This window comes from Strongylocentrotus purpuratus, unplaced genomic scaffold, assembly GCF_000002235.5.
Source record: "Strongylocentrotus purpuratus isolate Spur 01 unplaced genomic scaffold, Spur_5.0 spur5_scaffold_20, whole genome shotgun sequence".
Taxonomy (NCBI): Eukaryota; Metazoa; Echinodermata; class Echinoidea; order Camarodonta; family Strongylocentrotidae; genus Strongylocentrotus; species Strongylocentrotus purpuratus.
In genome coordinates this window covers 27,174,171-27,238,629 of record NW_022145606.1, presented here as the reverse complement: position 1 = coordinate 27,238,629, position 64,459 = coordinate 27,174,171, and the positions used below count along the sequence as shown (strand labels likewise).

Genomic DNA, 64,459 nt, shown 5'->3' with positions numbered 1-64,459 from the left:
GGTGATTTTGACAAGTTTTGAGACAGAAATTTGCATATCAAAATATATGCAAATTTATGACGTCATTAATAACTGAAGACAATAAAATAAAATAAAATAATTTTGTCTACCTATTGTTGTATAGTTTACGAAGATCGTTTATAAATTTGGTGGAGATTAGAGTTATATCTGCTGAGAAACAGGGTAAAATGTAAGCACATAATTCACAAACCCTAAGAAAGTGTGCAAAACACGAAAAACTTACATTTTTACATATCTTCAAATAAGGAGCAAAAAAACAGTGTCCAAATGAGTTTTTTCTTGGGAACATCTTTTTTCTGATATTATGGATCCCAATGAACAAAATGACACCCAAAAAGTAGGATCATAGGGGGGGTGCACGGTAGCCCCCTCTGGCCCACGGACTAACTTGTTTGATTCAACTTTTCGCACGAATACAAAAAGTAAGATAGAAGTGAACATTCTAAAGACTAACGACGATGTATAATTGTTCTTATTTGTTCATCGTCTCTTCTATGCTTTTTGAATAAATAACATTTTTAATGTTAAGCTTCGTGGGAAACGATAAAGATGCTGATCAGAAATATTTGGCTTGACTCAGGAGATCCCGATGGTTCAATTTGTTTTCTGACCTTTTTAAATTACAAGTTTAAGCACGCGATCTTAAGATTAATGACAATTAACGACGACGTATTATTCTTGTTATTTGTTCATCGTTTCTACAATGCTATTGGAATATTTTTAATGACAATAAACGGTATTGTGGCACTCTGTTATGCAGCGTCACATGACATTTTAATTATCTGAACAAAACATTTACTGTTTGCACTGTACTCTCAGTAGTCAGTAGTGTTGATAATGTTCTCTCCTTGAGGGCCCAATCCCTTTGATACCCACACCCAGGGTTCAGCGTCGTTGTATTTCACCAATGTCTTGACAATAGATATATTCGCATATTACACATTGTTTTCAAGTATACCCTTATTTGCGCTTTCCCGTGTTTTTTGGAGGTTTTTGGGGGTCTTGTAGGTTCGAGGTTTGACACGGATAAAATAACTTGTTTATATGTCAAAATTTCGAATGTTTTTTAAATGTATTCAAGACAAATTAAGTTTTGTCGACCTTAATTTAATCTCGCTTGATATACAGTGCGTCCCAGAAAAAAACGAACCGGGAATTATCGATGTTTTATCATAACTTAATCACAATTATAATTGAAAAATGACACATATTTGTAAAGCTTAGATCCTCTTCTTTCATGTGATGATACTTTATTGAATGCGTCATTTGGCAGGCAGTAATTGAATTTCAAAGTGAAAATAGGATTTCTAGAAAGTCCATTTTCTGCCCCTCCATATGAAACCTCAATTAGAAAAAACGAACCATGAGTAACAAAGGACTGTTGGTTTAAAATAATGCTTGCATTTCCATAATTTGATTACACGAATTCGTTTTTACTGGCTGCCTGCCATGTCAACAATCAGAGTTGACAAACAGAGTTGACAAAAACTCCGTTTCGTTGACGATCAGCCATTCACCAAGGCTTTTAATGCCCCATTGTCATACTGGTATACTTGCTCCCTCTATATATAAAACAATGCCTAATCGGTGACCATTGGTCCCCCATGATCCTCTTTTACTTATGTTACACGAGCTAAGTTTACGAGATAACCACCTGTCCAGTGACCTTGCAGCGTGGTCTAATCCCTCCTATAAACTAGTACAGATAACCTTTAAGGATACGCAGGGCATACAGTTTCCCATTACAAATATAATAAAACATTGAATAATAACATGAACAAGAAAATTTAAAGCGTCATGGTGTCTTTAGGGGATTATATCATATTTTCTGTTCTGAAACGAAATGCATTCACAATTTATGAATAAAAAATGCTCATTAAAATACACTGCATTGATTTGATTCCATAAAATACATTAAAACAATAACTTATGTATTCCACAATAGATGGTTACAAAAACACGTTAGGATCAATGGTAACGTTTCAGGACACGCAGTTTATACACATTCCAATGACATGTATCTATAATCTCTGTAGTGTTTGTTTACAATCTCTGTAGTGTTTATTTTCCACTTCAGGTCTGATTGTATTATCATTCCTATTAAAGGAATCGTTTAACGATGTTAAATCTGAGATGCACGGCCATACTTGTTATCAGTGTCTGTGATATGGTGTAATATTGAAGCCCTAACACAAATTGCGCTTCAAAATGATCAAGAAGTGCCTTTTTCTCGTTGGGGGGGGGGGGGGAAATCTGGAACCACTTGTATATTTTATGCATTCAGCCTTAAATGATATTCATCCAATTTCAAAAAAGTTCATGATCTTGTGCTGTTTACTCGGGACCACATAAAATTCGTCTATATACCTTTCCTATTTTATTTCCTTTCATAACATCCCTGCATATCTCATTAAACGGCGTGTCTATTAAAACTAAGTAAACTATGAAGAATAACACATATTGATGGGTTGTCAAACGCGATTTATGCAGAAGTTCAACGAAATCGAATTTGGTGGGCATTGCTGGTTTTATTGTTTCTCTGAATTCATTACACTCAGAACTCGAGGTTTAATCAATTAACCTCGTTTTTTAACACAAGTCAGCAAGTTCCTCGTTTTATTCGTTCTAATGAAAACGCCCCTCTTAACCCCCCAATTTTTGATAGAATTTGTTCTGAATAAAGTTTGCCCAATCGTCATCGGTAAGTATGTGTTCATTGCCATTAAGTTATATAGGCCTATCAAAACCTGCTATTAAAACCAGAAAAGGTAGACATCCAGTTAACAATGGCGTACGAAGAGATCTCGAACATTGAGAAAATGCTCTCCTGTTAACAATTTCAATTTTAAAGGCACGGCAAACATAAGCAAGATGTATTATTGGAATCAAGACTAAACGAGAATCTGCAAAATAGGATTTTTTGTATACAGATATTGCCCAACGCCTGATTATTTAAATATTTGGGATGATCATATTAATGATAGTGGAACAGGAATCTTATGCGATTAACAAGTCGTCCTTGTTTTCACGAAGTGACGGTAGTGAGGAAAATCGTAACGCAAAGTGAATGCAATTTTTTTCACTACCGACACTTCGTGAAAATAGCGACGAAATATCGAATGGTGATAACTCGCTAATAAAGCAAATATTAAAGAAATAAAAAAATGTTTCCTTGAGTTGGAAATTTGAGATTAATTGATTCTCTAATCAGTTAACCTCAGAACTCGTGACAGAGAACTCGTTAAATAAATCATGTTATCTGAAACGCCCCTCATAAACTCTACACATTTTATCATCAATTTTTTTATGATGAAAGTTTGTCCTATCGCAGGGCAGTCGGCAATTATTTGCTTAATGACATTATGACCAGGGAAGGCAGATATCAAGTTAACGATGGCGTCAATAAGTACTTGAACATTGAGATAATTCTTTCCTTTTACAAGTTAAATTTCTAGGTATGGCAAATATGAGAATGATGTATTATTTTAATCATGACTGACAAAAAAACTGCAACGTAGGATTTGTACGTATACAAATATTTTCTCGCGCGTGATTATGTTTATTCGAGATTATCATATTAACTGTTTAGTTGGAGAGGAATCTAATGCGATTAACAAATATTGAATGGTGATAACTCGCTAATTAAGCAGTGATTAGAGGAATACTAATTGCTGTCATGTGATGCAATTATGAGATTAATTGATTCTCTACTTTATAAACCTCATAACCCAAGGTTCAATAAATGAATCTCATATTTATAGTTCAAGCCAGCAATTAATATTCATCTAATCACTGTTAATTAGTGAGTTATCAACATTAGACATATCGTGTAATCTGAAACGTCCGTTCAAATTCTCCGCATTGTATTACTATTTTCTTCATGATGAAAGTTTGCCACATTGATAGAGTCGGAGGTAGTTATTTGCTTGCATTCAATATGTTTTAGATTAAGTTTAGATCAGAATAACCTGTCAAGCATTCAACACTGACCTAATATAACTAATTGAACATTGAGAAACTGCTCTTTTCTTTGCAACTTCTAAGTCCTATGCACGGCAAATATGAGCATGACATTTTATCGTCAATAAGATCAAAATAGTAAGTGCAACATATTATAGTTTACAAACAAATATTTCCTAACGGGTGATTATAGATTTGAGAATATCATATTAAATGTTTAGTGTAAAAAGAATCTAATTCGATTTACGAAGATCGAATGGTGATAACTTCCTTAAAAAACGAAAATCAACTGAAGAATAAATGTTGTCTTGTGTTAAAAATGGGATTAATTGATTCTCTGTTCTGGTAACCTCAAAACTCGTGACAGAAAACTCTTGACAAAAATCGTGTTATCGGAAACGCCCCTCTTAAACTCTCCTCATTTTATTATAACTTTATTTATGATGAAAGTTTGCCCCATTGCAGGGTAGTTAGAATTATTTGTTTATTGCCATTAAGTTATAAATATATGATGTTAAGACCAGAAAAGGGAGACATCAAGATAACGATGGCGTACGAGAAGTACGTGGATATTGACATAATGCTCTCTATGTTTACAAGTTCAATTTTCTAGGTACGACAAACTTAATATGAGCGAAATGTATTATCGCAATCATGATCGAAAATGCAAAATAGGATTTTTCATATACAGATATTGCCTCACGCGTGATTATATATATATATTTGAAATTATCATGTTAACATAGGACCCAATAAATGAAATGAAATTAAATGAATGAAAATGTTTAGTTGAAGAGGAGTCCGATGCGATTAACAAGTATTAAATGGTGAGAACTAGCTAATTCAGCAAAGATTAGAAGAACACTAAGTGCTGATATTATGTGTTAAAAATACGAGATTGATTGATTCTCCACTTTTTAACCACACAATCCGAGGTTCAATAAACGAATCTCGTATTTATAACTGAAGTCAGCAAATAATATTTTATTAATCACTTTTAATTAGCAAGTTATCACCATGCAACATATCGTGTAATCTGAAATGCCCATTCAACTCTCCAAGCTTTATAGCTATTTTCTTTATAACGAAAGTTTGCTACATTGTCGGAGTCGTTGGTTTTATTTTGCTTGCAGTCATGATGTTGTATATTATATTTAGTTTGAGAGTTATCTGTCAACCACTTAATGAAACTTCCCTCTCTTTCAATTCAATTCAATTTATTCAACCAATCATTAAAAACAATTTACAATAACATGGTACTGGTAACATAACAATATAACTACAGGTTGTGGATGATATATTATTGTAATTGTGAAAAAAAGAGAAACTGCGACATAGCTTTTATTTCAATCAAATATTGCCCCACGCGTGATCATACAGTTTGAGATTATCATATCAAATTGATGGTGAAAGAGGAATATATTTCAATTAACGAACACCGAACGGTGAAAACTCGCCAATGAAGCAAGGATTAGAGGAACAATACTTGCTGCCTTTGTGATCAATCAATTTCTTGCTCTGTTAACCACAGAATTCGTGACCCAAATCGTGTAATCGGAAACGCACCTCCGAAACCATCGAAATTTTATTATCATTTTCTTTTTGATAAAAGTTTGCCTCATCATCAAAATAGTCGGTTACTATTTGCTTAATATCATTTATGTTTATATTATGTTAAGACCCCAAAAAGGCAGACATCCAGTTAGTGATGGCGTCAAGAAGTACTTGAGCATTGAGATAATTCTCTTGTGTTTACAAGTTCAATTTTCTAGGTATGACAAATATGAGCATGATGTATGATTGTAAAATGATCGAAAGAGAAACTGCGAAATAGGATATTTAATATCAAAATATTGGCCCATGCGTGATTACGTATATCTTAGATTATCATATTAACCGTTTAGTTGGAGAGGAATCTAATGCTATTAACAAATATTGAATTATGATAACTTGCTAATTAAGCAATGATTAGAGGAATACTAATTGCTATCAACTGTTAAAAATACGAGATAAGTTCTACTTTTGTTAACCTCAAAACTCGAGGTTCAATAAATGAGTCTCATATTTATAACCCAAGCCGGCAATTAATATTCATCTAATCACTGTTAATTAGTGTGTTATCGACATTCAACATATCGTGTAATCTGAAACGCCCGTTCAAATTCTCCCGCATTGTATTACTATATTCTTTATGATGAAAGTTTGCCACATTGTCAGAGTCGGAGGTTGTTATTTGCTTGCAGTTATTATGTTTTATATATTATACCGGGTATGGTGGCTCAATGGTTAGAGCGTCCGCCTCATAAACGGTAGGTCGTGGGTTCGATCCCCGGCCGAGTCATACCAAAGACTTATAACAATGGGACCTTCTGCCTTCTAGCTAGGCGCTCAGCATATTAGATTGGAGAAGGGTAATAGTAACATGTTATGTTATGCAGGGCCCGCTAGGAGAGCAGTTTTATAACTGAAGTGGCTACCCTGGGTAAATAAAACGTTATTATTATTATTATTATTATTATCAGAATAATCTGTCAAGCAGTTAACGCTGACGTATTATAACTAATTGAACATTGAGAAACTGCTCTTTTCTTTGCAACTTCTAAGTCCTATATACGGCAAATATGAGCATGATATATTATCGTCAATAAGAGCAAAATAGTAAATGCAACATACCATAGTTTACAAACAAATATTTCATAACGGGTGATTATAGATTTGAGAATTACATATGATTTTTTTATTGTAAAAAGAATCTGATTTGATTAACAAAGATCGAACTGTGATAACTTCCTTAACAAGCGAATATTAAAGGAAGAATAAATGCTGCCTTGTGTTCTGTTAACCTCAGAACTCGTGACAAAATACTCTTGACAAACATCATGTTATCGGAAACGCCCCTCTTAAACTCTCCTCATTTTATTATAATTTTATTAATGATGAAAGTTTGCCCCACTGCAGGGTAGTTAAAATTATTTGTTTATTGCCATTAAGTTATATATATATATATATATATATATATATATATATATATATATTATGTTAAGACCAGGAAAGGCAGAAATCCAGTTAACGATGGCGTACGAGATGTACGTGGATGGTGAAATAATGCTTTCCTGTTTACAAGTTCAATTTTCTAGGTACGACAAAGTTAATATGAGTAAGATGTATTATTGCAATCATGATCCTAAGATAAAAAGCGAAATAGTACTTAAATTTATTTTCTGTTCGGTTAACCTCAGAACTCGTGACAGACAACTCTTAATAAATATCGTGTTACTTGGAAATGCCCTTCATAAACTCTCCTCGTTTATTAAAAGTTTCAGACATCCAGTTAACAATGGCGTAAAGAAGCACTTGAACATCGAGATAAGTATTTCATGTTTACATGTTCGATTTTCTAGGTACAGCAAACTTAATATGAGCAAGATGTATTTTATTGCAATTATGATCGAAAGAGAAAATGCAAAATAGTACTTAAATTTATTTTATGTTCCGTTAACCTCAGAACTCGTGACAGAGAACTCTTGACAAATATCGTGTTACTTGGAAACGCCCCTCATAAACTCTCCTCATTTTATTATGAGTTTCTTTATGATGAAAGTTTGCCCCGTTGCAGGGTAGTCGGTAATTATTTGCTTATTGTCTGTATGAAAAGGAAAGGCAGACATCCAGTTAACGATGGCTTCAAGAATTACTTGAACATTCAGATAATTCTTTCTTGTTTACATGTTCAACTTTCTAGGTACGACAAACGTAATATGAGCAAGATGTATTATTGCAATCATAATCGAAAGAGAAAATGCAAAATAGTAATTAATTCTAATTTTTGTTCTGTTAACCTCAGAACTCGTGACAGAGAACTCTTGACAAATATCGTGTTACTTGGAAATGCTCCTCGTAAACTCTCCTCATTTTATTATGAGTTTCTTTATGATGAAAGTTTTCCCCGTTGCAGGGTAGTCGGTAATTATTTGCTTATTGTCTGTATGAAAAGGAAAGGCAGACATCCAGTTAACGATGGCTTCAAGAATTACTTGAACATTCAGATAATTATTTATTGTTTACATGTTCAACTTTCTAGGTACGACAAACTTAATATGAGCAAGATGTATTATTGCAATCATGATCGAAAGAGAAAATGCAAAATAGTACTTAAATTTATTTTATATTCTGTTAACCTCAGAACTCGTGACAGAGAACTCTTGACAAATATCGTGTTACTTGGAAACGCACCTCATAAACTCTCCTCATTTTATTATCAATTCCTTTATGATGAAAGTTTGCCCCATTGCAGGGTAGTCGGCAATTATTTGCTTATTGCCATTATGACCATAAAAGACTAACGATGGCGTCAAGATGTACTTTAACATTGAGATAATTATTTCCTATTTACAAGTTAAATTTCTAGGTATGGCAAATATGAGCATGATGTATTATTTTAATCATGACCGACAAAGGAACTGCAACGTAGGATTTGTTCATATACAAATATTTTCTCACGCGTGATTATGTTTATTCGAGATTATCATATGAACTGTTTAGTTGGAGAGGAATCTAATGCAATTAACATATATTAAATGGTGATAACTCGCCTATTAAGCAGTAATTAGAGGTATACTAATTGCTGACATGTAATGAAATTACGAGATTTTATTGACTCTCTACTGTATAAACGGCAATTAATATTCATCTAATCACTGTTAATTAGTGTGTTATCGACATTCAACATATCGTGTAATCTGAAACGCCCGTTCTAATTCTCTGCATTGTATTATTATTTTCTTCATGATGAAAGTTTGCCACAATGTCAGAGTCGGAGGTAGTTATTTTCTTGCAGTCATTATGTTTTACATTACGTTTAGATCAGAATAACCTGTCAATCATTCAATACTGACCTATTATAACTAATTGAACATTAAGAAACTGCTCTTTTCTTTGTTACTTATAACTCCTATGTACGGTAATTATGAGCATGATATATTATTGTCAATAAAACCAAGAGAGTAAGTGCTACTAACCATGTTTTACAAAGAAATATTTCCTAACGGGTGATTATAGATTTGGGAATAACATATTATTTTTTTATTGTAAAAAGAATCTGATTTGATTAACAAAGATCGAACTGTGATAACTTCCTTAACAAGTGAAGATTAAAGGAAGAATAAATGCTGCCTTGTGTTTAAAAATGGGATTAATTGATTCTCTGTTCTGGTAACCTCAGAACTCGTGACAGAAAACTCTTGACAAAAATCGTGTTATCGCAAACGCCCCTCTTAAACTCTCCTCACTTTATTATAATTTTCTTTATGACGAAAGTTTGCACCATCGTAAGAGTAGATGGTAATTATTTGTTTATTGTCATTATGTTATATATATATATATATATATATATATATATATATATATATATATATATTATGTTAAGACCAGAAAAGGCAGACATCCAGATAACGATGGCGTACGAGAGGTACGTGGATGTTGAGATAATGCTCTCCTGTTTTCAAGTTCAATTTTCTAGGTACGACAAACTTAATATAAGCGAAATGTATTATCGCAATCATGATCGAAAATGCAAAATAGGATTTTTCATATACAGATATTGCCTCATGCGTGATTATATATATAAATATATATATATATATATATATATATATATTTGAAATTATCATATTAACATAGGACCCAATAAATTAAATTAAATGAAGTAAATGAAACTGTTTATTGGAAGAGGAGTCCGATGCGATTAACAAATATTAAATGGTGATAACTCGCTAATTCAGCAAAGACTACTAATTGCTGATATTATGTGTTAAAATAGGAGATTGATTGATTCTCCACTTTGTTAACCTCACAGCCCGAGGTTCAATAAATGACTCAAGCCAGTAAATTATATTCCTTCAATCACTGTTAATTAGCAAGTTATTACCATGCAACATATCATGTTTATCTGAAACGCCCATTCAAACTCTCCACATTTTATTAATATTTTCATGACGAAAGTTTGCTAAATTTTCGTCGGTTTTTATTTGCTTCCAGTCATTATGTTGTATATTATATTTAGCTCAGATTTATCTGACATCCACTTAACGCTGACGTATTAGAAACACTTAAACATTGCGAAACTTCCCTCTCTTTCAATTCAATTCAATTTATTCAGCCAGTCATTAAAAACAATTTACAATAATAGGTACTGGTAACATAACAACATAATTACAGATTGTGGACCCCTGAGAAACAAAGCTTGGTAATAAGGCCGACTAAAATTATATTTGAATTACTTAAATACATACAATAAAAAACAGATACTTATTTTTTATGCTGTTACAAATCCATTTTAAATATCTTGCAAACACACTCAGCTATGCGCACCCTATCCCACACAATGCAATAGAAAGAGAGAGAGGGAGAGAGAGGGGGGGGGGGAGAGAGAGAGAGAGAGAAGGAGGAAAATATTCAAGAAAAAGGGGGAAAAGAAGATAGAGAGGAAGACCATGAAGAATTCGAAACATGGCATGAACAAATAAAGTTCTACCCAGTTTTAGAAATCAATAAAATGGTTCCCTTTTGCAATTTATTTTCTTACTTCGATACTCTAGGAATGGCAAATACAATTATGTACCTGATAGATTATTGTAATTGTGAATAAAAGAGAAACTGCGACATAGCATATATTTCAATCAAATATTGCCTCACACGTGATTATAATTTTTGAGATTATCTTTTCAAATTTTTGTGAAAGATAAATATATTTCAATCTACAAACGCCGAACAGTGAAAACTTGCTAATGAAGCAAAGATTAGAGAGACAATACTGGCTGCCTTGTGATCAATTAATTTCTTTCTCTGTTAACCACATAATTCCTGACATAAATCGTGTAATCAGAAACGCCCCTCCAAAACCATCGAAATTATTTTCTTTATGATGAAAGTTTGCCCTATCATCAGAATAGTCGGTTACTATTTGCTTATTATCATTTATGTTTATATTATGTTAAGACCAGAAAAGGCAGACATCCAGTTAATGATGGCGTCAAGAAGTACTTGAACATTGCAGTCGGTATGACAAGTATGATTGTAATCGTAACCAAAAGAGAAACTGCGAAATAGGATTGTTGATATAAAGATATTGGCCCATGCGTGATTATGTATATCTTAGATTATCATATCAACTGTTTAGTTGGAGAGGAATCTAATTCGATTAACAAATATTGAATGATGATAACTCGCTAATTAAGCAGTAATTACAGGATTACTCATTGCTGACATGTGATGAAATTACGAGATTAATTGATTCTCTACTTTGTAAACCTTCAAGGTTCAATAAATGAATCTCATATTTCTAGCTCAAGCCAGCAATTAATATTCATTTTGGTCTTGATATATTTTCTGTTTGTTTTATTGTTTTTTATTTGTTATATATTGTATAATGTATTTCTCTTGAAGGGCGGCAATATAGGGGATCAACCTTGACAGGCCAATGGCCTTTGTTGATCCCTCGCATCCACCATCCTTCATCCTTCTTTCACAGTACCATGTCAATAAATGTGTTTTTTTAAATATTTTTATTGTTTAATTTATACTGATTTGTTTGTATATCTTTTGACGTGTTTTTAAAGAGATGTGAAATAAAATTGGATTTGAATTTGAATAATCACTGTTAATGTGTGACTTATCAACTTTGAACATATCGTGTAATCTGAAACGCCCGTTCAAATTCTCCGCATTGTATTACTATTTTCTTTATGATGAAAGTTTGCCATATTGTCAGAGTCGTCGGTTTCTATTTGTTTGCAGTCAACATGTTGTATATTATATTTAGCTCAGATTTATCTATCAACCACTTAACACTGACGTATTAGAAAAACTTAAACATTAATAAACTTCCCTCTCTTTCAATTCAATTCAATTTATTCAACCAATCAGTAAAAACAATTTACAATAACATTGGTACTGGTAACATAATAATATATTTACAGGTTATGGACCTCTGAGAATCAAAGCTTATTAATAAGTCCCTCTAACATATATTTGAATTAAATATATACATACAACAAAAAACAGACACTTATTTGTATGCTGTTTAATACAAATCAGTTTTAAATATCTTGCAAACACACTCAGCCATACGCACCCAATCCCACACAATACAATGGAATGGAATGGAAGACAACAACTTGTTGATGAATGGGCTACCCCGTGAAAAGATTAGAAATATATATATAAAACAATTCACTTAAAAGAATATCATAAAACGAGAGATAGGTAGAGAGGGAGAGAGTGAGAGAGAGTAAGAGAGAATGAGGAGAAGAGAGAACAATATTTCAGAAAAAGGGGGTAAGAAGAAGGAGAGGAAGAACAGTAAGAATTCGAAACATGAAGTGAGTAATTAGTTCCCTTTTGCAATTCATTTTTCAACTTCGATACCCTAGGTATGGTAAATAAAATGTTATGCATGATAGATTATTGTAATTGTGAATAATGAAGAAACTAGGACATAGCATTTATTTCAATCAAATATTGCCTCACACGTGATTATAATTTTTGAGATTATCTTATCAAATGTTTGGTGAAAGAGGAATATATTCCAATTTAAAAACTCGCTAATGAAGCAAAGATTAAAGGAACAATACTTGCTGCCTTTTGATCAATTAATTTTTTTCTCTGTTAACTACATAACTCGTGACATAAATCGTGTAATCGGAAAAGCCCCTCCGAAACCCTCGAAATTGTATTATCATTTTCTTTACGATGAAAGTTTGCCCTATCATCAGAATAGTCGGTTACTATTTGCTTAATATCATTTATGTTTATATTATGTTAAGACCAGAAAAGGCAGACATCCAGATAACGATGGCGTACGAGAGGTACGTGGATGTTGAGATAATGCTCTCCTGTTTTCAAGTTCAATTGTCTAGGTACGACAAACTTAATATGAGCAAGATGTATTATCGCAATCATAATCGAAAATGCAAAATAGGATTTTTCATATACAGATATTGCCTCACGCGTGATTATATATATATATATATATATTTGAAATTATCATAATAACATAGGACCCAATAAATAAAATTAAATGAAGTAAATGAAACTGTTTATTGGAAGAGGATTCCGATGCGATTAACAAATATTAAATGGTGATAACTCGCTAATTCAGCAAAGACTACTAATTGCTGATATTATGTGTTAAAATAGGAGATTGATTGATTCTCCACTTTGTTAACCTCACAGCCCGAGGTTCAATAAATGAATCTCATATTTATAACTCAAGCCAGTAAATTATATTCCTTCAATCACTGTTAATTAGCAAGTTATTACCATGCAACATATCATGTTTATCTGAAACGCCCATTCAAACTCTCCACATTTTATTACTATTTTCATGACGAAAGTTTGCTAAATTTTCGTCGGTTTTTATTTGCTTCCAGTCATTATGTTGTATATTATATTTAGCTCAGATTTATCTGTCAACCACTTAACACTAAGGTATTACAAAAACTTAAACATTGCGAACCTTCCCTCTCTTTCAATTCAATTCAATTTATTCAACCAATCATTGAAGACAATTTACAATAACATGGTACTGGTAACATAACCACATAATTGCAGATTATGGACCCCTGAGAAACAAAGCTTATAAATAAGGTCCACTTACATTCATATGAATAAGATAAATACATAAAACAAAAAACATATATTCATATTTATGCTGTTACAAATCAGTTTTCCATATCTTGCAAACACACTCAGCCTTACGCACCCAATCCCACACAATGCAATTCACTTCAAAGCATATTATAAAGAGAGAGAGAGAGAGAGAGAGCGAGAGAGAGAGAGAGAGAGAGCGAGAGAGAGAGAGAGAGAGAGAGCGAGAGAGAGAGAGAGAGAGAAAGAGTGGGAGAAGGAGAAGAAAAGAGAAGAATACTTAAGAATAGGGGGGAAAAGAAGGAGAGGAAAAACACTAAGAATGCGAAACATGAAATGAACAAATAAAGTTCTACCCAGTTCTACAAACCAATAAAATGGTTTCCTTTTGCAATTCATTTTGTAATTTCGATTCTCTAGGTATGGCAAATGAAATATGTGCATGATGTATTATTTTAATAGTGAATAAAATATTGCACCACGCGTGATTATACATTTTGAGATTATCTTTAAGGAATATATTTAAATTAACAAACACCGAACGGTGAAAACTCGCTAATGAAGCAAAGATTAAAGGAACAATACTTGCTGCCTTTTGATCAATTAATTTTTTTCTCTGTTAACTACATAACTCGTGACATAAATCGTGTAATCGGAAAAGCCCCTCCAAAACCCTCGAAATTGTATTATCATTTTCTTTACGATGAAAGTTTGCCCTATCATCAGAATAGTCGGTTACTATTTGCTTAATATCATTTATGTTTATATTATGTTAAGACCAGAAAAGGCAGACATCCAGATAACGATGGCGTACGAGAGGTACGTGGATGTTGAGATAATGCTCTCCTGTTTTCAAGTTCAATTTTCTAGGTACGACAAACTTAATATGAGCGAAATGTATTATCGCAATCATGATCGAAAATGCAAAATAGGATTTTTTCATATACAGATATTGCCTCATGCGTGATTATATATATATATATATATATTTGAAATTATCATATTAACATAGGACCCAATAAATTAAATGAAATGAAGTAAATGAAACTGTTTAGTGGAAGAGGAGTCCGATGCAATTAACAAATATTAAATGGTGATAACTCGCTAATTCAGCAAAGATTAGAAGAACACTAATTGCTGATATTATGTGTTAAAATAGGAGATTGATTGATTCTCCACTTTGTTAACCTCACAGCCCGAGGTTCAATAAATGAATCTCATATTTATAACTCAAGCCAGTAAATTATATTCCTTCAATCACTGTTAATTAGCAAGTTATTACCTTGCAACATATCATGTTATCTGAAACGCCCATTCAAACTCTCCACATTTTATTACTATTTTCATGACGAAAGTTTGCTAAATTGTCGTCGGTTTTTATTTGCTTCCAGTCATTATGTTGTATATTATATTTAGCTCAGATTTATCTGTCATCCACTTAACGCTGACGTATTAGAAACACTTAAACATTGCGAAACTTCCCTCTCTTTCAATTCAATTCAATTTATTCAGCCAGTCATTAAAAACAATTTACAATAATAGGTACTGGTAACATAACAACATAATTACAGATTGTGGACCCCTGAGAAACAAAGCTTGTTAATAAGGCCGACTAACATTACATTTGAATTACTTAAATACATACAATAAACAACAGATACTTATTTTTATGCTGTTACAAATCCATTTTAAATATCTTGCAAACACACTCAGCCATGCGCACCCAATCTCACACAATGCTATAGAAAGAGAGAGAGAGGGAGAGAGAGAGAGGGGGGAGAGAGAGAGGAGAAGGAGGAAAATATTCAAGAAAAAGGGGGAAAAGAAGAAGGAGAGGAAGACCTTGAAGAATTCGAAACATGGCATGAACAAATACAGTTCTACCCAGTTTTAGAAATCAATAAAATGGTTCCTTTTGCAATTTATTTTCTTACTTCGATACTCTAGGTATGGCAAATACAATTATGTGCCTGATAGATTATTGTAATTATGAATAAAAGAGAAACTGCGACATAGCATATATTTCAATCAAATATTGCCTCACACGTGATTATAATTTTTGAGTTTATCTTTTCAGATTTTTGGTGAAAGATAAATATATTTCAATCTACAAACGCCGAACAGTGAAAACTTGCTAATGAAGCAAAGATTAGAGAGACAATACTTGCTGCCTTGTGATCAATTAATTTCTTTCTCTGTTAACCACAGAATTTGTGACATAAATCGTGAAATGGGAAACGCCCCTCTAAACCCTCGAAATTGTATTATCAGTTTCTTTATGATGAAAGTTTGCCCTGTCATCAGAATAGTCGGTAACTATTTGCTTATTATCATTTATGTTTATATTATGTTAAGACCAGAAAAGGCAGACATCCAGTTAATGATGGCGTCAAGAAGTACTTGAACATTGCAGTCGGTATGACAAGTATGATTGTAATCGTAACCAAAAGAGAAACTGCGAAATAGGATTGTTGATATAAAGATATTGGCCCATGCGTGATTATGTATATCTTAGATTATCATATCAACTGTTTAGTTGGAGAGGAATCTAATTCGATTAACAAATATTGAATGATGATAACTCGCTAATTAAGCAGTAATTACAGGAATACTCATTGCTGACATGTGATGAAATTACGAGATTAATTGATTCTCTACTTTGTAAACCTTCAAGGTTCAATAAATGAATCTCATATTTCTAGCTCAAGCCAGCAATTAATAATCATTTCGGTGTTGATATATTTTCTGTTTGTTTTATTGTTTTTTATTTGTTATATATTGTATAATGTATTTCTCTTGAAGGGCGGCAATATAGGGGATCAACCTTGACAGGCCAATGGCCTTTGTTGATCCCTCGCATCCACCATCCTTCATCCTTCTTTCACAGTACCATGTCAATAAATGTTTTTTTTTTATAAATATTTTTATTGTTTAATTTATACTGATTTGTTTGTATATCTTTTGATGTGTTTTTAAAGAGATGTGAAATAAAATTGGATTTGAATTTGAATAATCACTGTTAATGTGTGACTAATCAACTTTGAACATATCGTGTAATCTGAAACGCCCGTTCAAATTCTCCGCATTGTATTACTATTTTCTTTATGATGAAAGTTTGCCATACTGTCAGAGTCGTCGGTTTCTATTTTTTTGCAGTCAACATGTTGTATATTATATTTAGCTCAGATTTATCTATCAACCACTTAACACTGACGTATTAGAAAAACTTAAACATTAATAAACTTCCCTCTCTTTCAATTCAATTCAATTTATTCAACCACTCAGTAAAAACAATTTACAATAACATTGGTACTGGTAACATAATAATATATTTACAGGTTATGGACCCCTGGGAATCAAAGCTTGTTAATAAGTCCCTCTAACATATATTTGAATTAAATATATACATACAACAAAAAAACAGACACTTATTTGTATGCTGTTTAATACAAATCAGTTTTAAATATCTTGCAAACACACTCAGCCATACGCACCCAATCCCACACAATAAAATGGAATGGAATGGAAGACAACTACTTGTTGGTGAATGGGCTACCCCGTGAAAAGATTAGAAATATATATATATAAAACAATTCACTTAAAAGAATATCATAAAACGAGCGATAGGTAGAGAGGGAGAGGGTGAGAGAGAGAGTAAGAGAGAAGGAGGAGAAGAGAGAACAATATTTCAGAAAAAGGGGGTAAGAAGAAGGAGAGGAAGAACAGTAAGAATGCGAAACATGAAGTGAGTAATTAGTTCCCTTTTGCAATTCATTTTTCAACTTCGATACCCTAGGTATGGTAAATAAAATGTTGTGCATGATAGATTATTGTAATTGTGAATAATGGAGAAACTAGGACATAGCATTTATTTCAATCAAATATTGATTATATTGATTATCTTATCAAATATTTGGTGAAAGAGGAATATATTTCAATTTAAAAACTCGCTAATGAAGCAAAGATTAAAGGAACAATACTTGCTGCCTTTTGATCAATTAATTTTTTTCTTTGTTAACTACATAACTCGTGACATAAATCGTGTAATCGGAAAAGCCCCTCCAAAACCCTCGAAATTGTATTATCATTTTCTTTACGATGAAAGTTTGCCCTATTATCAGAATAGTCGGTTACTATTTGCTTAATATCATTTATGTTTATATTATGTTAAGACCAAAAAAGGCAGACTTCCAGTTAATGATGGCGTCAAGAAGTACTTGAACATTGACATAATTCTCTCCTGTTTACAGGTTCAATTTTCTAGGTACGACAAACTTAAAGAGAAGGTTGAGTTCTGGGAAGAGGTGAAAAATAATTTGTGAGCATTACTCATTCTTATTATGCAAGCGTGGAAGAACATCAGTTAAGACATGTTTCCTGAAAAGCATGGCTCTTCAAATGTCTTCATATCCTAAATATACATGTAACATCGTAAAAATCGGGGGGGGGGGCGGTTTTTTACGCCACGTGTTTGTGTAGTCCCATATACATCTTTCTGTGCAAGTGTTTGTAACTTTACAAAGACTTGGCCAAATTTCTTATCATTTTGATGATTCCAGAACCTTGCAATACACACAAATTCTTATATGCTAGATGATCAACCTTTTCTGGTCGGTTCCACACCGTTTCTTTCTCAATGCAATCGCATGACCATAACTCAACTTTATCTTTAATATGAGCGAAATGTATTATCGCAATCATGATCGAAAATGCAAAATAGGATTTTTTTCATATACAGATATTGCCTCACGCGTGATTATATATATATTTAAGATTATAATATTAACATAGGACTCAATAAATGTAATGAAATGAAATGAATGAAACTGTTTAGTGGAAGAGGAGTCCGATGCGATTAACAAGTATTAAATGGTGATAACTAGCTAATTCAGCAACGATTAGAAGAACACTAATTGCTGATATTATGTGTTAAAATAGGAGATTGATTGATTCTCCAAATTTTTAACCTCACAGCCCGAGGTTCAATAAACGAATCTCATATTTATAACTCAAGCCAGAAATTACATTCCTTCAATCACTGTTAATTAACAAGTTATCACCATGCAACATATCGTGTAATCTGAAATGCCCATTCAAATTCTCCACACTTTATAACTATTTCATTATGACGAAAGTTTGCTACATTGTCGGAGCCGTTCGTTTTTATTTGTTTGCAGTCAACATGTTGTATATTATATTTAGCTCAGATTTATCTGTCAACGTCTTAACACTAACGTATTACAAAAACTTAAACATTGAGAACCTTCCCTCTCTTTCAATTCAATTCAATTTATTCAACCAATCATTGAAGACAATTTACAATAACATGGTACTGGTAACATAACCACATAATTGCAGATTATGGACCCCTGAGAAACAAAGCTTATAAATAAGGTCCACTTACATTCATATGAATAAGATAAATACATAAAACAAAAAACATATATTCATATTTATGCTGTTACAAATCAGTTTTCCATATCTTGCAAACACACTCGGCCTTACGCACCCAATCCCACACAATGCAATTCACTTCAAAGCATATTATAAAGAGAGAGAGAGAGAGAGCGAGAAAGAGAGAGAGAGAGAGAGAGAGAGAGAGAGCGAGAGAGAGAGAGAGAGAGAGAGAGCGAGAGAGAGAGAGAGAGAGAGAGAAAAAAAAAAGAGGGAGAAGGAGAAGAAAAGAGAAGAATATTTAAGAATAGGGGGGAAAAGAAGGAGAGGAAAAACACTAAGAATGCGAAACATGAAATGAACAAATAAAGTTCTACCCAGTTCTACAAACCAATAAAATGGTTTCCTTTTGCAATTCATTTTGTAATTTCGATTCTCTAGGTATGGCAAATGAAATATGTGCATGATGTATTATTTTAATAGTGAATAAAATATTGCACCACGCGTGATTATACATTTTGAGATTATCTTTAAGGAATATATTTCAATTAACAAACACCGAACGGTGAAAACTCGCTAACGAAGAAAAAATTTGAGAAACAATATATTGCTGCCTTGTGATTAATTAATTTCTTTCTCTGTTAACCACAGAATTCTTGACATAAATCGTGTAATGGGAAACGCCCCTCCAAAAACCCTAGAAATTGTATTATCATCTTCTTTATGATGAAAGTTTGCCCTATCATCATAATAGTCGGTTACTATTTGCTTATTATCATTTATGTTTGTATTATGTTAAGACCAGAAAAGGCAGACATCCGGTTAATGATGGCGTCAAGAAGTACTTGAGCATTGAGATAATTCTCTCCTGTTTACAGGTTCAATTTTCTAGATACGACAAGTATGATTGTAATCGTGACCTAAAGAGAAACGGCGAAATAGGATTGTTGATATAAAAATATTGGCCCATGCGTGATTATGTATATCTTAGATTATCATATTAACTGTTTAGTTGGAGAGGAATGTAATGCGATTAACAAATATTGAATGGTGATAACTCGCTAATTAAGCAATGATTAGAGGAATACTAATTGCTCAAATCTGCTAAAATTACGAGATTAATTGATTCTCTACTTTGATAACCTCAGAACTCGAGGTTCAATCCATTAATCTCATATTTCAAACTCAAGTCGCCAATTAATATTCCTCTGATTATTGTTTAAGTAGCGACTTATCATCATTCAATTAATCGCATTAGATTTCTCTCCAACTAAACAGTTAATATGATAATCTAAGATATACATAATCTCGCATGGGCCAATATTTGTATATCAACAATCCTATTTCGCAGTTTCTCTTTTGGTCATGATTACAATCGTACTTGTCATACCTAGAAAATTGAACCTGTAAACAGGAGAGAATTATGTCAATATTCAAGTACTTCTTGACGCCAACATTAACTGGATGTCTGCCTTTTCTGGTCTTAACATAATATAAACATAAATGATAATAAGCAAATAGTAACCGACTATTCTGATGATAGTGCAAACTTTCATCATAAAGAAAATAATTTCGAGGGTTTAGAGGGGCGTTTCCCATTACACGATTTATGTCACAAATTCTGTGGTTAACAGAGAAAGAAATTAATTGATCACAAGGCAGCCAGTATTGTTCCCCTAATCTTTGCTTCATTAGCGAGTTTACACCATTCAAGAAATCGTGTTTAATCGAGGTACAATCAATTAATTTCATTTTTTGAGCACAGGTCAGGAGTTGATTTTCTTAATATTATCATTGCTTAATTTGCAATACGTCACCATTTATCAAAGGACCCTTGTAATCGGAAACGCCCCTCTCAAACCCTAGAATTTCTTTACTTTTATTTTCTTTATAAATGAAAGTTTGCTCCATCGACTGAGTAGTCGGTAATTATTTGCTAACAGTCATTATGTTATATATTATGTTAAGATCAGCATAAACAGACATGCCCTGAACGTTGACGTATAAAAATGGTATTAAACATTCAGTAGCAGCTCTTTCCGTTGTAATTTTTGATGCCATTGGTCCGGCAAATATGTGCGTGATATATTTATTTAATTATGACCGAAAGACTGAGTAGCCAGTAAATAATTGCTTACAGTCATTACTTTTTATATTATATTTTGACTAGGATGAACAGACAAGCACTGAACGTTGGGGTTTGAGAACCAATTCAAATTAAGAAACTGCTCTTTTCTGTGCAGCTTCTATGTCCTCTAGGTACGGCAAACATGTTATTATAATGTTCTTTATGATAAAAGTTTGCCCCATCGTACGAGTATTCGGTAACTATTTGCGTATTATCATTATGCTATATATTACGTTAAAGGGATCTGGTAACTCTGTCTTGGATTCTGAAACAAAATCCTGGGTTTAGCTCATGCTGCAATGATAATTATAAACCTTTAGGTCATTCAGGAACCCCATGACTTTTACAAGCCGATTGCCTGTCTGAGTATCAAGATATTTATGATTGGAATTCGAAACCAAATTTTGCGTTTGCAAAAAGGTTTTCATAATACGACAGTCTATTGGGGAAAACGAGTATGGTAAAACCGGTCACTCAACGATTTTTACTTTTTTTAAGGCACTTCTTGATAATTTTGAAACGCGATTTTTTTTTTGGCTTCAATATTATTCCATATTACAGACACTGATAACACGTAGGGTCGTGCATTTCAGATTTAACATTGTTAAACGATGCCTAAAAGACCAGAAAAGGCAGACCACCAGTCAATGGTGACGTAATAGAACTACTTGAACATTGAGAAAATACTCTTTCATATGCCAATTCCATGTCCCAGGTACGGCACATATGTGCATGACATATTAGTGTACTTGTGACCGAAAGATAAACTCCAACTTAGGATTTTTAATAAGCCAATATTTGTTTATTTATCTTACCAACGGCTTGGTTCTTAATATATCTTTGTCTTTCGCAGTGCCGTATCATATCGGTTAAATAGGCTGGTTTATCCAGGGATTATTAAACCCTTTCATCGAAATCTGTTCAATTTCATTTAAAACAAGCTTGCCCTAATTTCTGATCGATAGTACCTCCCATTTTTCATTTACGAATAAAAGAGGTAAGTTGAACTTTTAGTTTCATTACGGCACATGAAGAGTTTGGGATTCAGTTTAGGTGAGTTTAACAAAAGGCTATATAGATAAATATATATATATAAATGTGTGACTGTATGTATCCATGGAATGTATGAATTTTATTCTACATCTTTTTTGTCTCTATCAGTTAATTTGCTGAAATATGTCATCTTTGTTCAGTGCTCTAATGATTAAATATTGTTTATAAACATTATTATGTATTACTGTATTAATTGACATAAGCATCAAAGATTTACATTACTGTGATTATTTTTTGTTTCTGTATTATCATTCGTAACGATTCACATAATTTAAGTGGAATATAATTATTGTTGATTGGAATCGAACAAAGATCTCGAAAGAATTTTTTTCTGACAATTTCTTGGTTTTTCGTCACTGTAACGGCAACTGCCAAATGATACTTTTTTGTTGTGCGTGTTTGTGTGCGTATCTTCATTCTGTACCCATGTTCTTTTATAGAAGTATGTCGTGGGTTTGCTTTATATCATGTTGGTATCTAGTTGATTTTACGAGTAAATAACTAAAATGTAATAACACTGGTAACCCCCCCCCCCCAACATGAAATGCAAACGTGGTTTAAATCTAATTCGATACTATTGTTTACAAATGTTGCTGAAATGACAATTTAAAACGTAGTTTGTAGGCCAACATCTTGGTCTTTATCGTCGATATTTGCATCCCCTCCCTTAAAAAACCAATTGCCCATTATGCCACCTGGTGGTAAGGCGGATTTTAGTTGTGCCCCCTCCAAAAAAAAAAGATAGTTTTTGCTCATTACGCCACCCAACCGGGGAATGATGAATAAATGAATGAAATCAGTATATAAATATGAGTATTTCAAATCTCAGATTCCTATTATGCATATTATTGGGGATCACTAAGGCCGTATCATAAATTAAAAACTATTATTACATCCCCCAACAAAAAGGCATTTGAATGTTTACTGAATTCAAGTCAATTATATATTGCAATTTTGCATACAACTGTAAAAAAATTACATTAATTCAAATATAATATGGCGTTTTATAGGCCACATTTAGAGGAAAATGTCAAATGTCATTACCGTCATATAAAAATTAAATATTATTATTATTATTATTATTATTAGAAGACGGGTAAGTCTCCTATTATAGATGCAAATAGGTTATAACTTGTAGTTTAAATATGAAACTTTCCCAGACAATATCGAAGTCTGTGATTTTATACATTTATTTATGTATATATTTATCATTGTGTTTATCACTATAATTATTATTGATGGTGTTATTGTTACTTTTATTTTGATTTATACGATTATTATTATTATTATTGTTCGTTTTGTAACTATCATTATCACTACAATTATTATACATTGACTGAAAAAGACCTTCGAGTTATAGTTTTTACTTTAACATTTTAAAGTCAATTCAATTCATTATTAGTTTCATTAATTTCATAAATTATAAAAACATACTTTATAATAAACATTGGCGCTGGAACATTGTATTAAAAAGCAAATGGCTTTGCAAAAACACAGAGATTCCCCTTACAATCACAATATTGAAAACAGAAAATACAGAAAACAAACAAATCAGATAATGAAACGAAAATCATTGGCATATTACAAACACTTAACAAAACTATTTTTGTTTCTTTTCCTAGCATCATGTAACTCACGTAAAGCCATACTGTCCTACTTGTGGTTACTTGCTCCCTCTATATAGAACACAATGCCTAATCGGTGACCATTGGTCCCCCATGATCCGCTTTTTCTTATGTTAATTGAGAGCTAAGCTGATGAGATAACCACCTGTCCAGTGACCTTTCATGGTGGTCTAATCCCTCCTATAGATTAGTACAGATAAGCTTTAATATATCGTAGTGTTCGTTTGTATTCTTTGTATCTTGACTTTGCCTTTGCCGTATAAAATAGTTTGGTAATAATACCAATATTATACTGATATATGATTCTTCCTCTTCCAATAGATACAACGACTGATATTGACAAACTTTGGGACAGCAGATCGAATTCTCTTCAAAGGATGGCCGCCAATAATGGGTAAATGTTTCATGATGGGATCGGAGTGGTGCACAATTTACTTTTTGGGGTATTGAGTCATAGAGTCAAAAAGTTAGTAATAAAAAGACAGAAACATAGCAATTAAATAACAATATATTATAACAAGTCATGGAGATGCAAATACAATAATGTATAATTTGAGTCATAAATTGATCATATAGAAGATTGAATATTGTGTTGAAATGAATTAAATAAGCAGCATAATTCAGATTCATCGCCGGACTGTCGATCACAAGGTCCGCAGTTCGAGTCCCGCCGCGGCACTAATGTCCTTTGGCAAGACGTTGATCTACATTTGCCACACTCAACCCAGGTGTTGTAAATGGGCACCTGGCAGGAATTAATTCCTTGAAATGCTGGAGCGCTGTATAAAAAAACGGCAGCTAGGCTAAAGCCGGGGTAATAATGAGGCACCTCGGAATAAAATTATCTAGATAGACGGCGCTATAGAAATGCCTATTATTATTTTTATTCTTATTATATTGTGTTTAGATCAGAAGAAAAAGAGGCAACCCTGACGTATGAGAACTACTTGAACATTGAGAAACTGCTCTCTTGTTTGCAACTTCGATGTCCGAAATTCGGCAAATATGTGCATGATGAGCATCTGTTCATTACCATGCATCAAGGTATATGCATTTGCTATTACTACTTCTACTCCTGCATGTATTATTATTATTACTACTTTTACAACTACACATATTATTCTTATCATTATCATCATTATTATTTTTATTAGTAGTATTACTGCATTCTTAATCAGGATTTTTATTATTATTATTACTATAACTACTACTTTAGAAAGTCAACTAAAGTTACATATTATATTGATTCAATTACTATAATGTATGTAATAGCTCTATTATTATTCTACTACTGCTACTACTACTATTACTACTACCATTACTACTACTACAACTAGTATTACTAATATTACTACTACTACTAATACTTCTACTGATACTACTTCATTACTACAGACTACTACTACTACTACTACTACTACTACTACTACTACTACTACTTATAATAATAATACTACAACAACTTCTACTACGCTTTTAATGCTACTACTACTTGTGCAACTACATGTACTTATTTTTGTGCTACCACTAATATTAATGTGCTTAAACTACTACTACTACTGGTTATAATTATTCCACTTCTTATTTCTTTTTCTACTACTACTACTACTACTACTACTACTACTACGAAGAAAACAACTTTTATTTTCACTACTACTCTACTATCTAAACAACAACATATTCTCCTACAACTATAATGCCTGCTACTACTACTACTATACTCCTACAATTACTGCCTCGTTCTCTTTCATTTTACCTCTGTCTCTGATTTGTCCTCATTAAAGTGTAAGGGATAAATCGTATTACATGTTTACTCACTTTAAATGCCATTATTTTTGTAGTGTAAGCATAACTTAATTTCGTTTAGTATTTATCTTCAGCAAAAAAAAGTTTTTTAAAAGATGGTGACCACAATTTTACATTATGTGCTCATTACCCCCACCCCGTTGAGCAACCCCCCCCCCCCCGCGTATTCGCCAGCTGATTTACCGATAAATATTTCTAAAAAATTACCCCCCCCCCCGCTTGGGCCCCCGCCCTCGCCCCCGGCTGGATCCGCCCCTTGCACTTTATTTCTTATTGTTATCAATATCAACCAATTTCGTTTTTGCTACCAGCCTACGAATTGTGGTTCAAGCAGACAATCCATGAGGTTGATTCCATACGTGAAATTCTGAATGAAAGGCCGTTTGATGAGAAGAAGATGCTTATGGTGAACAACCGAATGGATCGGATTATCCTAATCCTGAAGGTATAGTATGTTGGATTAGAAACTGTAACTCGTAATGAATTGGATGATTCTAAACCTGAAGATCTAGTATGTTAGATTATTAATAAATTATAACTCAGAGCTGATCACATTATCATAATCGTAAAGGTATATTATACTGCATTATTATTAATCGGTAACTCAGAAACCGTTGGATTTACGTAATTGTGATTTTTATTTTGCTGCATTAGTCTTAAACTCTAACTCAGAATGGATCAGATTGTCTTACTCTTTGAATTAGTGGATTAGTATTACATTTTGAGCTCAGAATGGATCACATCATCCTAATTTTAAGGTAGTTTGTAGGAATAGTCATGGAATCTGAATCAAAATATATTTGTTTATCGTATTCCATTTACCTCGCTCTCAGCTCAAGGAATGAGGGTTTGACTCCCATCCTAGAACTAATTGGCAAAACTTCACTCCACATTGTTGCCACTCTTGGCCTAGGATTAATTTGGAGCTGCCTTATCAAAATATGCTGGTGTTATATTAAAATTGCAAGGAGAATTGAGAGAAATTGATGGAAAGTTTGGATCAATTTATTGATACCACAAATGTGTGTAGTCCCAAATAGTCATTTCTGTGTAAAGCTTATTTGATTTCAACAAGGCTGAAACAGTGTCTTTAATTTAGATCAAATCTTTTGTACAACAAAGGGCTTTATACTGTTTTTACTAGCTTTCCAGTCATTTTCTTCACATCACCAGGACTTAACTTAAATTGGAGTTAACTCTTTTTGTTATTTGTAATTTTTAAATAGCTTATGCTGGATCAACTGACCATCTTGGAAACAATGTCACCCCTCTCTTTCTTCAACTTCCGGGATTATCTGGCACCGGCATCTGGTTTCCAAAGTGCTCAATTTCGAGTATTCGAGAACAAAATGGGTATCAAACCGGTAAATCTGATTTAATTGTTCTATTTATTTTTCAGGAGATATTACTCATTTTAGATCACGTTTACTATTTGTTTATCATATACATGTATTGTTTACATTTCATTTTAATAGAAATATATTTTGAAATAAGGATTTTAGGGAAAGGCAAATGTAATGTCGGTTCTATGACCGACATGCTAGTTTTGTATCAAAGTAATGCATTGTACATTCGCTGCATCTCTCCATCCAGGTGTTAAACGGGTACTAGATATGACTTAATGTTGCACGCGTCTGTGAAATAACGCCCGGAAGGAGTGCTTCCATGGGAGTGGAAAATACGCATACGACGATCAGGTTAAAACTATATCTCTCAAGAGCTATTAAAGATGCGTGCGTCGTTGAAATGTTGCTATGTGATCAGATATATTATCATTATCATTTTAAAAGCTCTATATTTATTTCAAGTATGACATTTCTTACCCAAATCCATTCATCCCGGTCTCTCTCTCTCTCTCTCTCTCTTTCTCTATTTATTTCTCTCTCATTTTGCCTTTCCCTCTCTCCTGCTGTCCCTTTCTGCCGCTGTCCCCCATTCACATGTTCTCTCTGTCACGCTCTCTTCCAACCTCTATAATACCTCCCCATCTCCTTCTCTCTCTCTTTCTATCTCTCTCTGTCTCTGTCTCTGTCTCTCTTCAAACCTCTCACATCTGTTTTATTTCTCTCTCTATCCCTACCTCCTCTCCTTTCTTCTCTCTTTCTCTATTTGTACCTCCTCTCCTTCCTTCTCTCTCCCGCTCTTTCTCTTCAAACCTCTCAAATCTCTCTCTCTCTCTCTCTCTCCCTACTTCCTCTCTTCCTCCTCTCTCCCTATCTCTACCTGCTCTCTCTATCCCCTTATCTGTCTCTCTCTCTGTCTCCCTATCTCTCTCTTTCTCTCTCTCTCTCTGTCTCTCTCTCTATATCCCTATCTGTCTCTCTCTCTCTCTCTCTGTCTCTCTCTCTCTCCACAGGATAACCGTATCCAGTACATGAAGCAAGATTATGCGGCGCAGTGTAATCCAATCAAACACGGTGACATTCAAAAAGCAGTCGAAGAGGACACTCTCTTCCAACTCGTAGAGGTATGGGGCGCCATCTTCTAAAGGCTCGTTTAAATATGACGCGGTAAAATGATAAATGGGCTTTTTGTTATAATAATGGGAATCGTGAATCGTATTCATTTCATAGAATAAAGAAAGAAAAAAAAAACGCGGTTTTGTCGCGGTATATCTGAACTGCAATGGGCTGGTATGAACCCGAATTATGACTTACTTTGGATCCCGTTTTTAAGTAAACAATCTTTGAGTTGCTGATGAGTAGTCCTTTATCAAAGCAGGTAAGACGGAAATAAGTTTTTAAGAGGTATCGAAACAATCTTTGAGTTGCTGATGAGTAGTCCTTTATTAAAGCAGGTAAGACGGAAACAAGTTTTTAAAAGGTATCGCTTGTCTGCTATCGACAAAACCAACTAGATATTTGGATTGCCCTCGACCTTAGGGGCAGAGTATATAACCAACATCGCTACAACTGCTATAACATATTTTCAATAGTGCCATATTTTTGGCGATGGCTTATAGATTTTATACCAAAGCATCACGCGCGCATCATGAATGCATTGTGTAGGACACGGTTGTCGACAAGTATGAACATTGCGAGCAGCAGAAGTCTGCATAAGTGATATGAAGAAGTGTCAGTGGCATAGCCTGTCTTTAAAGACGCATAATAGTTGGTTCTGTTGGGTAATTCGACATCATCCGGGTGTTCACCAGGATTAGCCTTCAGTTGTATGATCAACTGGCCTTATGTTATGCTCTGCATTTTCCACCTACCCCCTATATGGTTAAGTCCTTATCTTACTTTTCCCTCGACCAAAGACTCTCTGGGATTGATGGGACAACGCGATTTATTTGTGCGGGACTTATGCACCAAATAAAGGGACTTTGTAACATTGTTCAGATAAGAGAAAATGGTGCTACGGTAATGACTTTAATGCTAGATGTAAAATTAAAGATAATCTGAAAGTTTGAGTGAAAACAGATCATTATTAATGATACAAAATTGGTTAACACTGATGTAATCGATTCCTTAATTCTCCCAACTATATCATTACACTTAAATTACAGTTCAGGTAAATGTAAATCGTAACAAAGCAATTGATTGGCTCTATATACCATTCCAGACATTTAAGTGTTAACAGGTTTTTAAAAGCCTGTCTTATGTTTTGTTTCCATGGAACAACCGTTAGGAAAATTCAAAAAAGGTTGGGAGACTTCACTGTAATTTTGTGTCGCACAGTGACACCATGACAAAAAAATAATATCTTTGTGTTCTGAGAATGTTATCATGATTGTTTGCATGTTAGAGGGTTATTACAGTAAAATGAATATATTAAGTATCATTTCATACACAAATTACGCAGTTTTTTCTTCAACCTTCACCCAGTTAGGTGTTGGTGATTTATGACCTTCTGCACATAGAAACTGAGGACCATCTCCTTTTAACTTAACAGCATTTATTTTTGTTGTAATTACAGCGGTGGCTTGAGCAGACCCGTGGTTTAGAACCCGATGGCTTTAACTTTTGGAAGAGATTCGAGGGGAAAGTAGGTGACCGTCTGAAAGACATCATGACAAGGGCTACTGTGAGTATTCAAAACAAATATTTAAAGCTTTGAATGTTAGGCTTCCAACGACAAGTTTTAATTAATGCAAATAAACCTTTTCGCTTGCACATAGTATACAAAGGTCGCGAGCTCGATCTTGAACTCAAAAAGTCAGACAAAATCTTGGAACCACGGGATTTGAACGTGTCCTAATGTCGGACTGATGAATATCAATAGGCCAGAATGAGTCAGGAAAATGAGGCGTTTCTTTCCAGTTCATCGTGACTGTGCCATGGACCATGCAATAGTGGCCTTGGGGTGGAGTCACTGCAAGGTTAGCGTTACCTGGCAATTTATATCACAAGATCGAGCATGCGCAGAAAGGGCAGAACGTTTAATTCTGTTCAGTGTCATTTTACGAACACGATTTAGTTACTGTATATCATCAATATTTATCATTGCGGAGCAATTAAACACTTGATTAATATGTGTGTTTGCATATTACATTGTACACAAGGATTGCATATTCGTCGCATGCCCTTTATCGTTTAATTTGTGCACCGCACCACGTGAAGATATTAGATGGTATATGCAGATGACACCCAAGTTTATGCTGTTTTGAAACGGGATTCCGATTATTCTGTCAATACCAAACTTGAAAGATGTATAAACAACATCAAAGCTTGGTCCAAGGTTATACTTCATGGCGCTTAGAGTTCGGTGAAAAGCGCTTGATAAGCACCGCTTTAAAAAAAATTATTATATTACAACAATCCTGTCGTCAATGGGTGCATATACTGTATTGTAAAAAAAAATGCACGACCATTAGACCATGTAGAGCTGGCTTGCGCAATCAAATGAGCTTATAGTTTTCTTTTGAAATGAGTCGTGTTCTTTATGTTTTCTATTTCTTTTCTTTGGTATTATTTCATTTTTATTCTTCTTTTTCACTGTGTATAGGTGGCTGATGCTGATCATAAGCCAGGTTTACTACAGGAGCACGAGGCATGCAAGGCCATCTTTGATAAAGTGCTCACTGAGGCGGAATATCAAAAATTACTGACTAGGAGTATGTATTATTTAAAATTGTTTAGTCGACTTTTGTTTCAATTGTGACACAAAGTATTCATATAAATGATTTCAAATTATAATGGTTTCAATTTGTACCCACATTTTCCCTTTTGCTCTACTGCTTGTGTTCTTCCCCTTTTGTCTCTATCTGTTCCTAATTTTCCTCTCTACCAAATTGTTGTCAATATGGGGTAAATGTGGGTATAAATACATTGCCCATGGGATTTAGATTGTTCGGAATTGATTTGATTTAAATATCTTTATAATGTATATCTTTTTACGAACACATTCTGTACCTGAAAACCCACACAAGTACTTGTATCAGTCGTAAAGTTAAGGGGGAAAAAGAGTTCAAAAATGAAATCTAGAAAATATATTTATGAACAACAATGCAGAAATATATTTAAAATGCATTATTCATCCACAAAATATATGTTTGACGAGAATTGTTGACAGACCAAAAGAACAGCAATAATACCACATTGCTCTGAAAGAAAGCAGCACAAAATAAAAAGATTGGTGACACTTTAAATGGAATCCGACAAACAGAATCACTATGAGGACTTTATTTTTTGCCGAATCGGTAACGTCACTGTGATGTTGTGAAATTTCATTTTTATTTCAAAATGTAAGATTCAGTAGGGGCCTTTTGACAATATCCATAATAAAATGCTGTCAACAATATACTAATAATATTTTTATACACGACAAATGGCATAATTGTTTGCTATTACATCACAATTTACTGGCTATTTTGTCAATTTGAGACTCGAACAGATGCATTGATTTTTCATTTCAAACTTGTATTACTTCCTTATTATTGGTCCAATTTATTTCAAACACTGGCGCGTCTGTTTATCTCATTATTATTGTTATTTATATTTAAATCTTGTATTGGTTTACCTTTACATAAATAAACTCATTACAAACGTTGGATTACCCTTTATTAACTCATAGCCTGCCATAAGTTTGCATGCACGCTACCGTTATTGCGCTATTCATAGAACCATCGCGTCAATCAGATTATCTCAAAATAAACATGGCACCGGGGGATTTGGGAATTTGGACAATGGGGATTAGCCCTGTGGCATGATAAGTGTTAATGAATGCATAGAAATTATATGAAATTATATCACATCTCGTCTTTTCCTGTAAATGCTTGCTTGGTTTCAGAGGACGTCAGCCTTTCCCACAAAGCCCTACAGGGGGCGCTCATGATCTCGCACTACCGACACGAGATCCGTTTCCAGCAGTCCTATCAGTTCCTGACAAAGCTGATTGATGTGGACGCCCTCATGAACAAGTGGAGATGTAAGTACATGTCAACTCTACACTAGGGACTTTTAGATTTTTACGTCGACATAGTGGACTGGTACGTGTGCCATTCTGCCAGTGTCTTAAAAGGACGTCACACGTAGCAGTCCACTATGTTGAGGTGCAAATCTAAAAGTCCATAATGACATTGCTCCTATGAATACACCAGTGGCTTTACGAGATGTAAGCTAAATAAAAAGAATCAAAAACAGAAAATTCCTTCGACCGACGTTATATCATTATATATTACATGTATTATTATTTTACAGACCACCATGTGTTTATGGTGCATCGTATGATCGGTGCCAAGCCGGGAACTGGGGGATCCGCATCCGGGTATCACTACCTTCGCTCAACCATCAGGTAAATAGTTACAAGTATTTAAATTTGTTTGTTTTTAAATCGGCCCCAATATGCCTACACCGGTTTGACTTTGTTTGTAGCATTGAAATGCACAATAATGGGTTATGCAAATCTTCAATCAACAACAATACGGTCAAATGTATGCTGAATGTGAAAGTACTGAAAAATGTAGATTCATGAATTGACTTTCTTAATGTGCTTCAATTTATCAAATTATCCATGTTTCAACAAAGGATTTGAAAAATTAAGTTTTAATTTGGAGGAAAAAAATAGTAGAGAATTTTTTTACAAATGCCACTTTCCGATTTATATCCAACAAATTTCAGCAAATCTCAATCCACATACATTAATGTATGTATAATTGTTTTCATTCAGGGTTATATACCCACAAATTTAATATCAACCCCCCCCCTCCCCCTCCCCCAAGAAAAAGGAGTGGTATTGAGGGACTTTTACTAAATATTTCGTAGAAGTATTGAATTTAGAAACCTTCAGTGGTCTGATCTTTCTAATTAAGTCATATTCTACTATTCCATGTTTTTATAAAACGATTTTCCTTTGTGATTTCTATCTTTTAAACAAAAGACAAATTAATTAGAGGTTTGGTACAAGTACGAATTTCTTCTCTCCCCAGTGACAAATAGTGTTTTTATGGACCTAAATTTCTATATGTATTGTTGGTTGTGTAAAAGCGCGTATTTTCTCCTTTCTCCAGTGACAAGTATCGCATCTTTCTGGACCTGTTCAACCTGTCCAACTACTACCTGCCCCAAGAGTTTGTTCCTGAGCTCACCGATGGAATGAAAGCCATCCTTTCTCCCAAGTAAAAGTCATCAAGAATGTGTGACTCATTACAAAATACGATCCTAAAGAAGTGAATACAGTCGATCTCTCTCTTTGCGAGTATGAATGAGAAAATATATCTGTTATGAATATTTCAAACTTTTTAAAGAGTAAAGTGTTAATATATTACTTTAAAGAAATATTACCTAATATATGTCTATATTGTTCTGTAAATTCAACTTTGATATTACTTATAATACTACTGGTACTACTACTTCTACAACTACCAAGGGTTTGTTCCAGAGCTCACAAATTAAATGAAAGCTTTCATTTCTCCGAAGTAAAAGTCATCGTGAATATGTGACCCCTTGCAAAATACAATCCAAATTAACTTATCACAGTACAACTCTCTTTCTCTCTGACACTGAATGAGAAAACATCTCTTTTATAAATATTTAAAACTGTTTTAAGAGTAAAGTGTTAATATATTACTTTAAAGAAATATCACGTAATATATGCCTATATTGTTCTGTAAATTTAACCTTCCTTGCTACTACTTCTACAATCTATTAGAGGTGATCACAATGCATCTCTCTTTCTCTCTGACAATGAATGAGAAAATATCTCTTTTATGAATAGTTTAAACTTTTTTGAGACTAAATTGTTAATATATTACTTTAAAGAAATATTACTTAATATATATCTCTATTATTGTTTCTGTAAATTCTACTTTGCTTTTACTGCTACTACTACTACTACTACTACTACTACCAATGGTTTGATCCAGAGCTCACGGATTAAATGAAAGTTATACTTTATCCCAATTAAAAATCACCAAAAAACGTGTAACCTCCGTACATAATACAATGAGTAATAAGTGATCACAGTCTCTCTGAAAATGAATGAGAAAACATCTCTTTGATGAAGATTTATCAATGTTTTAATGCTACAATACCTAATATATTGTTTTCTCCATGCAAATACAATGATAAAGCGAACATTGCAGATATAAATGGACAAACTGGGAAACATAGGTAAAGGCAATCGTGTGAAATAGTAAAGGTAAAACTGAGATGAAAGGGGATATGATTAAAAATGTGGCGCGTTGCTGAAGAAATAACTTGTTCACAGTAAACAACTAAATTATTCATACCCTAAACAAGGTTTTGTAATTTGTTAAAAATGATTTGCCCCGATTTATATCTCTGGAGAATGCCCCATACGAAAGCTTACATATAAAAGTATTTAACGAAAGGCCATAATTAAACCACTCCCCCGTTCTTTCTTGCGCCTTGAGCATCCCTAGAGATGGATATGTTGCGCTTTATAAATATTGTTATTGTTATTATTATTGCGACCGCCCCAAACAAACTTTATGTTCCTATCATACTATTCTGATACAAAAAACAACAACAAGTAGGAATACTGCTACTACTTTTTCTTATACTACTACTACTACTACTACTACTACTACTACTACTACTACTACTACTATTAGAAATGCTGCTGCTACTGCTGCTACTACTACTACTACTACTACTACTACTACTATTTTTTACTACTATTGCTGCTGCTGCTGATAAAACTGCTATTCTGCTATTGCTATTACTACGACCACAACGACGACCGCTGCTGATGCTCTAGCTGCGATTAACTAAAAAATAATTATATTTTGTTCTTTGCATTGGCAATTTAGTATAAGTTTTCAGCCCTGTTTCTGTTCACCTATTTGAAGCAGACTGTGTTAATACATATCACGTTTGTAAGTAAGTAGGAAGTAACTGCTTAAAGTTATCAGCATAATTATTTTGTGTAGTGTTGTTATTTGACGCGCTGTCATGTAATTATACATATAACTGGTAATGGTATGTGTGCATGAATACAAAACATGTATAATATAATGAGTGTTGTTTACAGGAATCGAAAAGTGAATATATTTACATGTACAGATTAGTACTACACGATATTTCATTGAAAAACACTCTTGTAGAAATTGAAGAATAAAGAATTATTTGAAAAGAGTAAGCCTTAGGTAGAGAAAACGATGAACTCTTTTGTATCCTTCATTGCGCAATAGTTTGATTTAAATCAATAAATAAAATAAAGCAATACAAAACAACCTTTGTCTATGACTGTATTGTAACCGGATTTGAAAAAATTATTCTTTTCTTTCTAAACGGAAGGATAGTAGATCCAAACACGTGTTTCAGCATTGTTTCTATCAAATCATAGTTTTCTTTAAATTACTCATCAATATGCATCGATCGATCGAAAGAGAAAGGGGAAGAAAGAGAGAGATAGAGAGCGAGAGAGGAAGAGAAAGAGAGAGAGAGAGAGAGAGAGAGAAGGGGGTGAGAAAAGGAAAGAGAGAGAGAGGGGGGAGGGGTGGTCAAAAGATACACTCTAACAATAGCAATGTTAAAATCACCATTTAAAGGACTCATAAGGGACCATTTTTTCAAAATGGTAGATTAACACTTTAAACATGCTGGCCCACTATATACAAGTTGAATGTAGCTTGTCGTAAATGTTAATGTGACATTCTTAACAATATATGATAAAATCCATTGCCTACACGAGCCGGGTGGTCCATGTACAAAGTATATGGGAATAAGATAATTCAGTAGTCAATTCATTAACATTTTAGTTTTTGTTAGAGAGAAGAGAAGGAAAATTACATGGCGAAGAGAAAGAAAGTAGGGAAAACGATCAAGGAGTGAGAGAGTAAGAAGCGTAACAGGGCAAATTGGACTGATAGATAAAAGTATAAGGCTTTTAATAAAAAGATATTGTATTGCCCTTTAAGTGCCAGAACATGGGTCGGTCGATCGGATTTTTAACCCCCCCCCCCTTCAAAACAGCGCCCGTCGCCCCAACAATTCAAGACCGGTAACGGTGCCCAAATCTCGCTGGTTTCTAGATTGTGTATATACACGTACACGAGACAGGCGTCTACTTGTTAACTCTAGCAGGAGTTCGAAACTAGGGCAGAATACGAGTGAAAATTTGGAAATAATTTGATGACTTTATGCATTTATATCCCATTAAAACAAATAAAATACTTGTTTTTTTCTAAAATGCGGTTTTAAAAAAAATGATTAAAAAGTCGACCGTAAATTTGAAGATTTTTGGGTCAGTCGCAAAGGGCAATGCAACATCTTGTATATAACGCCTAATGGGACGCATTCAAAGATAGGATTAATTTAGCAGAGACAGAATGAAGGTAAACTTTAAGATAGAAAGAGCGGACACAGACCTCCTATATATACTCCCATAATAGATTTGCCGAAACTACTACATTCTGTTATTAGGAATTGTATATTTATCACTTTTATTGGGGTTGAATGTACTGCAAAATACAATGGAATCTACTCCGATATAGTGTCTGAATTTTAAAGTTTTTCGACTTTGTATAAATGATGTCACACAAATAACCTTCCTGTGCCACATTTGAGTGATTTCAAGGTGGGTTTTTAGGGCCAGTGTTAGTGCTAAACAAACACGAACACCAGCCCTAAACACCGAAATAAAAAAATCAGCTGGTGTTAAGGTTTTGACCTCTGAATATCTATCTTGGGATAGATAAATTGAAGGCTTTAAACATATGTTACTGCTACCAGTGCAAAGTTTATTCTTTCGGTATTAAAAGGGTTTTCATGGAACTAATCAAGACCGGGAATGGATAATTTTGCAAACCTGTTATGAAGCATTAACAACAAATCCGTCCATCAATTATTTCATATTTGTTGTGTGGCACGTGTGTGAAACGAGGGATCGTGCAGAGAGACGCAGAAGCCAACCCAAGTGTTAAAGTGACTCGGTAACATTGTTGAAGGTTAATGAAACAATTGCTTAATTTTTGTATAAAATGTTAATTATCATATTCCTTCTACTGTAATAATCCTCTAACATGCAAGGTATCTATGTTTTTTCTTTGATGGCGTCACTGTGCAACACTCTCTAATAGTGATTCACAGTAAATTCTCCTAACCATTTTCGAATTATCCCAACCGTTTTTCCATGACAAAAAAATAAAACAGGCTATTAAAAATATTTTAACACTTAAATGTCTGAAATGGTATGTAGAGCAAATTTATTGCTTTGTGACGATTTACATTCACCTAAAATATAATCAAATTGTAATAATATAGTTAGGAGAATTAAGGAATCGATCAGATCAGTTTTTTCCAGTTTGTATCATTAGTAATAGTCCGTTTTCAATCAAATTTTCAGATTATTTTTAATTGTATACCTATCATTGAAGTCACTACCTTAGCACCACTTTCCCCCATCTGAACAATGTTACCGAGTCCCTTTAAGGATCAACCATGTTTATAAATACTTGTTTCCATCAATTGTTCCATATTTGTGTGCTAAATTACACGTGTGGGAAACGAGCGACTGCGGAGAGAGGCGAAGAAGCCAACCGAAGTGTTAAGGACTAACCATGTTATAAATCCTTGTGTGGACTGGGTATATAATGTGCGTAAAGTTCTAACTGGTTAGGATATACTGGCTTCCTTTTACTAGCTTCCGGTACCAAACTAACGAGCTTCCCTTCTCTATCCGGTCGTTTGACAGCTATCTAAACCCGTCTGACGCGTGTTCAGGCGGTGATATACCAGCAGTAATCGAATATGAATAAGTACAACTCTTCTTATTTACTGATTCACAACTTCGAATGATTGGCATTGTTGATATATTGAAGGAATATTCAGCTTTGAAAGTAGGATGGTGAATGTTTGAATGAAATCGGACAAAAGATGGCTCTTCAAATTGGCTGAATGGGAAATGTGTGTGTGATGTAGTGGCAGTCAACTTTCCTAATTGTTCCAACACACACAACATTACTAAAGTGTCAATTTGTCAATGATGTATGGCTTAGAAGGGTCCTTTCCCTTTATACGACCTATAACGATATGATATACATAATATAGTTTAAGTTGTGTCCCAATGGAGAATGAACTAAGGAGAAAAGCAGAGTTAATTATATTTGTGCACACGACAAACCATAGAGTTCTCCTTGACCACGTCACGATCCACTGAAAATTCTACCGATTTCAGATTTGCCTAGACTTAGTGATCTCATAAATATTTCAAAAATTTCATAACCTTCTTACTTATGGTCCGATTTACCAAATATTTTCGCAATTTTGTTTACAATATTTATTTACTCTACCGCAGTGGAGAGTGGCAAATGTAGATTAATATCTTACTGAGCGTCTTTGGTGCCACAGCGGGACGTGAAACGCGAACCATGTGATTCACGGTCCATCGACGTTTCCACTAGACCGCGAAACCTCTTTAATCAAACTAAATTCATGAACAAAGTAGGGTAGTACATTGGAAAAGAGCAACCATTCGAAAGTAGCTTCACGTCTAAACACAACTGCCATTTAACTGTCATATTGATACGCTTGGAGCCATAACGTTGGAATCGGCTCGTTCAATACCATACCGAGTTGATGCCAAAACGGGCAGAACCGTATTACAACTGGGCTACGAAAGCTATATTAAAAATAAGATTGCATAATACCGTTGCTTCGGGCGAACATAATGTGATATGCAAAATAAGGCCTTTCAATGAATAGTCAATTGCATGTTCAACGATAAAAGGAAACGTCGGATGGGGTATTAACAGGTTAAAGGATTATTTTCTAGTGGTTATATGGAGCGCAATTTGACACGTCGACAGAAAGTGGTTATATATGTCGTTTTGCACGTATACGAAGGGCGGATGCTAGCACAGCCATATTGCGTTGTGTGCCTGTGAATTGTGTGCTGCTGCATTGAGCGTGTACTGTTCTGCTCCTATGAAATGAAGGCATCCTTTTGGGGTCTAGATCCGTAAGCGCAACTGGGACAGATCGATTGGACTAGGACCAGGACCAGGTATCCCAAGTTGGTCCAAAGCGTGAGCTGTGTGAGTTAACCATGTAATCATGGTACTAACACCTTGAGAAGTGTGGAACACGGAAGAGACCAATACAGTGCCATTTTTGATCAACCTAACGAACAACCTACAATCTGTGTGCATGCGAGTTGATAACTCAAACACCAGCCGCACAGAACACTAAGAGCAGTGTGAGTCTAGGTCTTAAACACTGAAAACATATTAAAGAAGTGTTAAAATCTGCAGCAGTTCACCTAGCTGGATGATAGTAGGCAGAAGCCTTACACCAGATATGCATTTGACGCAATAAGTGTTATTTTCAGCGGAGAGAGAAGAATAGTGTTAAGCTTATCTGACATCGGATAATAATCACTTTAATTCTGATAATTTTGGAAAAAAGCACATTTCTTATCAACGGACATTGTTTGGTGTTTAATGAGTATTTACCCTAAACAGGTAGCTTGTAATTCCTTTTTTAGGAACTGTAACGTCATTTGTGAACAAGGAGAAGAATCGACTCTGTTTAAACTCGTTATGTTTAAAAACAACAACTATATTAACGAATAATGTATGTATTGGTAAACATACATGACAATTGAAGTAGCGTCGGACTCCCAAAAATCAGTTTTTATTATAATTATAATACCGAACCAACTCAGTTTAAATTAACAATTTACATTCACACATTGCTTCCGAGGTCTACGGTCGTTTTAATTTAGAACGTGACTTCCGAAAATATATGAGCAGTGCCTAAAAAGGAAGGAAGGTGCAGTTACTTTGTGAAGGGCATTGTGATTGTTCTGGTAACGCGTGTAGGAGTTGAACGTGTGACTGCCTTTCCCCATCAGTTAGTCACTATATCATTTTTTCTTAAATACAGAATGCTGTTGGAATAATACAGGAATTTTAACGTAGTCGCCGAAAGGATTTGGAAGTTATCAAGCGCACAGTACTGGAAATATCAATCATCTTGTAACGATTGACTTGCGAACATTGTTATCACAAAGGAATCAGTGTCTTCGAAGGTTTTTTCTGTGAAAGTTATTCGGAATTCATAACCATGGCCTCCATAAGTTCCATCTTCCTCTACTCCTGGGTAATAGCCGCCATAATTCTGCTGTCTTCGGTGGGCATAGAAGCGAGAAGGTCTCGTGCTCGTGTCAATGATTCGCGTAAGTATGAAGTACTCGTGCAATAGTTATGTGAACATAATTAGGAGATGGGCTATTATGGTCGATGAAAATTGTATGTGATTCAAGACGGGGTAATTCTCCAGGTTCTGTCCGAAGTATAAAAAAGCCCGGAAAGAGAATAGTTACGCATTTTCCCTCACCTTCACAGCCACCCTAACCCCAAACCTAACCCTAAACCTAACCCTAACCTTAAACCTAGCCATAACCCTAAACCTCACCCTAACCCTTAACTTAACCCTAACCCTTAACCTAACCCTAACCATAAACCTAATCCTAACCCTAACCTTAAACCTGAACATAATCCTAACCCTAACCCTAAGTCCTAACCCTAAAATTCCATAACTATTCTCTTTCCAGGCTTTTTTCTACTTTGGGCAGAAACCAGAGAATTACCAATATCTGATTTTTAACATATCCACGTTTGATGCACAAATTGTAAACAATGGTTGTTCTTGACAACCCAAAAGCTTACCCGAGGCTTACCCGACACAGCAACTATTAATGCATGTAGACTGGATTCTAAGCCTTGTATAGTTCATTGATGAATAACAGGTTACTGGAATAACTCGTTGCCAGGTCGCCAGGAAAGAAACATCCATAGATTTGAATGAGTTAATGAACCTGTCAAATGGTGTTACTCCTCAAATTCAGATCTTACATGAGTTCAAAATTTATAACCTCGAAATAAATATGAGTCTTAACACATGTTTATATTGAAAACTCAAAATTACTTACGCCTCTACAAAGTTACTAAACGTTAATCACTCGAAATAATACATCGACAAATTCAACACGTTAAAAATACTATGTCCCTTTTGCAGCCATCCTCAAATTCTTTAGAACTTTGCAGGAATTATGAATATGTCATGTATGTCATATCTGTGAAATTTAAACGTTAGCGGTGTCCTAATATTAAAATTATGCAGGGAAACCTGTTTACTTGGTAGACTTCACTGTCAGACACTATTGTCAGTATTGAGTGACTGACTGGCTTTTTCTTCTTCTTCGGTAATAACATACATAAAATGAGCTGTAAAGAATTTGTGTACATCAATAACCCACTTCTAGTATTGGCCAAAATTAAACTGAGTGGATCTTTGCGCAGCATAAAACGTACGACCATGCGGTACAATGGTCTGAAAATCAAGATTATTACTTATTGGCTCTATAGCTCCTAAGTCGATTTAACAACTAATACTCGTTATTTTCCCCCTTACAGACACTTTCAAGCCCCATATTTTGAAGGGGAGTTCTAAATTAGTATTCTCTTTCAAATGCCATTGTAATTTAACCTTTTCATTTTGTTGGCCTGCAAAAGGATCATAGTACCTTTAAACATACCTCTAAACTAAAAAGTCTAATGAAATGGAATGGAATGCAACATAGAGGTTTCGTAAAATGGTGTGTGTATTGTCTGACCCGCACCCACAGATACACACACGTGTGCGGTGTAAACCGATGACTCATAATACACATCAGTATGTTGTTTCGTATTCGAAGACACAATTTTTTTGTAGAAATATAACATAACGAAGACGATCTGGGAATTTACCCTGCACATACAGTACTTGCGTAAAAGTACCCCTATATGAAAGGTCAAAACATTTTAACCAGTCCTCGGGGGTGTTTCACAAAGATTTTAAGTCGAACTTAACTCTAAGTTGGACTTAAATATTATGGAGAGCCATTTTTAGCCTTATAATGAAATATATTCAAAAGCAAAAATTCAAGTATTTTAGACTTTTCATAATTTCCACATCAAGAACATGAAATCTGCCATGATAATAAAAAATATCAATGATTTGAGTCAACATTTTATGCATTTTAAAATAAGTTATACAAACTGTTTTCAAGGATGCTAATGCCTTTCCATAATTGTTAAGTCCAACTTAGAGATAAGTTCAACTTAAGATCGTTGTGAACCCCCCCCCCCCTCGTTTCTCAAGTGGTCTTTGAACTGAAGGTGCAGTTCATTTAAGTGTCCCCGGTTATGCGGTAACCACCCACCATATACCCGCAGACACAGGTACATACGCACACGAAAATCACATCGGTGTCTATTTGATTGATTTTCAACAATATTTTGTTCAACTTATCCCAAGTTGTTTCATGATTTCCTATATAAAGGCAGATAGTTTACACCCACACACACACATATATATATATATATATATATATGTAGATAATGCATGTAATCATAAATGACTGTTGTATTTAAAACAGTCAAGATTTCGCCACGACTTTCTTTGTATCAGCTAAATCAGATTTTCTTTCTTTTTAGGAATGTTTATCGCTATATTAGTGGATGTTGAATTTGATTTATCATTATTGATTTACCAATTACCACTCTATGATGGGAATATTTTAAATGTAATTTTGGTAATCTAATTGCACGAAATAGTTGCATAAGTATTGTTCTATATTAATTAGTCTTCGGAATCAGCCTTCCTAAACGCCAAATGCACTGTACCCATACGTGTGTAAATGGAACAACACACAACTGTGGCATAGAAGTGTGGTCCATAACTTTTAGCTGTTTCTCGTCATATTTCGAAAATGAGGCCATTTGAAGAGCCATTCCGTTCAGCTGACACTCTTCCACACTCACATAGAAATTATGAAAAAGCTCAAAAACTATTTTTCACCTTTCCCAGAACTAGTCCTTTACTGTAAGAAGTGTTTAAGGCATCGTTTAACAATGTTGAATCTGAGATACATGGCCCTACGTGTTATTAGTGTCTGTAATATGGTGTAATATTGTAGCCCTAAACAAATCGCGCTTCAAAATGATAGTGAAGTGCCTCAAAAAGTAAAAATCTTTGAGTGACCGGTTTCACCATACTCATTTTACCCAGTAGACTGTAGTGTTATAACAACCGTTAGGTGTTCTTGATTTTAAATTATAAATATCTTGATAATCAGACAAGCGATCGGCATGTAAAAGTCATGGGATTCATGTATGACCTAAAGGTTTATAATTATCATTGCAACATGAGCTTAATCCAGGATTTTGTTTCAGAATCTGAGACAAAGTTACCCAATCTCTTTGAGAGATAAAGAACTGCCAAGAGATAGCTGATGAAGAAATAGGATATATCTGTTGCTACATGTAGTTTGATGAAATTATATCAACATGCGCTTTATCAATTACAACCATTAATCATTGAGAGGAAGCGGTCTGTCACTCTCGGTAGAGACCTGTATTACTTACGACCGGAAGAGGTTGATAGTACCCGGAAGTAAACCATCCGAGTTCCGGAAGTAAACCATCCGAGTTCCGGAAGAAATTGTTTGATCTAACCCCCACGAGCTGGCGTCAATGGGTTTGCTAATTTGCAAACAATGTATGCGATACAAATGAAGGCAATTTTGATTGATCGTGTGGGCGAATCACATGGAGACTTTGAAAGTTCCCCACTATAATTTTCTCTTGCGAAATGGCTAGTATTTATGGGAAACTCCTTAAAAAAAGATAGATTCCTGGAAATGAACAGGTAGTACAGTCACCACTCGCAATATTTATAGAATAGCAATAGTTGGTATGCATTAAAGCAGATCCTACATGCTGCATGGAGGCTTCTAATTCGAATGGGGGGGGGGGGCATAATAATTAGAAACAAGAGGAAAGGGACACGCTACATTGAGAATGTGGGAACATGGGTTTAATATACAATAATATCCAGCTGTAATTACGTGAAAGCAAGTTCATTTAATTCCATATAGGCCTATATATTAATTGTAGAGGTCACGACAGACATGAACGCCATGCAAGAATCTACTTGAAAGAACACTTTATCATTATTATCGTTATTGTTATTATTATCATTGTATATAGTCGAACAGATCACCGCTTTTCCTGACAATTCAAATGAATATTCATTACGTTTAACCATCCTCTCTAGATAAAATGGCAGACCATCACTGATGCAACCAATGACCCGTCGCTTTGACCTATCGTTATCTAGACACATGGAGGGGAGAGGGGGAGGGGCTGGAATCATGTCGTTGGTAATGGGGGGGGGGGGGGGGTGGTCTCACGCGAGTAAAACAAGAGTAAAGGGAGATGATAGTAAGTTAACATGTGCATTATGTCACAAGTCTCACACGCAGCAAACCGTGGTCCCATCAAAAACTACCCCTGTTTTAATGGAGAATCGGGTGAGGAAATTGTAAGATGATGACTATTCCATATTGTGCGATCGGTGGAAAATGCAGAATATTACATATAAGGCCTGTTCGTCATAAACTGAAAACTAATCCTGGTGACTGACAACACTTGTTATTTGGGGTAAACATCCGAATGGTGTCGAATTCCCCATGAGAGCCCACTATTATACTTCCCTGCAAGGTTACTAACAGGTGGATATCGCATCAAATCGGCTCTCAATTAACATAAGAAAAAGGGGATCATGGTGGACCAACAGGCACCGAGTACGCATTGATTGCTATATAGAGGGCGCGAATCGCTATAAGTAGTAGAGTGGGCCTTTAACAGTGATCGTAGAACTTGATGGGGTGAGGTTGGGAAGACGTGCTTCCTTCCCCCGTGTAGCCACGCCACTGACCCCCGACACCCCCATATGCTGGAAACGCCCGTCGCTGAGAGTGACCTGTTGACTTTCAAATGCTTTTACTATCACCCAATACATTACAGATTCATGAGTCATCTTTCCATCGTCTCTTCCCGGGCACTCACCAACAAAATATGGACCCCGCCCGAAAACTTCAGAGTGAACCATCTCTAGCACCAGTAAAACAATTATTGTTTTACTGGTGCTAGAGAGGTGTTGGTTGTTTTAAATTGGTGATGGAAGAGGTTTTAAAGGCCCACTGCACTACTTGTAGCTACTTGCGCCCTCTATATAACAAACAATGCCTAATCGGTGACCATTGGTCCCCCATGATCCTCTTTTTCTTACGTTAACTGAGAGCTGAGTTGATGAGATAACCACCTGTCCAGTGACCTTGCAGGGCGGTTTAATCCCTCCTGTAAACTATGGCAGATAAGCTTTAAAGGTTAATGGGTTGGAACATGTCATCCATAATGCTGCCTCTCTCTGTCCTTTATCAAGTATGTGTCCTCACTCTCTCCCATTGTCAATCCCTTTTCGTTCTGCTTTTTAATGAGATTAATTCTCCCTCTGGCCCCCATCATGATTCCTTCTCTTAAGAAAACAAAATCAATTTGAAGTTCTCTACCTGGCCAACTACCGCCAATCTAACTCATCTGCTCATAGTCTCCTTTCCTCCTTTTTAAATCTAAGATGTATACATCCTTCACATATCTATAACGCAATTTTGATTTTTAATACTACTACTATGAATAACGACTACAATAGCGCTTACAAACACACAAAATGTACAGAAAAACGTAAAACTTATAAAGTAGATAAATCATATGATGTAGGCCATTTATCATTGAGGGAAGAAATGTTGTTTAAGGGATCTCCTAACATTGAGGAAACAAATAATTTTTCTGCTGCAAGGTTGGAAATTGTTCTACGTTTTCGAAGCAGCAACTGTGATTTTTTTTCTTCGGCAGATACGAGTCTGGGTTTGGGAATGATTTATTTATATTTGTTAGCTCCTTAGTGAAGGTTTCGAGTGGGTGTATATATTGGAAGGGTGCCAATAAGATATCTAGGTGCCATATGTGTAATATTATCTTAATTTAATTTCCGTGATACATCCATGATGAAAGAGTTTTATTCCATGATCTTAATTGATATATGACATGACGCCCATATCTGTTGCTTACATTTAAGAAAATCTAAACAAGTAAGCCACGATTTCTTTTATATATACATATACTTCATATTCGGTTAAAATCTAGAAAAAAATCAGATGAACTATTGAATTTAATTAACAACCAATGGTAGATCGTAATGCATAGTCCGGTGAATTATCCACTAGACCTAAACTCGTTTAGTTTCCCCTTAGCGTGCAGGTTGAACATTTTATCAGTTTCATGGCAACGGCGATAAAACACGCATCAAAGCCCATTATCGTAACCCAAGTTTGAGTGCATCGACCCGACCAAACATCGGAAAACACCCGACCAAACATCGGAAAACACCCGACTTGCATTTCCGGAATCTCCCGAAGTATGAATCCGGTTTCAGTGCGTATTGTTTTTAAATCAAATGCCGCCCTAATTGTTCGCCATTTTAGCGCAGCAATTCATGGCCTTGGGCACGCAAAGTGCAAATTTTCACATCCAACACAATGAGTTACTTAACAGCTGGTTGCACTTATACTTTTGTAGTAATACATAACAAGGCACATCTCTACACATCGAATCATTTTTGCACCCGGAGTGATAAACTGAAACATGTATGTATATATTAATACATTCATTATTTAATCTCTAAAACAGACGAGCAAGTTTATAAATCGAATTGTGGTTACAATGTCTACAAAATCGTGTTAAAAAAAATAATTATGTTGTATTACACTATAGCATAACAAAGTAATATGAACGCAACCGAACTATAATGACCACAGGTGCGGTCCAGGGGGGAGGGGGGGGGGGGGGGGGGAGCTGGGCGATTTTTTTTCTTCAATTAACATTAACAGTGCCCCTTTTTATTTCACATTAATGCCTCTTTTCCTTTCTACTATTAACGTGCCTCTTACCCTTCTTTTTCTTGAGTGCACATCCAAATCAAGTAAGTGCCCCCTTTTACTTCGACACGTGCCGCGTTTCCTGTTCAGAAAGAAATCCTTTTTTTTTCTCTAGTGCCTCTTTTTCCTTTGCAGCAGTTGCCTCACTAGTTTCTTACAGATGCTCTATAAACGCTTCTATCAAATATGATAAATACCCACTCGGTGTTATTAATAAGTGTCCCTTTCACTTTCTAAATATTGCACTTTAGTATGTGCCCCTTTCACCTCAATTTCCCAATATCGCTTTCAAAGTGTTTCCTTGGTGATCAAATGATCTTATCTAATTTCAAAGAATCGAAACAGCAGCTTCGTGGACATGTACCCCTTTTCTGCCATTACAATGAAAGGCAGTTGAGCCGAGTAGGGGCAGGAAGCACAGTGGCCCAACTTTATTTAGGACAAGCTACGCTCGTTTCTATTCAAAGCTTGGCTCATTAAAGGTTCAATTGATATTGGTAGTGGGTTCTTGTATAGCACTCATATTTGTCATACTTGACACTCCTGGCGCTCCGCAACTATTACCTCTGATTTAGCAAGGCTGCCATTATGGCAGTCTAGCATTTCAAGGAACTGATTTCTGCCAAGTACCCATTAACATCACCTGGGTCGAGTGTGATACATGTAGATTAAAGATAAAGACCAATTATGGTCATGCGATTGCATTTTGAAAGAAACGTTGTGAAATCGATTAGAAAAGGTTGATCATCTAGCATAGATGTACTACAAGGTTCTGGAATCATCAACATGATAATAAATTTGGCCCAGTCTTTAAAAGTTACAAGCACTGTACACAGAAAGATGTATTTGGGACTTTTGCATACGTGCGCGACACGTGCGTTTTTATCTCTCACAGGCCAATAGATAAACTAATTTACCAAATATATAAATTAGTAGGCGGTTTCCCGGCAAAAATGTTATCATCATGAATTCTAAACATATTCTTTCACATGATTGGTAATAAGAGCTTCCATTTCATTTTTTGAAATTGGGGCGTTTCCAATACTGGTCTTTACCTTTAATGTCTTTAAAACCCCATCCGGTTTGGTATTTCATCTGATAATAAAGTTTGCTATGCGACTTCACAAATTAAAAACTGCAATTCAACTCTCCTAATAAAATAATTTGTATGAAAGCAGAGAAATTTGATAAAGAGGTGTGGAAATTCAAAAATATTTTGAACCAATAATAAGAAAGTTATGAATGTTTTAAATATGAGATCACTAAGTTTATGCGAATCTCCCTTTCGCAATTTGGTTGTGGATTAAGACGTAGTCTCGTATAACTCTCCCGTTTGTCTTGTACACAAATATTCAAGTTGGAAATCCTGTCTCTTCCTTTTCCTTAAGACCAAATATATATATATTTTTAAAATGTCTTAGTCTGAGAAAGAAGTATTTGCCTCGCCGTCCTTAACTGTTGAAGTTGTCCAATTTTCTGAAGTGAAGTGTTAAAGTGCCCGTCTCCACCGGTAATGACCGGTCACTGGCGATCATGTTTTTTGCGATTGCATCCATTGAGATGTATCGTTTTACTTTTACTCGCGAAAATGGCTGCCGCGGAAATTAAAACGCGTTAGTTATGTAAGTTAGATCTAGATTAGTCATAGATGTAGACCTAGAATTAGTAAAGTACGGACTTTGAGATGAGGGTGATTTATCAAATAACAAGGATCCACGTCATGATTTTATAAAATAAATAATACACAACATTTTGTTCGGGTATTATTAAAATTACCCACACTCGGCACCTTTCAAACAGTCCAAACACCCTCGGCTATCGCCTCGGGCGTGTTAGACTGTTCCAAAGGTACCTTGCATGTGGGTAATTCTTATTAATGCCCTCAATGCAGTGCATTATTTATATATTACCCACACAATTTACCTTTGGAACAGTCTAACATGCCCGTAGCGATAGCCGAGAGTGTATGGACTACTTCGAAGGTACCGAGTGTGGGTAATTTTAATCACTAATGGCCGGATAAAAATGATGTGTAGTATTTGTTTTATGAAACTGATGTTTTCACATGGTGCAACCACAAGCCTACTGTATAGCTGTGTTATAACATGATAATGACCGGCCGTGATTTATTCTTTATTTTTAGAATGGAAAACAATACTTTTCAACGAAGTTCCGTCCTTACAATTGTTTGAAATCAGTTTAAATAATTCTTTTTAAAATCTTCAGTTGTGTTAGTATTCAGGATCTTTTGTACGAGTATATTAACACGAATATAACAATATTCCAACGAAATGACACAGAACAAGAGCTGAAGTGGAGCAAAAATAATCAGGTTTACACTAACAAGGTTCGTGTTATGAGAAAAGGTCACCTGGTAGAAGAGTTCGATTTTAAAAGGAAACGGTAGAAGAAAAAAGGATTCCACAAAACAATAAACATGTACTCGGTAATGAACCACTATTCGCTTACTTAAGACCTCCCTTTTCCTATAACTTCGGCATAGGAATAACAACGGCATAGTTTTGTTTGAACTCTCTGCTTTTTGAAGTTTGGATTATTTGTTTAAAGTTCCTTTATTATCACATTGTCTTTATTATTTATTTGCATGTTGAGGAGTGCATTAAACTCAAAGAAGAGTTAGAAGAAGAAGAAGAAGAAGAAGAAGAAGAAGAAGAAGAAGAAACAGAAAAATAAGAAGAAGAAGAAAAAGAAAAAGAAAAATAATAAGAAGAAGAAGAAAAGGAAGAAAAAAAGAAGAAGAAGAAGAAGAAGAAGAAGAAGAAGAAGAAGAAGAAGAAGAAGAAGAAAAAGAGAAAAAAGCAAGATAAGAAGAAGGAGATGAAAAAGGAAAATATGAAGGAGAGGAATAAAAGGAAAGTGAAAAAGAAGAAGGAAGAGAAGAAGAAGATGGCGATGGACAAGAAAAATAAGAGTAAGGAGAAGAAGATGAAGAAGAAGAAATGTTCCTTTTCCCTAAATCAATTCAAAAGGAGAATCTACCCATTGACGTTCATCCGTATTCAGCGCGATAGCAAAACAATTCTATAATATAAAGCTAATATTAATTTTCATATGGCTCAACCTGTGCGTCACCTACCTAGACCTGAGAATATTGTGCGATTTCAGAATGATTCATATACAGGCAATACATTTATGCATTTAATTGGTCTCATTGTTACTTGATTTCTTGAAAGTCTTTACCATCGGGTTCGTGATTAACCCTTCCGAAATTTACCGAAGGGTGACGGACGACTCGTGATTCGTCGTTTCAGCATCCCCCTCCAAGTTGACTACCCTTAAATAATAATTTACTTCCGTACTTAATTTTTTTTTTAATGATACTTAACTTTGCTTTACTGTATCATACTTATTACTTTACTTTACTTTACTATACTTTACTTACCTTACAATACTTTACCTATTAAAACAGCATTCTTCCAGCATCTATCAAGCTCATTTTAAAATAAATCACAAAGGTCCTGATACAAAAAAGAAAGGAAAAGGTCCTTGTGGTAAACTGCTTTAGGTACTAATGTCACGATTTGAACAATGGCATGTTGCACATCAGGCCTTGCTTAATGTTCTCGAGTTTCATAGAATGACCCCTTGTTCTCCCTTCATTTAGGACAATTAAGGGTAAAACTTTGACCTCGGATAATCTTTCCTGACACTTCTAAAAGTATAAGATTTATATTCTCATATGTACCCTAACTAGAGGCGTAACTATACGATAAACAATATTTCAAGAAGTAAACATTTGGGCAATTTCATATGGTACAAACTAAAGAAATAATGTTGGATTACATAATCTGTCATTTGAGCATTTTAGAAGATGAAATAAAAGACTTGGAATCAGCCTTCAAACAAAATGTTTCGAAAGTCTTTGCGATCTGCTTTGGTTGGTAGATTGAAACTAACAACAGTTATAGTTGAAAACAGCATGGGATCTATCTACTCTCTGCTGATCAACTGGGTGTACTTACAGGTGTAATTGACTTGTCCCTGTAGATCATATCCTTCCGCGCTTCCTTCCTGCCAAGTGCCACATCCCTGGTTTCAGCCTCATGCACACTTGACGTTCTCAATCCAATTTAGTGGATCTTTCGAGCTCAAGGATTTGTTTATATTTTCTTCATAAATCTTTGATTAATTAATGTAATAGTGGTTCATTCATAATTTATATTCATTCATTTTAACAATTCAACCTTCACATTATCATCAACGATTATACAAATAATAACTAATTTTAAATTTCTGTTATTTATCATTCTATTTAACAGGTTTTATGTATAAAAAGAGCGGTGAGTGTCCAGACATTGAAGTTGTTAACAGACTAACGAACACAGTTTGTGACAATGCCGAATGCGTTTACGACGTGGACTGTGATGGGCCACACAAATGCTGCCTCAACAGCTGCGGTGGAAAGTCGTGTTTAGCCCCACAAGGTAAGATATTTTTAAAGTTTTTTTAATATAAATGGGGGACAGCCCCCGTCCCCCCACACCCGTCCCCACCCCCTCAATATATAAGGCCAAAATATCTTTACAATTGCCCTTTGCACTACTGGACTGGATAGATTTCAAGCGTCAATGAACCCTTTATATCATGAAAACATTGACATACTAACCAGTTTACCTTAAATTGTTTATCTATTGTTAATATTTGTTTATAATGAATTATCCACTTCTTCAGAATTAAAGTCTCTCATACTGTATTCCAAATTTATAAAGAAATCTAAATCAGCTTAAAATTATGTTGAATATTCATTTATATTCTACTTATTTACATCTCCTTCGTATATGTACAGAATGATGTATGTATGTTTTTCGAGATCAGTTCTTTCATCAAGCTTTACAACTGATCTTAAAATTAGCTATTTAAGAGGGGAATAGGAGCTGTCATTATTCGGTGTGTTATAATTGTGATGAATTTTAGAATTAACAAATCATGACAATTAATTAATTAGTCATTTACTGAATGAACTCGTAGTCAACTGATTTACTGGCCTTTGATGTCACTGAATTATGATAATGATAACTTATAATAAAGATATCTTAATTAGTTGATGCACCAAACTATGGTTGTGTAACTAACTTTATCTATAAATGTGATAACGGAATATTTATCGGGAGGAACTCGCTTAAAAGTTTATAAAAAAAAACAATCAGAAACAGATTTAACGAGCTTTTAGTTGTTTTTTACTCTTTATCAACAGGTCGTTTGCTCCTGCAAAGTATAAACCTATATACATTAATGCTTGCAGCTGGAAATATCGTTTACTGAAAAGCCTTATCGGCTAATGGCCCAAGTGTTTTGAAAATTAGTTGGGACTTACTGATCAATTTTCCTTTGCAACAGTTATACTTATCATTAGTATCATCATTATTATCATTATCATTTTATGTTGTTTTATCCCTAGTGTTGGTATTTGAATATTTCATAGTAAAGGCTTTGGGTAGTCGATCTTAAGTTTTCTCTGGTCGAGTGTAAAAAACATAACAAATAAATGAAATTCATTATATATTTCCCATTTCTATTCTCTTAATCAATTTGTGGATACATTCTTTTTGCTTTATTACTTACATACGCATTTAAGATTTTTGTTATATTTCCCATCATTACCGGATTTAAACGAACACTTCTTTGTTATTTCATAAAAATGTCTATATTTTAATAAGTTACCTTATTATTTTCATAACATCATCAGTTGCTATTGTTCTTCATTAAAATATCTGTTGAAACGACTGTTTGATCTGTCTAATTATGTGTTTCTTCTATTTTTCTTTGTTTTCCTTTTTGTTAATGTTTACTTGTGACGTCATAGAAAGAGCAGTGATCGAAACAATTGCTACGGAACCACCAGGTAAGATTAAAAGTTATCATTATTATTAGTTTCTACTAATATTATCATTGTAGTAGTAGTAGTAGTAGTAATAGTATTAGTAGTAGTACTAGTAGTAATAGCAGTGTTACTATTATTACGATTATGAAGACGATGATGAAGATAATGCTGATGATGATGATGATGATTATGATGAAGATGATGTTGGTATGTGTCATCACTAAAAATTCCTTTGATTGTTCAAATGAGGATCGGTGGTTTTGTGATTCGTCAGAAATGTTGAGTTTTCAACTCACCGCTCGTTTAAATACAAGTAGAAGGGGAAAATTAAGAATTCTATTGAATCTAGTAAAAAAGGAAAGTTTATAACTGCGTGACATTAGTTAAATGACCTTGTGTTTAAAAACGTGGTTATCTGTGGCAGTTACAGTTTAGCTTGTATTTAGCCATGATTCGTGATCAATTCATATATTAGTAATGGATCCACTATATCAAGCTCAAAGTTAGAAATGTAGAACTACAACTTATTTACCTCTATGGTTCACAGAGTCTAATATAAATGGGTTATTTTACAAATCGAGCTATAACTTAACTACCAGGTTTAGCAAATTTGTCACTTTTATTAATAAAAAAACATCTCTGCTTGTATTTCCAGCAAGTGTTAACAAATCAAATCGTAACTCCTTATACCTTGGGAGCCTCAGGAAATAGTATTTATATGAAATATATCCTCGACTACCAGGCACGTCTATTTTAGCTCTTCATATGCCACATATATAATCTCCCTTGGCCACAATATATTTATTCAGGAAAAATGTAACAAAGGGTTCAAGATATAATATTCAACTGTTTGCAGTGATAGATTTAATAATCTATACCGGTTTTTAGAAGAGTTGTCATGGAGTTAAACAAGACCAAGAATGTCTTATTGTACAAATACATTGTGTTGCCTAAATCAATATTCCCAGCAATGTTGGTGCCTATTGTCTTTTTTTTTGTACACGTGTGGTATACGAACCACCGTGCCAATTGGCACTGATGGTAATGTAAGATTAAAGGCATCGTTTAACAAAAATCTGAGATCCATGGCCGTACATGTTATCAGTCTGTGATATGGTGTAACATTGAAGCCGTAAACAAAATGCGCTACAAAACGATCATGAAGTGCATCAAAAAGTAAAATTTTTGATTGACCGGTTTTACCGTACTCATCTTTTTCCAATAGACTATAATGATATGAAAACCGTTAGGAAAACGCAAAACGAAATTTAGATTTTCAATCTCAAATATCTTGATAACCAGACAGGCTTGTTAAAGTGATAGGATTCCTAAATGACCTAAAGGTTTATAATTATGATTGCAGCATGGGCTAAATCAAGGATTTTGTTTAAGGATCTGAGACAAAGTTACTGGATCCCTTTAAGTTGTAAATCCTTTTTGTTTATTCTTGGATACTCAGGAAACTGATATGTATCCTCAAAAACCAGGCACAGATGTTTTAATAGCACAAGGAATTCGATTCGGAAACGCCCACATCCTTCCCAAAACCATGAATTTTCATGGCGTAGCAACATTATTCCTTTTAATGTTCGGGAGTCCAAATGTTTCGAAGTTATAACAATAATATTAATTAAAAGCTTTTGTATAACATAACAAATATACATAATTGCATGTCTCTATTCGCTTCATAGCAGTTTGTAAGATCTCACAATTTTAAACCCAGTGAACCATTTCCATTCCTCCTGTATGAAGTTCTGTAAAGCACATAGAGACGTTCAGTGATGCCTTTGTATAATGTGCTATATAAAAAAGTTTACTAATCAAAATTATAAAATTGGTTCAATAATGTAACCAATGAGAAGCGTCGAAATGGATTACGTGTGCGTGCATTAATGTTTACCATATGCAAGGGGAGAGCATTTTGGAGATAACAACCGCAAATTTATCGACTTTATATTCATACTGTAGACCCATCTTATAAAAGCAATAATACATGTTTTTAGCTCGTGCATTAGTGATATGCACTGCACTTGGTTAAGTCACAATGAGACAGACAGTGAACTCGACAGCCTCGTTAATTATCCTAATTTTGACTTAACCTGCGTGCATTGGAAATTCACTAATGCACTGGCAAACATGTATTATTTGTATATAATACTTTTTATTCAATGATTACAGAAATATCTGAGGTGGATGATCAGTCTGCCTTACTGATATTGAAAGACGTTCAATTATGCCTTTGTAAAATGATTACAAACAATATTTGTTCTTAAATGATTACAGTAATATCTGAGGTGGGTGATCAGTCTGGCTTACTGATAGTGAAAGACATTCAGTTATGCCTTTGTAAAATGATTACAAACAATATTTGTTCTTAAATGATTACAGTAATATCTGAGGTGGATGACCAGTCTGGCTTACTGACGATTAATGAAGGGGAAACAGCCATCCTCTACTGCAATGCATCCTCCAGGATACCCACATCCTATGGCTGGATCCTCATCCAACCTGGAGCAAGCGTACCCAACATTGATGTCTTTCCTCCTGGATCAACGACGGGGAACAAGAAAGGTATTTAAAGAAAAAGTTGAGTTCTGTCCTTACAAAAAAGTACCATGGTAACCATGTTTTTTTTTTGTTCCAAATTACCATCCACCATGGTAACCATGGTATCAAAAAATGATAAACATAGGATCATCAAACAATGAATTTCATTGTTTGATACCATTGATACCATGGTTGCATGGTGGATGGTAATTTGTACCAAAAAACATTGTGTCCATGGTACTTTTTTATAAGGGTGGCCCTGCGATTGCATTGTGACAGGAACGGTGTAGATTCGATCAAAAAGGGTTGATCATCTAGCATATAAGTATTGGTGTATACTGCAAGGTTCTGGAATTATCAAAATGATAAGAAATTTGGCCCTGTTTTGGTAAAGTTACAAGCACTGTACACAGAAATATGTGTATGGGACTACACGAACATGTGGCATAAAAATCTGTCCCGATTTGTCTGCTGTTACATGCCATATTTCGAATATTAAGGCATTTGAAGAGCCATGCTTTTTACGGAACATTTGTTATCAGATGTTTTTCAACACTTGCAAAAAAAACAATGATAACGCTCACAATTTTTTTTTCACCTCTTCCCAGAACTCAACCTTCTCTTTAAGCCTGTCTGCACTACTTGTAGCCAATCGCGCCCTCTATATAGACAACAATGCCTAAGTGGTGACCGTTGATCCCCCATGGTCCCCTTTTTCTTATGTTTATTGAGGGCTGATCTGATGAGATAACCATCTGTCAGTGACCAGCAGGGAGGTCTAATCCCTCCTAGCCAAACTAGTGCAGACACGTTTAAAGAGCCATTCTCTAGAAAGAAAATCACATTGTCACACACCAGTCTTTGAGAGTTCACTTCTCCTCTACGACCGGTTTCAATGTTATTTTTTATTCAGATAGTGAACTCGATATTACAAACTACAATCAGTTGCAACAAAACATAAACAAACAATGCGTACGAGCGAATTGAATTAAAATGGCGCGTCGCTTGACAACCGAATTATCTTAATACGTATTGTTACATCATAATCAAAATCATATAATTTCAATCTCTATCCCCATTTGTTCTTCAGTATAATATGATATTTTGTGTCGACAAAACGGGAAAAAGTCTTTAGGTAGAATAATTAAAATACTTGAAATAAACCAACGTTGAGAGTTCACTTCTTCACAATGAATCAACCAGTTTTAAGGGTATTTGTCATACGCGTGACTATGAATGGCCCTAAACCTGAGCTGGGATTATCATCCAAATATGCCCCATGGGGAATCCCTTATACGTATACTGTTGCCCAAAATGGGATCGCTTAGATTTTGTAGTGGGATCTATCCATATTTCCTGGATTAACTGATCCTTAAAAATTCTATCAAACAACGGTCTCGGATCATATATTCTTCGCTTTCTAAGACTTACTGATCTTTGAGTTGCCTTTCTAGCCTCATAATGATTGTGAAACATAGGAATATATATATATATATATATATATGCGACATGAGCTGACAAGTGTGATTATATGTTTTTTATGTATTCTGCTTTCAACTTCTTTTACAGTTATGATGTTGAGGAAATCATATTAGAACTTTTTAGCTTTAACCTTGAACTCTGAACTTTCTTTCTAGTTTCTAGCGACGGAAGAATACTCACTGTGTCTGGCGCCCAGATCCAGGATACAGCGAACTACGCATGCGTGGCAGCTTCTTTGCTTGGTTACGTCACCAGGTCATACCAGCTTTTCGTCCACGGTAAGTTAAATCCGTGGAAACTTTATCAACAACTCCATTTCATACTTGATGTTATAACTCATTTATATCATTTTATGGAGTTAATACGATGCCTTTGTCGATTCCAAATATGGAATACATAGCAATTGCAGGATATTTAGGATGAGAATATGAATGGTATGGAAGTATCGAGAAGGCCTCAAGCAGTAGATTGAGTTTGTGGAACGGAAAGGGGGTGGGGGGGGGGAAGTGTTTGTCAATGTGGGTTTGTTCGAGAGTGTCTGAGTGAGGAGAAATATAGTCTCCCTATTAGACCAAATTGTCTTTCATAACAAGCTTGCCTATATATCCTACGTTGCATACATATAATTTATTAGTTTGTATGATAACAGAGTTGATGTAGTAGAGAACTAGCTTGTCTATGTGTGTCCTCTTGACTTATATTGAGCTGCATTACATCCACTATACCAGTACATGAAAAGATTTTCTCTCTCAAGATTAATTCCGTGTATACACTTTGCATTGAACAGGGATGCAAGAGCTAAATCAGGGGTAAAAACCGTCTCATGTGCTGCAAAAAGACGTTATGCAGATATATGCGCACTTTGGGAATAAGAGGCCCAAGCGAAAAAAGAAACACAAGGAATCTCAGCTAAACGTGTAACAAGCAAACAAAGATGATTATGAGGTTTAGGTATAATAATTCAGCATATCAATAACAAACACAAGGTAAAATTGAGCACATTTCAATTATCTTTACAGCTACCGGGACAGCCGAAATGCCTTATCCTCCCGGGACAATCCAGGGCGAGGAACAGCTACTCGATATGGGGGAACCAGTGAACAGTAACCCGGATGTAGCTTCCAATTGGCCCGAACTTGTCAGCCCGTATCTGAACGAGCTATCCCAGCGCATATCAACGACTCCCCCACCGACGGGGCTGCCTACACCGTCAATGACTAGCATGCCTGGGGGAGGGATGGGCGGTGGACTTGACGGGACGTACGGCACTACAAACTCCGTGTGCCAGCAGCCGAGGAACAAGGGCACTTGCAACAGTCAAGAGCAAAGATGGTAAATTTAGTTTTCTCCCTAGACTTTGCGCTTCATTGATAAACAAAATTATGTAAATAATTAATAAAAGAAGGATACAAGGAGGAGAAGAAGGAGGAGGAGGAGAAGAAGAAGAAAAAGATGCAGAATGAGGAAACATAATACAGGCTAGTATTCTCTTGTATTTAAACCCACTCCTCAAAAGGGCAAGTGCGACGACGGTAAATTAAAATATCTAGAGGTCCATTACTATCAATACACACAAAATAACAACATCATAACGAAAATAGGGTTTTCCTTATTTCTTATTTGGCTAGGCTCTCTTTCGTGGAGTATACACACATTATGTAGATCACAATAGTTATTGTGTGATTTATATGTAAGTATGTTTTGTTATGAGCGATGCCATTACAAGCCTTGTGCTTCATGGAATTCCGTTCATACATTGCAAATTACATATATATGTTTCATGATATGTTAATTTTAATTTTATGAAGAAAATGAAACTATATTATTAAATTGAATTTAATAATTGTCCCCTTTCTATAAATGTCCAGGTTTTTCAATACCTCAAAGGGCAAATGCGAGCCGTTTACATACAGTGGGTGCAACGGCAATCTCAACAACTTCCGAACCTATGACGAATGCAACCAAACATGTCCGCTTCTCTCCGACAACCCATGCGAACAGCCGATCATGACCGGACCTTGCCGAGCGCGCTTCATGAGATGGGCCTATGACAGTAACGAGGGAGGATGCGTGAAGTTCGTCTACGGTGGCTGCAGGGAAAATGGAAATAATTTTGAATCGAGAGAAGTGTGTGCCGACCGATGTATGAGTAAGTGTGACACAGTCTTATCATAGTTGCACTCTGATATATTCCCATATATATATTTCCATCCGAAAGCCCCCCCCCCCCTTAAACTCCTTTGTTTATTGTAATGTGTACATTCTCTGCCTAAAAAAAATGATTATTCTACGCTTTAATCACTTCTCTTTACTTTGCAATAGTTTCAGTCACTTTCTCTAGTTTAACTTCACTTGATGTCAAACTTGCTTGTAACATGAAGGCAACACATGTTTTCATATTTTTCCATTCCTAACGAGGGTGATGAATAGACCGATCGAAATGTTGATACCTCTCGATTAATACTGTATGTGCACATCATATGTGACCGTATTCATTTCTTTACTCTGATAATAAGTATATATTTAAGATTGTATTATTTTGGTAATTTAAATAATGTCACGAAGAAGAACGAATATCAAGGATTGCATTTGGACAAGTATTGAACGCCTAATACTTGAGATTTTCAAATGCAAAAACCCTGGAATTGTGGCATCTGATTGAGTAAAATAAGTACCCCCCCTCCCCCCCCCCTAAAAACAAGAGAGAAAAACATGAAAAGAAGGGCGTATAGGGACCCACAAATGCCTGTTACTTTGTTCAGTAAAGTGTAAGCATATGATCAAATAATCTTGACCTCCTTATCCTTCACCCTCTCTCCTTCTCACCCTCATCCTTCCTCTTGACCTGTCGCCAACTCTCACTCTCTCTCTCTCTCTCTCTTTCCCTTTATCTAACGCCATTTTCTGTCACACTGACTGCACGCACCAATCTTATAGTTTATCAGATTGTTACCCCATATCCACACTACTGGATTTCATTTCTTTCCGCAGAGCCGTTGATGATTTATGACAACTTTCAGCCCTCTAGTGCCCGCATTGCCGATTGCCGTTGCGTCAAACCTCGACTCAAAAACTGTTTCTGCGCATCAGAGTTTGGTAAGTAAGCAGTCCAAGGTCATAAATTCATACTCGTTATCTTCATTGACTTCTTTATAATCATAACCATAATTATTTATATGTTCTTTATAATAATCATTATTTTCCTCATTATGAGTGCAATCATAATCATCACCATCATCTTCATCATTGTCATTATCATCATCCTCATCATCATATTATTATTCTTCTTCTTCATAAACATATTCATAATCGAAATAATAATCATTATCATTATCATAATAATCACCATCATCGTAACCATAATTATTACCTTCTATGCATTGGAGGGCATCTATATTTAAATCTGGATCTGCGTGCCTATGGTTTACAATTATCTGAATGGCTGAAAAACAGAAACGTAAATCAATGTCCTAAGAAACAGAACATATAACATTACCGAAATTTATTTCGGAAGGTCAATTTCAATACCCTATTGTATTTCCTTTAAAAATCATGTTCGGATTCCGTAACATATCTTAAGAATGTTCACATTTTAAAAAGTGACGTGCAATGCCATCTTAATTAAGTTAAGTTGATTTTTTTTTAAAGAAGTTGTAATATATACATACACATTAATGGCTGCATATTATAATGTAGTGTCTAGAAGATATTTGCGATGCCGTTTGTAAGGGATTTGTGGGGTTTCCCACACGCCGTTGCTTAGACAAAACAAATCAGGTAATGAAAGTTTAAGCGAAATACACAAATATCGGAACTCCCCTGTCTTGACGCTTCTCTTGAAATCTTTCTCACTCCTTACAGCAATCGAAGGAACCATAATACAGAAGCACAACTCTCTGCGTGGTGACATCCTTGTCGTTGAGGTCGCCAACGTGTTCAAACAGGGCACTCTGTCGCTGAGGCAGACAGAGAGATTGACCAACAACGTTACCATCATTCGAGATATGTCACTGATAGGCAGGAGTTGCCAATGCCACAGTCTTGAACCAAGTAAGTAATGATTTTTTTTTTCACGCGTTGCGTCATTTCGCTTGCGTCATTTATTGCGCTAATCGAGCTTGTGAAGTCAATTTGCCAATACGACAGTAATTGAACTTAATGTTTCAAATGTTCTGTTTGAATTTACTTTGGTTATGGTTCTGGATTCCCGTGCTACGTCAAGGAACGTGCCAGTAAATGGCACAATATGACGTTGCACATCAGGCGTAAATTGCCTATCGTAGGACTGTGTCAGAGACTAGAGAGCGGTAATTGACGAGCAACGAGAGGGAACAATCTTTTAAACAATCATTGCAAAATATGAAGTGCACATGATCCCCCTATGCATCGGGCACAGGAGAAACCTCATTGTTTTTACGCACCGTAATTATGATAATTTCAACAACAAACAAAGTTCTGCCCCTGAACATATTGAGTCGAATTATGTGTTTTCAGGACTTATATTCACACCTCACGTTTACAATGAGAATGGTAAGGAATGGAAAGGTTTCAGACCATACCTATTGCAGGGAGTATCAGATTATCCTTCTTCGTTTAGTTACTAGTTTTATTCCTTAAATTGTTTATAATCATTCTCTCTGCATTTTGTTCACAGATAGCGTATCATACATCATCATGGGTCACGTGAACATACGGGGTGACGCAGAGATTGACTCTAACTCTTACGTCAGCGAGGCAACGCGACGAAGGTCAAACAAGCTCGAGACCCAAAATATGAGGCCACAGAACTGCAGGCAGGCGTCTCGCCAGAGCCCACGGGAAAGGTCAGGCTCCCGGGGACGCTTAGGACAGTAGCTTGGACAGACGTAGAGGGCGTCGCAGAGTCACCAGACAGTAGTAGCATAAGAGGAGATGACCAAAGGAGCGGTCTCGTTCGAGGTGTTTTTCCCTTGCGCCAATCAAGGACGTTAAGCCCCACCAGGGATTGTTGCATATGAGGCGTCTTTTCGATTTTCAAACGACTGCGTCAGCGACTTAAACGATATTTGATGCGACCTATGGGAAACATCATGTAAACAGTAACAACCGAATTAGCAGTGATAACACTCCACTGCTATAATGGCACATGCACTTATAGCCTCTACAGGCATGTTCGGCTTTGGTGTTGATCTCATCAAATGGATTCTCGTATGGGACACGCACTACATAACATATTTCCATCCTGATACCGCTAGGCAATTGGGGTGCCCGGGCTTTGCCAAATGCTTTTGACAAGATCCTTCTACAAGATACATTTATATGGGGCTTTAGCCCGTGAATTGCTAAATATCCACAGGCCAGGATCATGTTCCACAGAAATAACAACATATTCATTAAGCTTCTATAGACTACAGCCTGAATTCCGTGGGACAAGTCAGGCACAATGTTGGAAACCTCTAACAGACAAATAAATCGATAACAGCGAATACTGCACAGTAAATATAACGCCTTCGTCGTGCAATGAAAAGAAGTGTTTACAAAGATATTTCGGAACAAATCAACATGCTCTGACAAAAAAAAAGAAAAAATATGACACATATGAATCACTCCAGGATTTAGAAGAAGATTTAGCCACTGCAATATGTTTCACAAGAAAATAGCAATTATAGCAGGTTGACTTGTCCCTTGCCTTTTATACACCCCCACCCCAAATAAATTACGAGGGCACTATATATTTACTTTGTAGTCCGTTGCATTTCATGTTTTTGAAGTGTTTGCCTGTTAGTGGAGTACATAACTTGTACCTGACGGATGGGTTATATAAACCATTGGCGCAGTGGCTCGACACCTCGTTTCAGACCAACCCTTTAAAGGTACTGTGTCCCATTTGCACGCCAAAAAATGAAAAGGTTATATTCAAACGGCATTTGAAAGATAATACTAATTTAGAACTTCCCTACAAACGAAAGGGCTTGAAAATGTCTTTACGTGGGAAAATAACGACCATTGGTAGTCGAATCGACTTTAATGATTGCAATCCATTTAATAATAGTCTGATTTTCAGACCCTTGTACCGAATGTAGACAAGTAACCATGTACCCTTTACAGTTTATTTTATGTATATTATTACCAAAGACAGAATAGAAGTTAGTCAGTCACTCAATAGTGTCTGGCAGTAAGGTAAATGGGTTTCCTTGCATGATTTGAATGTTAAGACACTCCTGCAAAGTTCTACAGAATTTGGTGTTGGCTGCAAATGGGACATAATATCTTTAATGTCAAACCTGTATCTATTAAGACTGTAAATCATTGTACAGGTTTTTATACGACTGATTATTAGTGGAATATTTTCATCATTACTCGATTTTAGAAGTTTGTTCCATGAGTATATCAATTTCAAGGTAGTAGTAAAATAACGACATTTGGGGCCCATTTTACAAAACCTGCCACAACTCACAAATGACAGGTGTTGTTATAAGCTCGTGTAATCCTTGCTTCTGATTTGTTATCAGCACATTTTTCACTGATATTTGTCATTTGTGACTAAAAAAGGGCATTGTGAAACGGGTCCCTGATGCCATGCAGAATCTACTTTCTCCCCCAAGAGAGGATAGAGTGGGGCATTCGCAGATAACGAATGGCCATTACCAAAGCACATGACTACCACTATTATATACATCTTTATACAGTGAAGGTTTAGTTGAGTTCAGTTTATTTTTTATTTTTGGAAATGTAGGAAAATTATTTGTGAGCTTCCTTAATTTCATTATGTTTTATTTTGGTGTGGAGGAGTATCATATAAATACTGTGCCTTAAAAGGATGGCTTTCCAAACACCTTCTTATTCGATGATTATTCATCGTTAAAGGATGTGGATCATACGTGTACGTCACATTGTTTGTTGTGCCATATATACATCTCTGTGTACAGTGCATATGGCTTTAAGCAAAACTGGATGGATATCTTATTATTTTGATTATTCTGAAACCTGACAGTATACACCAATACTTGTGTGCTACGTAATCTACCCCTTCAAATCGGAGCCAATCAATTTCTTTAACGATGTTATGTGTATGACTAGAACCAAATGTATCTATAAATATTGTAGTCGATGATTATTTCCATCGACAATATCCGGTACTATTGTATATTATGTTTTCGATATGCTCAACTATGTTTCTAACTTAGATTTCTATGTGCTCCCGAGTATTCCTATCTTAGTTATGTTAAAACAAGAGAGAATACGAAATTACCTTGTAATGGTAAGCCTTTCCAGATAATGCTTCAAAATTTGAATGTATATTCTATGGCCAGTATATAAAAAAATGAAAAAGTGAAGAAGAAAAAAAATATAACAAAATCACATTGGCTTATACATTATGCAAAACGGATGTCGGATGATTAATTTAGTGTCAAGTTCAATGTCTTTATTATTAACTTTACTATTATTGTTATCATTTTTTTTGAGTGATCTAGGACGAATCTAGCTATCACCACTGTATAAACCATACAGTTTCACATGTTGACAAATAGGATATTTTACCTTATATTTCTAAGGTAAAATTTAAGAAAAATAATGTTGCATGATTTAATGAACAATCATAACAGACATACAAACAAAATGTTTAGGCAGGCATTTAATTCATTTGAAAATGTTTTCCGTTTATTTTGATTGTAACGATAATTCAAACTTATCTCCGATAGAAAGAAATAAAAGATTTGTTAAGAATACTAAAGTGAAGGGTGAATT

At 35.0% G+C, this 64,459-nt stretch overlaps 3 protein-coding genes across 3 annotated transcripts; all 3 read left to right on the top strand.

The window, feature by feature from the left end:
* Nucleotides 1-14,431: 14,431 nt before the first annotated feature.
* LOC115927664 (tryptophan 2,3-dioxygenase-like) lies at nt 14,432-28,120 on the top strand. Its single transcript, XM_030993811.1, has 7 exons — nt 14,432-14,445; nt 15,987-16,051; nt 24,148-24,220; nt 24,734-24,870; nt 25,944-26,077; nt 26,859-26,996; nt 27,989-28,120. The coding sequence occupies exons 1-7, from the start codon at nt 14,432-14,434 to the stop codon at nt 28,118-28,120; spliced, it is 693 nt and encodes a 230-aa protein (XP_030849671.1).
* A 1,440-nt stretch (nt 28,121-29,560) lies between these two features.
* LOC589461 (tryptophan 2,3-dioxygenase-like) lies at nt 29,561-34,439 on the top strand. Its single transcript, XM_030992579.1, has 5 exons — nt 29,561-29,658; nt 30,580-30,688; nt 31,864-32,001; nt 32,274-32,367; nt 33,083-34,439. The coding sequence occupies exons 1-5, from the start codon at nt 29,644-29,646 to the stop codon at nt 33,192-33,194; spliced, it is 468 nt and encodes a 155-aa protein (XP_030848439.1). The 5' UTR covers nt 29,561-29,643; the 3' UTR covers nt 33,195-34,439.
* Nucleotides 34,440-38,597: 4,158 nt separating this feature from the next.
* On the top strand, nt 38,598-62,305 carry LOC100893584 (papilin). The gene is made up of 11 exons (XM_011679058.2): nt 38,598-39,234; nt 39,924-40,215; nt 51,141-51,305; nt 52,685-52,723; nt 55,091-55,273; nt 56,887-57,009; nt 57,751-58,063; nt 58,600-58,880; nt 59,723-59,827; nt 60,593-60,781; nt 61,386-62,305. The coding sequence occupies exons 2-11, from the start codon at nt 40,104-40,106 to the stop codon at nt 61,583-61,585; spliced, it is 1,710 nt and encodes a 569-aa protein (XP_011677360.1). The 5' UTR covers nt 38,598-39,234; nt 39,924-40,103; the 3' UTR covers nt 61,586-62,305.
* Nucleotides 62,306-64,459: the final 2,154 nt, after the last annotated feature.

Coding starts and splice junctions, on each gene's coding strand:
- LOC115927664 (XM_030993811.1), top strand. Junction 24,221..24,733: donor AGGATGGCCGCCAATAATGG/GTAAATGTTTCA, acceptor TATTGTGTTTAG/ATCAGAAGAAAAAGAGGCAA. Junction 24,871..25,943: donor GTTCATTACCATGCATCAAG/GTATATGCATTT, acceptor TTTTGCTACCAG/CCTACGAATTGTGGTTCAAG.
- LOC100893584 (XM_011679058.2), top strand. CDS start 40,104: ATGGCCTCCATAAGTTCCATCTTCCTCTACTCCTGGGTAATAGCCGCC. Junction 57,010..57,750: donor ATACCAGCTTTTCGTCCACG/GTAAGTTAAATC, acceptor TTATCTTTACAG/CTACCGGGACAGCCGAAATG. Junction 58,064..58,599: donor AACAGTCAAGAGCAAAGATG/GTAAATTTAGTT, acceptor ATAAATGTCCAG/GTTTTTCAATACCTCAAAGG.
- LOC589461 (XM_030992579.1), top strand. Junction 30,689..31,863: donor TCAAAAATTACTGACTAGGA/GTATGTATTATT, acceptor GCTTGGTTTCAG/AGGACGTCAGCCTTTCCCAC. Junction 32,368..33,082: donor TACCTTCGCTCAACCATCAG/GTAAATAGTTAC, acceptor TCCTTTCTCCAG/TGACAAGTATCGCATCTTTC.